Source organism: Oncorhynchus mykiss, chromosome 21 (assembly GCF_057628025.1).
Source record: "Oncorhynchus mykiss isolate SJ-2025 chromosome 21, ASM5762802v1, whole genome shotgun sequence".
NCBI lineage: Eukaryota > Metazoa > Chordata > Actinopteri > Salmoniformes > Salmonidae > Oncorhynchus > Oncorhynchus mykiss.
The window spans coordinates 33,237,929-33,310,017 of record NC_143042.1 but is presented as its reverse complement, the minus strand read 5'-3'; the positions used below and the strand labels follow the sequence as shown (position 1 = coordinate 33,310,017).

At 42.6% G+C, this 72,089-nt stretch overlaps 3 protein-coding genes across 3 annotated transcripts in view; 2 read left to right on the top strand and 1 right to left on the bottom strand.

The window, feature by feature from the left end:
- Nucleotides 1–26,644: 26,644 nt before the first annotated feature.
- On the top strand, nucleotides 26,645–34,206 carry LOC110500366 (serpin peptidase inhibitor, clade E (nexin, plasminogen activator inhibitor type 1), member 1). Its single transcript, XM_021577697.3, has 8 exons — nucleotides 26,645–27,141; nucleotides 28,642–28,880; nucleotides 30,936–31,160; nucleotides 31,421–31,615; nucleotides 31,984–32,283; nucleotides 32,623–32,709; nucleotides 33,008–33,091; nucleotides 33,371–34,206. The coding sequence occupies exons 2-8, from the start codon at nucleotides 28,643–28,645 to the stop codon at nucleotides 33,406–33,408; spliced, it is 1,167 nt and encodes a 388-aa protein (XP_021433372.1). The 5' UTR covers nucleotides 26,645–27,141; nucleotide 28,642; the 3' UTR covers nucleotides 33,409–34,206.
- A 612-nt stretch (nucleotides 34,207–34,818) lies between these two features.
- LOC110500365 (AP-1 complex subunit sigma-1A) lies at nucleotides 34,819–57,088 on the top strand. The gene is made up of 5 exons (XM_021577696.3): nucleotides 34,819–35,059; nucleotides 47,078–47,256; nucleotides 50,843–50,951; nucleotides 54,238–54,375; nucleotides 54,836–57,088. The coding sequence occupies exons 1-5, from the start codon at nucleotides 35,057–35,059 to the stop codon at nucleotides 54,881–54,883; spliced, it is 477 nt and encodes a 158-aa protein (XP_021433371.1). The 5' UTR covers nucleotides 34,819–35,056; the 3' UTR covers nucleotides 54,884–57,088.
- Nucleotides 57,089–64,428: 7,340 nt separating this feature from the next.
- The window catches only part of LOC110500364 (uncharacterized), a 10,384-nt gene continuing 2,723 nt past the window's right edge, over nucleotides 64,429–72,089 (bottom strand). The window contains exon 2 of the mRNA XM_021577695.3: nucleotides 64,429–69,865. Coding sequence (XP_021433370.3) covers nucleotides 67,644–69,821 — 2,178 coding nt within the window. The 5' untranslated portion in view covers nucleotides 69,822–69,865 and the 3' untranslated portion in view covers nucleotides 64,429–67,643. The remainder of the gene's footprint in view (nucleotides 69,866–72,089) is intronic.

Genomic DNA, 72,089 nt, shown 5'->3' with positions numbered 1-72,089 from the left:
GAAGTCCAGGATCCAGTTGCAGAGGGAGGTGTTTAGTCCCAGGGTCCTTATCTTAGTGATTAACTTTGAGGGCACTATGGTGTTGAACGCTGAGCTCTAGTCAATAAACAGCATTCTCACATAGGTGTTCCTTTTGTCCAGGTGAGAAAGGGCAGTGTCGAGAGCAATCGAGATTGTGTCATCTGTGGATCCGTTGGGGCGGTATACATATTGGAATGGATCTAGGGTTTCCGGGAGGATGGTGTTGATGTGAGCCATGACCGGCCTTTCAAAGCACTTCATGGCTACAGACCCGATAGTCATTTATGCAGGTTACCTTGACATTCTTGGGCACGGAGACTATGGTGGTCTGCTTGAAACATGTAGGTATTACAGGAATGTACAGATATAAGGGAATATTGGCAACTTTGAGAAAAATATATTGTTGTTGCCAAATAGATAGAGGACTCATCATGGGTATAGCCCATTTCAGCATGGACATTGGCATTGAGGGCTTCGACCATTTTAAAGTAGTCAACTGGGTGGGGATTCCTATGAGTTGGGAACAATCAGCCAACGAATAACATATAGATAAGATTTATCACCCAGTTTCATGTAATATCACTTTTGTTCCAGATGGGGGCAATGTAGTCAAAGAAACTTTCCAACCTTGTAGTACTGCTGTGGTGGGATTCAACTATTATCTCTCTCTCCTTCTCTCTTTCTCACCCCCCCCGACACACACACACACACACACACACACACACACACACACACACACACACATACCCTGCAATCGTTTTTGAAGACCACCAACCATGCCTGATGCAACGGTGTGGCCATTAATCAGTTATTTCCCAATAAGAAACTATCTCTTACTTTCCCCTGGAGGTCTCTTACTAATCCAGATCAGAGACCAAAAGCCTAACCCCAACTTCCCCTTGCCTAACTCTACCCACTAACTCTCACTGTAGACTACTGTAGCAAGAGTCATTCAGGAATTTCCACTATGTTCATACTTATAACATTTAGCAGACACTTTAACCCAGATGATGATGATCATCATCACCTTCATACTTATCATCCTCGTCATCATCACCGTCAACACCATTCCTAATCTCATTTCACCCTAAATAGAATCAGAGAAATAGCAGAATGTGTCCTATGAAGCTCAGAGAAATAGGGCTAGTGTGTTTGTTGTATTTGCATCTGAGAGACCAGGTGTGTTGAATTTAGGCAATCACTGAGCTGATCAATTAGCATAGTTGGTCAGGTGTGGTGCCTAGCTGGATAAAAAATCTTGCAATGCTCTGTGTGATTTTACAGACAGACCTTGACCATTACGTTATTTACTGGTCCAATGTTCTGGGGAAAAAACATATTATTTATGTGACACACATAAGAAATCTATTATGGTGTTGTTCTGTTCCAAAATAACAGTAATACTATTGGCTTTGGGCATTCTTTAGAATAATTATAGTGTGTACATACTTTTCGTCTTATGTCAGGACATACATCTCTAATTTGTCGTGTGCGTGATGCTCTTCCCATTTCCTGTGTTCGTTGTCATTTTGACCCCAGAATGCCAAAGATATCATGACACACGTGTCTATGACTATGCTTCTATGTTTGTGTGTGTGTGTGTGTGTGTGTGTGTGTGTGTGTGTGTGTGTGTGTGTGTGTGTGTGTGTGCGCACACATGTGCGTGAGTATGTGTGTCATATATATATAATGCTATTTGGCATACCCCCTGGTTTTCTCTTGGGCTATGTATAGACGATATGAGTCAGAAAATAAATGAATTAGACACTGGGAACAATTATTCATCGAACGTGTAGCCATGGATAAGGCATTAATCGTCGCGCAGACTCGTTCTACCTGAATGACCCTTGGCTGATTTCCACTACAGCAAAAATATATTTTTCATTTAATTTTATTTTCTCTAATTTCTCTCTCTCTCTCTCTCTCTCTCTCTGTTTGTCCCTTTCTCTCACTCTCTCCTAATTTCTTTCTCTCTTTTACAAAAATACTGAGCCATAGATTTCTACTAGCTCTACGACTCTTTTATGTGTCAGCCTCCTAATATGTCCCTGTAGATGACTTTACCATTCACTACTACAGGCTCCCCAGCTGTTCAAATGAAATCTAACTTACAAAGTGACCACTACAACTGTACCCTATGAGGACATAATTTAATTTAATGTATCACAATTCCAGTAGGTCAGAAGTTTACATACACTAAGTTGACTGTGCCTTTAAACAGCTTGGAAAATTCCAGAAAATGATGTCATGGCTTTAGAGGCTTCTGATAGGCTAATTGACATAGTTTGAGTCAATTGGAGGTGTACCTGTGGATGTATTTCAAGGCCTACCTTCAAACTCAGTGCATCTTTGCTTGACATTATGGGAAAATCTAAAGAAGTAAGCCAAGGCCTAAGAAAAAAATTGTAGACCTCCACAAGTCTGGTTCATCCTTGGGAGAAATTTCCAAATGCCTGAAGGTAACACATTAACCTGATCAAACAATAGTATGCAAGTATAAATACCATGGGACCACGCAGCCGTCATACCGCTCAGCAAGGAGACGCGTTCTGTTTCCAAGAGATGAACGTACTTTGGTGCGAAAAGTGCAAATCAATCCCAGAACAACAGCAAGGACCTTGTGAAGATGCTGGAGGAAACAGGTACAAAAGTATCTATATCCACAGTAAAACAAGTCCTATATCAACATAACCTGAAAGGCCGCTCAGCAAGGAAGAAGCCACCGCTCCAAAACCTCCATAAAAAAGCCAGACTATGGTTTGCAACTGCACATGGGGGCAAAGAACTGAAAAATAACTGAAAAAGAACTGAAAAAGAATGTGCGAGCAAGGAGGCCTATCTGACTCTGTTACACCAGCTCTGTCAGGAGGAATGGGCCAAAATTCACCCAACTTATTGTGGGAAGCTTGTGGAAGGCTTCCCAAAACATTTGACCCAAGTTAAACAATTTAAAGGCAATGCTACCAAATACAAATTGAGGGTATGTAAACTTCTGACCCACTGGGAATGTGATGAAAGAAATAAAAGCACTATTATTCTGACATTTCACATTCTTTAAAAAAAGTGATGATCCTAACTGACCTTAGACAGGGAATTTTTACCAGGATTAAATGTCAGGCATTGTGAAAAACTGAGTTTAAATGTATTTTGCTAAGGTGTATGTAAACTTCCGACTTCAACTGTATCTTAGACATTTGATATCTTGCATTTACTAGAAACGTTGCCTGAAAAATGAATATGAAGGGGCCTCCCGGGTGGCGCAGGGGTCTAAGGCTGTGCCATCAGAGACTCTGGGCTTGAGCCCAGGCTCTGTCGCAGCCGGCCGTGACCGGGAGGTCCATGGGGCGACGCACAATTGGCCTAGCGCCGTCCGGGCTAGGGAGGGCTTGGCCGGTAGGGATATTCTTGTCTCATCGCGCACTAGCGACTCCTGTGGCAGACCGGTAGTGCACGCTGACCAGGTCGCTAGGTTCACATTGTTTCCTCCGATACATTGGTGCGGCTGGCTTCCGGGTTGGATGTGCGCTGTGTTAAGAAGGAAGCAGTGCGGCTTGGTTGGGTTGTGTTTTGAAGGACGCATGACTCTCGACCTTCGTCTCTCCCGAGCCCATATAGGAGTTGTAGCGATGAGACAAGACAGTAACTACTAACAATTGGATGCTACGAAAAAGGGGGGTAAAAATAAAACTAAGATAAATATGATTATGCTTATTTGGACAAATATTTTGGGTATCTCAGATTGTTCTGGCAACTCTCAACTCTTCCTCTGAAATAACTTCATTGGGAGGAAGAATGTTTAGCATGCTTTTTACATTTATTGAAAAAAATTGTTAGACCTATACATACCCTTTGAATCCATTTTCCCATTCACTGTGTTTGGTGGTGCTCATAAAATGTATCACACATCATCATAAATGTGATGTGCTTATAGAGTAAGTTGTTCAAAACAGTGTCTTACAATGAATAAAATCCAAAAGGGTAGTTGAGATATGAATATTTTGAATGTTGAATGTCAACATGTCAACATTTTTATTTCAGAATCTAGAAAATGTCCACATTCATCCTGATTTTCAAAAATGTTTTTGTGATACAAATAAAAAAAGCCAAAAAGTTTCTATGTGAGAATTGCCAGAACAATCTGAGATACCAAAAATATTTCTGCTCCCGCTGGCGTGGAATTCCACTTTACAAGTTCTATTTTACAGTAAGTCTGACATATTTATTTCTATGTCTCTCTCTCTCTCTCTCTCTCTCTATCTCTCTCTCTCTCTCTCTCTCTCTCTCTCTCTCTCTCTCTCTCTCTCTCTCTTGTCTCTCTCTCTCTCTCTCTCTCTCTCTCTTCTCTCCTCTCTCTCTCTCTCTCTCTCTCTGTCTCTCTCTCTCTCTCTCTCTCTCTCTCTCTCTCTCTCTCTCTCTCTCTCTCTCTCTCTCTCTCTCTCTCTCTCTCTCTCTCTCTCTCTCTCTCTCTCTCTCTCTCTATGTCTCTCTCTCTCTCTCTCTCTCTCTCTCTCTCTCTCTCTCTCTATCTCTAGTCTCTCTCTCTCTCTCTCTCTCTCTCTCTATCTCTGTCTCTCTCTCTCTCTCTCTCTCTCTCTCTCTCTCTCTCTCTCTCTCTCTCGTCTCTCTCTCTCTCTCTCTCTCTCTCTCTCTCTCTCTCTCTCTCTCTCTCTCTCTCTCTCTCTCTCTCTCTCTCTCTCTCTCTCTCTCTCTCTCTCTGTCTCTCTCTGTCTCTCTCTCGTCTCTCTCTCTCTCTCTCTCTCTCTCTCTCTCTCTCTCTCTCTCTCTCCTCTATCTCTATGTCTCTCTCTCTCTCTCTCTCTCTCTCTCTCTCTCTCTCTCTCGTCTCTCTCTGTCTCTCCTCTCTCTCTCTCTCTCTCTCTCTCTCTCTCTCTCTCTGTCTCTCTCTGTCTCTCTCTCTCTCTCTCTCTCTCTCTCTCTCTCTCTCTCTCTCTATGTCTCTCTCTCTCTCTCTCTCTCTCTCTCTCTCTCTCTCTCTCTCTCTCTCTCTCTCTATGTCTCTCTCTCTCTCTCTCTCTCTCTCTCCTCTCTCTCTCTATCTCTATGTCTCTCTCTCTCTCTCTCTCTCTCTCTCTCTCTCTCTCTCTCTCTCTATGTCTCTCTCTCTCTCTCTCTCTCTCTCTCTCTCTCTATGTCTCTCTCTCTCTCTCTCTCTCTCTCTCTCTCTCTCTCTGTCTCTCTCTCTCTCTCTCTCTCTCTCTCTCTCTCTCTTCTCTCTCTCTCTCTCTGTCTCTCTCTCTCTCTCTCTCTGTCTCTCTCTCTCTCTCTCTCTCTCTCTCTCTATCTCTATGTCTCTCTCTCTCTCTCTCTCTCTCTCTCTCTCTCTATGTCTCTCTCTCTCTCTCTCTCTCTCCTCTCTCTCTCTCTCTCTCTCTCTCTCTCTCTCTCTCTCTCTCTCTCTCTCTCTCTCCTCTCTCTCTCTCTCTCTCTCTCTCTATCTCTATGTCTCTATGTCTCTATGTCTCTATGTCTCTATGTCTCTATGTCTCTATGTCTCTATGTCTCTCTCTCTCTCTCTCTCTCTCTCTCTCTCTCTCTCTCTCTCTCTCTCTCTCTCTCTCTCTCTCTCTCTCTATCTCTCTATGTCTCTCTCTATCTCTCTATGTCTCTCTCTCTCTCTCTCTCTCTCTCTCTCTCTCTCTCTCTCTCTCTATCTCTCTATGTCTCTCTCTCTCTCTCTCTCTATCTCTCTATGTCTCTCTCTCTCTCTCTCTCTCTCTCTCTCTCTCTCTCTCTCTCTCTCTCTCTCTCTCTCTCTCTCTCTCTCTCTCTCTCTCTGACAAAAATACCATATTCGGAAGATTTAAGGTTTTGAACTATATGCATTTCCTGAAAATGTTGGCTTGAAATGTTGCATCCATTTTCTCAGTGTGAACACCCTCACACTCCACTTGTTCTCATATGCAACAATGACAGACCCTTAACAATAAGAGAGACTATTCACGCGTTCATGGGATGCGTCCCAACTGGCACCCTATTAACTACATATTGCACTAATTTTATTCAAGACATATTGCGCCATTGCCAGTTGGGACACAGACATCTCGGTCTGCTGTGTAATGTCCATTAAGATAAAATGCCAAGCAGGATTTCACTTTGTGACCCCAATCATACATTGCTTTGGGAGGGAGCTAAAGCAACATGTGTGAGTGTGTGTGAGGGAGAGAGACCTCGGACAAAAAACCCACAATCCTATTACTTTATTCTTATATGGTTGCAGAACCAATGATTCTGCAAGTGCAAGGTTTCTTTAAAGATATGAATGCACAATGCAATGTTTTGAACATTGGACAGCCTGTGTTACAAGTGATGACCGTTTTGAGTTTTGTGTCTAGAGTTTTGAAAAATGACCACAAGGTTCTGAAATTAGTGCCAAAGGGATTGTAAAAAACTGTATCCTCACTCTAACATGTTTATTATATTCTACTGAACCATTTCCTTTACGTTCGTATTCTTATCTTTTCTTATTTCTTATTGCTATTGCATTGTCGAGAAGGAACCTGCAAGCAATTTCTGCATTTGGTTGGACGGTGTATACAACTAACTTGCACACACACACACGCACGCACGCACGCACGCACGCACGCACGCACGCACGCACGCACACACACACACACACACACAGGATTTAGAAAAGCCTACAATTTACACTTTAATCAAGACTGTTACATTATCCCAGCTCCGTGTAGCAAAATAGATTTATCATGTCCACTTTCTTAACTCACAAAAGAATGTTATACTGTCCAACGCTGATATGAAATTATGCATTTTATCAGAAAGGGACTCTGGCAATCCATTTACAAGCTTTACAAAGACAGAGGGGGGGGGGCTGAGGTAGATGGAGAGAGAGAGAGAGAATAAAGAGTGGGAGAGAGGGGGGATAGGGAGATAAATTGAAAGAGAGTGAGAAAATCACCAAGTAATTGCACCTGGTGTGAGTCATTGCAGGTGTTTTAAAGAGCTCTTTCCATTTAAGTCTTGACGCAACCATATGAATGGGCAGTATGTCGTGACACACACACACACACACACTCACACACACACACACACACACACACACACACACACACACACACACACACACACACACACACACACACACACACACACACACACACACACACACACACACACACACACACACAGAGTCATGCTACACACCCATCACAACTGCTGCTACCAGACTTTTATTATGATTTCACAATACTGCACAATTTAAACCCTTGCCCTCCAATCCCCCAAACACACACACACACACACACACACACACACACACACACACACACACAAACAGGATTTAGAAAACCTACAATTTACACCCTTATCAAGACTGTTACACTTCCCGAGCTCCATGTAGCAAAACAGATTTCCATGTCCACTTTCTTAACCGTAGGCAGTAGTACACTAAACCTAAATACACTGAAGTGGTGAACCAATCCAAACGCATGATGTGTAACTAAGAGCAGTGCTTTACATAATCAAGTGGAAGGAAAGCTGCATTTAGCAGACCATAGTTACACACACACACACACACACACACACACACACACACACAGTTATCACTACTGTACACACAGCCCGAACACTCACTTGATTATGCAACAGACAGAGGAGGAGTTAGGGAGTGGAAGAGAGAGGGTAGGTAAGGAACACACAGTCGTGTTTATTACTGACTCAGAGAAGAGCTGATGTACTAGGGCTTTCAGAAACAGAGAAGGAAATAGAGAGAGATGGGGAGAGAGACAGAGAGACAGGACAGGGAAAAAGGAGAGAGATATAGAAATGGCAAGAATGGAGAGAAGGAAAGAGAGAATGAAACAGCAATAGGCAGGGAACGACAGAGAGAGAGAGAGAGAGAGAGAGAGAGAGAGAGAGAGACAGAGAGAGAGAGAGAGAGAGAGAGAGAGATGCTAGGAGACACATTGAGCCAGAGAGTGATAGTGTCAGAGGAGAGAAAGAGCAATATAGAGAGAAATACCCAGTTAGAAATAGTAAGAAAGAGAAATAAGAGACAGAGAGGAAGAGAGATATTGAGAGGATAGAGAACCACAGAGTCTGAGAGCCTCCAGTGAGAGAGAGAAAGTGAGTGAGCGAAAGAGAGATCAACAGTGAGGTCTCCACTGAGAGTTTGAGTCAGGCTGAGGGACTCTGTGTACTCTGTGGCTAAACGTCTCAGGACTCACAAGGATACTAAGTGACTCCCTGTCCCTGTTCTGACACACACCCCAAACCAACCCGCTATGAATCATGGGCACGCACGCACTCACGCACACACACACACACACACACACACACACACACACACACACACTGAATCATGGGCCCCAGTTAACGTCATCCTCGGGGAGCACCCAAAGGAGAGAGGGGAAAGATGGGAAAAACTGATGCAGCACTGTAGTGAGTATGAGCAATTGAAGTCTCCTCTCTTCTAAAACCACAGCCTCTGGGCAATTCCATGCCGATGTAGGCCAAAAATATTTTTTGTTTCTCAGGTTGCTCTGGCAATTCTCGCATAAAACATATTTTGTATCACAAACCATTTTTGAGAAAATCATGACGATTCTGGAAATTCTAGGCCCTTTTTAGCCCTATACATGCCTACTGTAAGACCTTATGATCTGTGAACCTACATGATACAGACAACATCTTGGTTTCATTATACTCCTTATAGTGCTGTCACGCCCTGACCTTTATTTCTCTGTTTGGTTAGGTCAGGGTGTGATTTGGGGTGGGCATTCTATGTTGTGTATTTCTATGTTGGCCTGATATGGTTCCCAATCAGAGACAGCTGTTTATCGTTGTCTCTGATTGGGGATCATATTTAGGCAGCCATTTTTCCCACTTTCTGGTGTTGGATCCTGTCTACATTTAGTTGCCTGAGTGCACAACGGTAGCTTCACTTTTCGTTTGGTTGTTGTTTTTGTTCAGTGAGTTTCGGGTTTATTAAAATTATGTGGAACTCTACTCACGCTGCACCTTGGTCTCATCATTACGACGAACGTGACAACTGCTCTCTAAAATATGATGTATGTCCCGACTCTGAAATACAATTTTCACATTCATTTACTCAAAATTAAACATATGAATATATCTTTTTTTTAAATGTACCCTTTTTGATTTTGTTAATTTTAAAACATTGTTTGGAACAATATACTCTACAAGTGTGTCACATTTCCATAGTGGGCTCGCTGGTCATTTGTAAAATATTATACATTTAAGGAGAACCACCAACACAGTGAATGGGAAAATGGATTCAAAGGGAACTCCCTCTGCTGGTGATTTGCTGAATGTGCAATCCTAAAGGAGTGCTGTGATTGGTTAATGAACAATAATGTCAATTTCTATGTGTGAAATTAGTCATATCATTAAAAGTACCTGAGAGCCCACTCTGGAAATTTGACATGTTTGAAGAACATATTGTTACAAATATAAAATGTAAAAATATAGCTAAATCAAAAAGGTTAATTTTGAGATCATATTTATATTTTTAATGTTGAATAAATTTATGTGACGATTTTGTATTTCAGAATCTAGAAATACTCCATATTTGTGAGAACAAAGGAGTATAATGACACCAAGATGTTGTCTGTATCATGTACGGTTCACAGATCATAGAGTCTCATAGAAGGCATGTATAGGGCTAAAAAGGGCCTAAAATGGCCACTTTCATGATTTTCCAAAAAATGGTTAGTGATACCAATTTTAAAAAGCCTGTGAAACCCTTCATTCCAATGACGTTACTATATGAGAATTACCACAAATATTTCCGGGCTACGCTGGCGTGGAATCATCACTGTCTGTATCACCACACACTGACTGGTCTAATAGAAAAAGTATGCTCAGTCACATCAGTTTATTGCAGTGGGTTTGGTGGATTTCTTCTTGTAAGTTTCTGTCATGTGCTTACTGAAACTGTTATGGAATATGAGTTTTGGGATCAAGTTGTAGCAGCAAGTAAAACAAGTGAGAGGAAACATTTCAACGGGTCCGACCGTTTCCAAAAAGGCGCGAGAAATTAGTCACCAGGATGTATGATGGTGTTTTTAGGAATGGGTTGCCTATGGGTTGGAAAGGGGGTTAGGGTTTATCAGTCAGGGCTGATAGATAGGCAGGCAAAGAGACAGACCAACGTTTAAGAGGATAATTGTTTTCACAGCCCATATTACTGGCAGGTAGCCTTCCAGTCTCAAACATGATGTTTCATTTGGCTGCTTGCCATTGGATGCTTTGGTTAAGTCAAAGGATAATGGAATGCTGGGAGGGGTCATTGGTTGGATGATGTTTGTGTTTTTGTCTGCCAGTGTTCAGAAAAGTATTTTTGGTCAGGGCAGACTGTTGTTTTCCTACAGACATACCATACAGTGACCTACACTGGGATATGCTTAACACCCATCTAACCTAGATGCCCTCAATCTCACACAAATTATCAAGGAACCTACCAAGTACAACCCCAAGTACAATCAGTAGAGGATGCCTGGTTGTTCTTCAAAAGTGCCTTCCTCTCCATCTTAAATAAACTCGCCCCTTTCAAAAAATTCAGAACTAAGAACAGATATAGCCCTTAGTTCACTCCAGACTTGACTGCCCTTGACCAGCACAAAAACATCCTGTGGTGCACTGCACTAGCTTTGAATAGTCCCCGCGATTTGCAACTTTTCAGGGAAGTCAGGAACCAATATACACAGTCAGTTAGGAAAGCAAAGGCTAGCTTTTTCAAACAGAAATTTGCATCCTGCAGCACTAATTCCAAAAAGTTTTGGGACACTGTAAAGTCCATGGAGAACAAGAGTACCCCCTCTCAGCTGCCCACTGTACTGAGGCTAGGAAACACTGTCACCACAAATAAATCCAAGATCACCGAGAATTTCAATAAGCATTTCTCTACGGCTGGCCACACTTTCCACCTGGCTACCCAAACCCCCTGCAAACAGCTCTGCACCCCCTGCAGCAACTGGTCCTACCCCCCCCCCCCTCCCCGGCTTATCCTTCAACCAAATCCAGACAGCTGATGTCCTGAAAGAGCTACAGAATCTGGATCCCTACAAATCAGCTTGACAATCTGGACCGTCTCTTCCTAAAATTATCCGCCGCCATTGTCACAACCCCTATTACTAGTTTGTTCAACCACTCTTTCATATTGTCTGAGATTCCTAAAGATTGGAAAGCGGCCGAGGTCATCCCCCTCTTCAAAGAGGTTACAGACCTATATCCATCGTGCCAGGCCTTTCTAAAGTCTTCGAAAGCCAAGTGAACAGATCACCGACCAGCTCGAATCCCACCGTACCGTCTCCACTATGCAGTCCGGTTTCCAAGCTGGTCACGGGTGTACCTCAGCCACGCTCAAGGTCCTAAACTATATCACAACCACCATCGATAAAAAACAGTACTGTGCATCTTCATCGACCTGGCCAAGACTTTCGACTCTGTCAATCACAGTATTCTTATTGACAGACTCCAGAGCCTTGGTTTCTCTAATGACTGCCTCGCCTGGTTCACTAACTACTTCTCAGATAAAGTTCAGTGTGTCAAATCGGATGGCCTGTTGTCCGGAACGCTGGCAGTCTCTATGGGGGTGCCACAGGGTTCAATTCTCTGGCCGACTCTTTTCTCTGTATATATCAATCTTGCTGCGGGTGATTCTTTGATCCAACTCTACGCCGACAACACCATTCTGTGTACATCTGGCCCTTCTTTGGACACTGTGTTAACAAACCTCCAAACAAGCTTCAATGCCATACAACACTCCTTCCGTGGCCTCCAATTGCTCTTAAACGCTAGTAAAACTAAATGCATGCTGTCACGACCTCCGCCGAAGTCGGCTCCTCTCCTTGGCTTTCTAGCCATCGCCGCTCCATTTTTCATTGTTCCATTTGTTTTGTCTTGTTCCCTGCACACCTGGTTTTCATTCCCTGCATGTATTTATTCCTCTGTTCCCCTCCATGTCTTTGTGTGAAATTGTTTGTTGTTATGTGGTTATTGTGACGCGCCAGGCTATATTTCCATGTTCCGTGTTTGTGCACGTTGTATGTTTATTTGGTACATTAGCTTTGGTGAGTGATTTTTCGCGCTTTGCACTTTTGCCTTTTTGCTGGAGGTTTTGACGCCGTTTGCATCCGTCTGTTTGGCGGCGGATAATTTTAGGAAGAGACGGTCCAGATTGTCAATAAAGTGTGCGCCTGTTCACAACTCACTGCTCTCCTGCACCTGACTTCGCCACCAGTACACACACCCATGACACATGCTCTTCAACCGATTGCTTCCCACATCCGCCCGCCTAGCATCACTACTCTGGACGGTTCGGACTTAGAATACGTGGACAACTATAAATACCTAGATGTCTGGTTAGACCATAAACTCTCCTTCCAGACTTCTATTAAGCATCTCCAATCCAAAATTAAATCTAGAATCGGTTTCCTATTTCGCAACAAAGCCTCTCACTCATGCTGCTAAACATACCCTCGTAAAACTGACTATCCTGCCGATCCTTGACTTCGGCGAGGTCATTTACAAAATAGCTTCCAACACTCTTCTCAGCAAATTGGATGCAGTCTATCACAGTGCCATGTGTTTTGTCACCAAAAGCCCCATATACTACCCACAAATGCAACCTGTATGCTCTCGTTGGCTGGTCCTCCCTACATATTCGCCTCCAAACCCACTGGCTCCAGGTCATCTATAAGTCTTTGCTAGATAAAGCTCCGACTTATCTCAGCTCACTGGTCACCATAGCAACATCCACCCGTAACACGAGCTCCAGCAGGTATATCTCACAAGTCACCCCCAAAGCCAATTGCTCCTTTGGCTGCCTTTCCTTCCATTTCTCTGCTGCCAATGACTGGAACGAATTGCAAAAATCACTAAAGTTGGAGACTTATATCTCCCTCACTAACTTCAAGCATTGGCTGTCAGAGCAGCTTACCGATTGCTGCAGCTGTACACAGCCCATCTGTAAATAACCCATCCAACCTTCTACCTCATCCCCATATTTGTTTTTTTGTTTTTTCTGCTCTTTTGCACACCAGTATTTCTACTTGCACATCCTCATCTACACACCTATCACTCCGGTGTTAATTGCTAAATTGTAATTACTTCAGCACTATGGCCTATTTATTGCCTTACCTCCTTACTTTATTTGCACACACTGTATACAGATTTTCTACTGTGTAATTGACTGTACGTTTGTTAATCCCATGTGTGTTGTTGTTTTTGTCGCACTGCTTTGCTTTATCTTGGCCACGTCCCAGTTGTAAATGTGAACTTGTTCTCAACTGGCCTACCTGGTTAAATAAAGGTGAAAAAAATAATCTATACAGACATGAGATTCGCCAAACTTGTCACACCCTGATCTGTTTCACCTGTCTTGTGCTTGTCTTCAACCACCTCCAGGTGGGTGGAGATATTTTCCTATTATCCCCTGTGCATTTATACCTGTGTTTTCTGTTGTCTGTTGCCAGTTCGTCTTGTCTCGTCAAGCCTACCAGCGTGTTTTTCCCGTATTCCTGTTTCTCTCTAGCCCTTGTTTTTCAAGTTTTGCCCGTTTTACCTACTCTCCCTGCCCTGACCCTGAGCCTACCTGCCGTTCTGTACTTGTCTGACACTGCCCTGAATTACTGACCTCTGCCTGCCCTGACCCTGAGCCTGCCTGCCGTTCTGTACCTTTCTGACTCTGACCTGGATTACCGACCTCTGCCTGCCCTTGACCTGTCGTCTGCCTGCCCCCTGTTTTGTTAATTAACATCTGTGATTCGAACTGTCTGCTTCTGGGTCTTATCCTGAGGTCTGATAAAACCCTTATCTAAGGGCTGACAGATGAGAGGGGTGGTACGGACAAAAAACACACGTATACACACAAGTTTGGGGTGACATACAAACACACACACACTGTGACTCAGCAGTTCAATGGGTCGTGCAATGCCAGAAAACACACTGCTGGGTCAGAGAGAGAGGGGAGTGAGAGAGACAGAGAGAGAGAGAGCGGATTTGAAGGGAAATCCAAGGAGATAAGGATATGAATGAGGTTATAAGTTAGTACATATTTTAAAAACGATTGACGTTTTCACTCAGTCGGACAACTCTGTGGCACACAGCGATCCTTTTCATTTGAGTTCTTCACTAGACTATTACTTTCATTTCGGAAGAGTCTCTCGGTTTTGCTGGGGAAAAACATTTGCTCTGTGTACTAGAAATATCAGGAGACCATCCTGATGTTAGTGTGCTATATGACCCCAGCCATTATCACCATGGCTGCTGTAGGTCAATTCACCTCAGTCGATCTGCAAGCACATAGCCTATTAGCTATTCAATTGCAACGTTGTAGGCTACCCCTGAAAGGGGGGGGGGGGGGGCGGGGGGGGGGGAATACGAGAAATTATTCAGACCGAATGTAACATCAGCAACGAAACAAAAACATATGACGTTTTTAGAATTGTATTGTTTGCATTTTGATTTGCATATTGAAACATATCTTGAAACATTGCCTTTTGTCCAGCATCTCGCAAGCACACCGTCAGCAGCGCGTCTAGACTAGTTGCCGACTGCGAGCTGGGGTATTTAGAGCTGGGGTAGTTCGTTTCATGTCGAGATGGAGGAGTTAGTTGTTTGAGAGAGTGGTGAATGTGCTGCTAAAATGGAAAATCCGGGGAAGCAAATCCGGGGGACGCAGGCGAACATAACGAACAAACCACTGTTCATTATTCCACTCCTTTGCAAAGAGGCAGGCGTTATTAGAACTCAGTCAGATCAAGAATATAAGCATTCTGAGCTTTGATCAAAGCTGGGAGCAATATTTAGATTGTCTACGTATATAAACTACCGTTCAAAAGTTTGGGATCAGATAGTAATTTCCTTGTTTTTGAAAGAAAAGCAAATTTTTTGTCCATTAAAATAACATAAAATTGATGACATTTCTAAGTGAACCCAAACTTTTGAAAGGTGGTGTAAATACAGCACCAGTCAAGGGTTTGGGCACACTTACTAATTCAAGGGTTTTTGTTTATGTTTACTATTTTCTACATTGTAGAATAATAGTGAAGACAACAAAACTGTGAAATAACACATATGGAATCATGTGGTAACCACAGAAAGTGTTAAACAAATCAAAATGTGTATTTTTTTATATATATTTTTTTTTTGATATATTTGAGATTCTTCAAAGTAGCCACCCATTGCCTTTATGACAGCTGTGCACACTCTTGTCATTCTCTCAACCAGCTTCACCTGGAATGCTTTTCCAACATTTCTGCAGGAGTTCCCACATATGCTGAGCACTTGTTGGCTGCTTTTCCTTCACTCTGCGGTCCAACTCATCCAAAACCATCTCAATCGGGGTGAGGTTGGGTGATTGTGAAGGCCAGGTCATCTGATGCAGCACTCCATCACTCTCCTTCTTGGTCAAATAGCCCTTACACAGCCTGGAGGTGTGTTGGTCATTGTCCTGTTGAAAATCAAATGATAGTTCCACCAAGCGCAAACCAGATGGGATGGCCTATCGCTGCAGAATGCTGTGGTAGCAATGCTGGTTAAGTGTGTCTTGAATTTTAAATAAATCACAGACCGTGTCACCAGCAAAGCACCCCCATACCATCACACCTCCTCCTCCAAGCTTAATGGTGGGAACCACACATGCAGAGATCATCCGTTTACCTACTCTGTGTCTCACAAAGACTGTTTGAAGCAAAAATCTCATATTTGCACTCATCAGACCAAAGGCCAGATTTCCACCTGTCCAGTAAGTCTCTTCTTATTATTGGTGTCCTTTAGTAGTGGTTTCCTTGCAGCAATTCGACCATGAAGGCCTCATTCACGTAGTCTCCTCTGAACAGTTGATGTTGAGATGTGTAACGGCTGTTTGAAGAAGAGGACCTAGGTGCAGCGTGGTAAGTGTTCATGATTTATTCATAGAACTGAACACTGAATAACAAAAACAACAACGACCGAAACAGTTCTGCCTGGTGCAAACACAAAAACAGAAAACTACCCACAAAACACAGGTGGGAAAAGGCTACCTAAGTATGGTTCTCAATCAGAGACAACGATAGACAGCTGCCTCTGATTGAGAACCACACCCGGCCAAACACACAGAAATAGAAAACATAGAACACAAAACATAGAATGCCCACCCCAACTCACGCCCTGACCAAACCAAAATAGAGACATAAAAAGGATCTAAGGTCAGGGCGTGACAAGATGTCTGTTACTTGAACTCTGCGAAGCATTCATTCGGGCTGCAATCTGAGGCTGGTAACTCTAATGAATATTCTCTGCAGCAGAGGTAACGCTGGGTCTTCTTTTCCTGTGGCGGTCCTCATTGAGTGCCAGTTTCATCATAGCGCTTGATGGTTTTTGCGACTGCACTTGAAGAAACGTTCAAAGTTCTTGACATTTTCCAGATTGACTGACCTTCATGTATTAAAGTAATGCTGGACTGTTGTTTCTCTTTGCTTATTTGAGCTGTTCTTGCCATAATATGGTATTTTACCAAATAGGGCTATCTTCTGTATACCAACCCTACCTTTTCACAACACAACTGATTTGATCAAATACATAAAGAAGGAAAGAAATTACACAAATGAACTTTTAACAAGGCACACCTGTTAATTGAAATGCATTCCAGGTGACTACCTCATGAAGTTGGTCGAGAAAATGCCAAGAGTGTGTAAAGCTGTGATCAAGGCAAAGGGTGTCTACTTTGAAGAATCTCAAATATAAAACATATTTTGATTATTTGAACACTTTTTTTGGTTACAACATGATTCCATATGCGTTATTCCATTGTTTTGATGTCTTATTCTACAGTGTAGAAAATAGTGAAATATAAAGAAAACCCTTGAACGAGTAGGTGTGTCCTAACTATTGACTGGTACTGTATATATACTGTATATCCGGACCTCGGAGTCCTCATTATGTAGTTACGGCCATGATAGAGAAGTAAAAATAAATGTATTGTCATACCCGTGGAATACGGTCTGATATACCAAAGCTGTCAGCCAAACAGCATTCAGGGCTCGAACCACCCAGTTTATAATGCAGTACACAGCAGGATCATGGAGTTAGATAGCTAACTTGCCTTTTTATTTTGTAGAAAGATAAGCTTGAAATAGGCATGTTCTAATTGATTTAACAAATGAAAAGACATATGCAAGCTTTTTTTTATCCATATCAGTCCCGAGGCCCAAGCAAAAATCGACTTTTCATTTCATTTATCTGCATGACCAGCCCTTGTATTTAGTCACACAATGAAATGTTTCAGCATGTTCTTTTCGGGACAACCAGGCTACAAGTACAACACAAAACAGATTGACATAAACAGTTGCTTGCATGAGTGTTAATTGACAAATGTCAATAAAAGAAGGTTTGCCAAAGCAAAAGCCAGGTAAAAATGAATTTATATGAATGTCTTTTTTTAATAATATTCTATTTTTTTTTTTTTACACCAGATACAAACATACACTTACAAACATCAACTTACGAACGTACACAAACAACGACTACATCTCATCTGCCCCAGACATGCTCATTCTGTACCCCCATCCCTCGTTGCAACATAGTTTTTTTGTCACATCGCCTTAAATTGTACCAATTCGTTTTTCCCTGTCGCCCATGCTATTTCAATAGTTCAATAATATTTATAAGAACGCTGTAAGTACAGAAACTGTTTGCTCAGTGGGAGAGTAATGTCCAACTCGTCAGTGACAACTCTGTGGCGATTGGCGTTTGTGACAGCAACATTTTGAGCGTATTACAATATTATAGACACTATGTCCTGGGATTTCCTGTGATCTTCTATGTAGACGGCTCTTGTGTAGCTTGTGAGTGTCATAGAGCAAAACAGGCGTTTTTGGAAGAAAAAAAAGACCCTGCCCCGGTCCCCTTCCAGATCCGCCCTTATCTCACAAGCACCGCTAAATCTCGGCCCCCTCTAATCACGCTAAAACACACCATGTTTAAAAGAGGTTAGAAGTCCTAAATCACACCGGCTTGGGTTAATGAACCATAAAATCAATAGTTATTTCTGGTTGCTTATCAAAGTTAGCTGGCTATCTCATTGATCCTGCTTTGTAGTACTGTATACCCCTCTGATGTGTCAGGTCCGATTTGACTTAGACAGGTTACGTAAAAGTCTGGGTGTGTTCCGTCCTGTGTGTGAGTTTGTGTGTGTTTCGGTTTGTGTGTTTATACAAGCGTGTGTGCGTTAATACGAGCGCGTGCTGTGTGTGAACTGTGCGCTGTGTGTTTAAGATACAGTATCAGTCCCGAGTCTGTGCATATTGTGGTTATAACCACCACAACCTCTCCCAATAACTTACCAGAACGACACCAACATGCAGGCTCACACTAGCCAGGCAGACACCAAATACAACATTTTCTTTCACTAAATAAAAACCTGAATTGTTGCCAGTTGTGGTCAATTACCAAAGACACACCCCACGGGGATGTTCTTTTCACGCAGTCTCCTGAAGTGGAAACAAAAGCATGATGTTAACATTGATGCTGGTTTGTGTTTGTAGAACTGGTAACCCAGCAGTATTGTTGGCTAGAGGCCAAATATGACAAAGGAAGTTACAATAAATGTTGACTCTACCAGTTAGAGCTTTGTCTCTACTCTCTTCAATTGTTCATCCATTTTGACTGCACCTACACTTGAAGTGGCGATATGACCAGGAAAAACCCTACTTACAGCCTGTAATATAAACTAAAATAGTTATAAAAACTTTCCCTGGAGTGGAAAAACTCAGGGCTCAAGCTACTATTACTCCAAAATTGGGCAATCGCACATAGACCAGGTCGAAATTACTCCAGTCGTTGGCCTGGCACTTTCTTTAAGAGTGAGTGGGTATGTCGGCCAAATTCTTTACACGTTAGGCTCTGTCGGCCAGCCACACTTATCAGTGTCAAAACAATGCCTTCCCTCCTCTGTATCACCATTGTTTGTGTCCCAAATGACACCCTATTCCCTATATAGGGCACTGGGTCCTGGTCAAAAGTAGAGCACTATATAGGGAAAAGGATCCCATTTGGGATGCACCATTGATCAGAAAATCTTCCACTTTTCCATTCAAAACCCAAAGCACCTTCCCTTCCAGTAGGGCTGACACATCATTTCTTGGAATCTTCAACAGACAATGGTGTCCAACTGGAGAATTTGACCGCTTATACTTTGTTGACCCTCCAGTAGAATTCCACTAATTTCTAGCTATCTAGAAATGTGTGGGGACGTGTGTGCATTGCCATTTCATGCTCTTCCTTGTGTGTGTGTGCATGCATGTCCTTATTACTAACCACTGACACCATAGCTATTCTCTCTCTGGGGAGGGTTCAGGAAATGTTATTTTCCCCATGACAATTTCACCTCCTTATTCACTTCCTGTTGTTGAGTCTGGTTCGCTGGGCAAGCAACCACCGTTATCAGACAAAAAGGAATACTAACGTCAGAAAAACGTGAATATTCCTGTAAGGGTCATCGGCACTGTCATTATTACAAAGCAGAATTACTGTAGGAAAAGTTTTTTGTTCAAACAGCAATTTCACAACTTTCATTGAAAAGTCCTGTTTTCCACAATAATTTGTAACATACTTCGTAGTTAACTCTTAGTCACTTTCAATTTTCACATTTTTCATTGGGTAATTCATTTTTCATTGGGTAATTCATTTTCATTGGGTAATTCATTTTCATTGGGTAATTCATTTTCATTGGGTAATTCATTTTCATTGGGTAATTCACTTTCATTGGGTAATTCATTTTCATTGGGTAATTCATTTTCATTGGGTAATTCATTTTCATTGGGTAATTCATTTTCATTGGGTAATTCATTTTCATTGGGTAATTCATTGTCATCTTTATTTCTAAGTATGCCTGCTTGAACATTATTAGTGAATACTATGATTTTACTGATTACTACTACTGCAACTTTCTGTCACATCTTCGCTGCTTATGGATATCTGTTCCTCAACGAGAGTCAGAGGATGAGTAGGAGTCAGGGAGACGGGGTCAGCATTTCTGACAGGATTGGCCTTTTTGAGGGAATACCCATTCCTCCTGTTCGTCATGTGTCTCCCTCTAATCACCCTTTCCTCTAACTTCCCCTCCTTTCATTGTTCATCTAGTCATTCCTCCCCCGCACATCACATCCCTCCATTTCCCCGTCCCCCATCCCTCGCTCCCAGACCATCTGTCCTTAGACCTATGCCCACGATCGCTCTCTTCCTCGCTTCTTTTCTCAGTTGTTTATTTATTTGCCATCACGACCACAACAATAATAATATCCAGATTTCCTCTTGGTTACATAACAGTGTAGGCTACTTTATGTGTATATGTGTTATCTTGACAACTAGCCAAAATAAGCACAGACCAATAGATAAGTCTATTTTAGTCTTCATTTGGATGAACTATTGTCACTTTCATTGTCGTTTTCTTCTACGCTTTTAGAAAAAAGGGTTCTGAAAGGGTTCTCTGGCTGTCCCCATAGGAGAACCCTTTTTGGGTTCTACGTAAAACCGTCTGTAGAAAGGGTTCTACATGGAACCCAAAAGGGTTCTACCTGCAACCAAAAATGGTTCTTCAAAGGGTCTCCTATGGGGACAGCCGTAGAACCCTTTAAGGTTCTAGATAGCACCTTTTTTTCTAAGAGTATACCACACCCATAAAGTAAGAGTTCAGAAAAGGGATTTAACAGTGACTTATGATAGAAGAACAAATAAAGAAATAACTTTTTTCAATTTTCATTCAGAATAGGTTGGCCTGTTGCGCAATATATCTTTTTGGCCTTGCCCAAGCTGTTCTCTTCGTTCTTGAGTCATTGTGTTTTTCTCCCACTGTCATTGCTTAATTTATCCTTCTTTACTTATTTAAGAGATCATAATTGTTACAGTTCAGAAGCTGATTTATTGAAATACATTAAATTAGCTGTTCCATTGCAGTAGCAAAGTCAAGTGGATTGATTGGAAAAGGTTGAGCATAAGAAGTTCTTAAGAATATTAGCCTTTGTCTTAAACACAATGATATGCCTGACAAGCAATCGTAGCAGATGTCTAGGAGTTGTTATACAGTACAATGTACTTATGGAATTTGATAGTGACGACAAATGGATTGCTGCAATTACTAGCCAGCTGATTCTACGTGGAAAAATATTTGGTCTGGATCCGATTCAGGCTATTCAGCTGAATTCATTTGTCTGGGAAAGTAAGAGAGCTAAGTTTTAATGTTGCATTAAACAGTTAGTCATTCTTTCTAAATGTCTAGGAGTTGTTATACACAGCATACACATGGAATTTTACAGTGACAACAGATGGATTGCAGTTATTACTCTACAGCTGATTCAGGTTGTATGTGAGAAAATTCCACAGCGGAGGATGTTTCCTAAGGTGTGTTGAAATGTGTGTGTGTGTAGTCTAAGTGTAAGTGAGTGTGTACCACATCATATGATGATCAATATGATGATCAAACAATATATACCTGTAGACTTACAGTGGGTATAGAAAGTCACCACCCCCTTTCAATATGTTCACCTTTTGTTGGCTTACAGCCTGAAATGAAAACACATCAAATCAGACTTTTTCCAGCTTTATTTACACACAGTAACCCACAATATCCAAGTGAAAAAATACATCTAAAAACTCGAATTAAAACAGTAAAATAAGTCAACACCCCCCTGAGTTAATACTTGGTGGAACCACCTTTTGCTTGAATTGCAGCCATGAGTCTCTTTGAATATGTCTCTACTAACTTTGCACACCTAGACTGTGCAATACCTGCCCATTCTTCCTTGCAGAATTGTTGAAGCTCAGTCAATTTGCATGGTAACTGCTCATGGACTGCGCTCGTCAAATCCTTCCACAGATTCTCGATGGGATTTTGGTCAGGGCTCTGACTAGGCCACTCAAGGACATTCACCTTCCTGTCCTTCAGCCACTGTTCGGTTGCTTTTGGTCATTGTCATGTTGAAATGTGAACCATCTTCCCATTTTCAACTTCTTGGCAGAGGGCTGCAGGTTCTCCTCAAGAAAATGTTGGTATTTTGCACTGTCCATTTTCCCTTCTTTCCTGACAAGTGCTCCTGTCCCTCCTGAAGAAAAACACCCCCACAACAGGATGCTGCCACCGCTGTTGTCACGACTTCCGCCGAAGTCGGGTCCTCTCCTTGTTCGGGCGGCGCTCTGCGGTCGGCGTCGCCGGCCTTCTAGCCATCATCGATCCCCTTTTCATTATCCATTTGTTTTGTCTTGTGTTTCCACACACCTGGTTTCAATTCCCTCATTTACTTGTGTATTTAACCCTCTGTTCCCCCCATGTCTTTGTGTGGGATTGTTTATTGTAGTGCTTGTGCATGTTCCCCGTGAGCGCACAACAGGTTATTTTGTGGCCATTTATCTTGTTGTTCTGGATGCCGTTGGTTTTGCTTAATAAGTCTCTGGTTATTACCCAGTTCTGCTCTCCTGCTCCTGACTTCTCTGCCGCCAATTACGCACCCCGCTACAGCTGTGCTTTACTGTAGACATGGTGTTCTTTGGGTGGAAGATGTATTGAGTTTTTGCCAGACATATCGTTTTGCGTTCAGACCAAAAAGTTCAATTTTGGTCTCATCTGACCACAGCACCTTTTGGCACTTGGTCTCGGCATCTACAATGTGCTTTTTGGCAAAGCTCAAACGAGACTTGATGTGACTTTTTTTGAGGAGTGTTTTTTTTCTTGCCACCCTCCCATAGAGGCCAGATTTGTGGAGCGCTTCTGATATTGTGGTCACATGCACACATTGACCAGTCTTTGCCATAACGGCCTGAAGCTCCTTCCAAGTCGCATTTGGCTTCTTGGTAGCCTCTCTGATCAGTCTCCTCCTTACCCGGTCATCCAGTTTGGAGGGAGGCCTGATCTATGGAGGGTTTGGCATACGCCTTCCACTTCTTAATAATGGTCTTAATTGTGCTCAGAGGGATAGACGAAGGCTTTGAAATCTTTTTATATCCATCCCCTGACTTGTGCCTTTCCACAACTGTTTCTCATAGAGCTTTTGAAAGTACCTTTCCGCACATAGTGGATTCTTTGCTTTGAATTACACTACTAAGCAGTGGAGTTCAATATGAACAACTGCTTTTATTCTAATCAAAGTCACTACAATTGATCACAGATGGAAGCCAATTAGCTTGATTTGTGATCTGGAAGGTGGTTGGTTATACCACAGCAAGTTTGCAATTGCAATTCTAAAAGGGGCGGGGGGGGGGGGGGGGGGGGCTGTAAGGCAACCTAAGGTGAACATTTTGAAAGGGGGTGGTGACTTTCTGTGCTTGTCATAATGTGTTTTGTACTGACGCTTTTTCTATGCAATATACAGTATATCATACGTATGACAGCTTTTTTTTTTCTCTTTCCACATTACTCTATGACTATCCCTAAAACTTTTCTTTAAAACCACAGAAGCTTAGCAGTTTCTCTTTCTCTGTGGTATAGTAGAAACAAAACACATTTTCACAGATTATTTCTCAATGCATATTTCAAATGTAGGACGGTTTTAGATCTATTTTCTTACTACATAACTCTATGACTAAAACTTTTCCTTCAAACTGCAGCTTTTTGGTTTCACTTTAGATCTGAGTAGCCTTGGGCCTGAACAGCCTGAGTAGAAATGTGGAATTAATTTATCTGAGAAAGTGGTTGGAAGGGAAGTTTTAATGTTGCATAAAAGCTGTTTGTCTTTCATCCAAAATGTATTTTGGGTTAATTCCTTTTCCAGAGTACCCCTAGTCTGTTTCCCGTAGTAACAGAACAGTGAGTTCCCATTCCCATGCTCATGTTATCTCACCTCAGAGGAAATGGAGTGGGCAGGTCAAACCAGATTTCCATTGACAAACTAATAAGGAATGTACCAAATGAAGGGGTCTGGGGGTTTGTGGGTGGGATGATATTTTTAGATTTTTAAATGTTTACATTTGATTAATTTAGCAGATGCACTTATCCAGAACATCTTATAGGAGCAATTAGGGTTAAGTGCTTTGCTCAAGGGCACATCGACAGATTTTTAACCTAGACGGCTCAGGTATTTGAACCAGCAAGCTTTCAGTTACTGGCCCAACACTCTTAAACACTAGGCAACCTGCCGCCACTTAGCGTCATTATACAAACAAACATGACAGTAGCTAGGTTTCCATCCAATTGCCAACAGATTTTCGTTCAAATACTCTGAAATCCGCATGAAGAAAATGCGAATTTCCCCACCAGTGGTGTGTTTCCACCAAAGGGACTTGTTGCCAATCAAAATAAGTGAATTCATCAGTTATTCTGCGCTCTGTCACACTCAGAGAGAGTGCTCTGAAATCGGAGAAGGTAGCCAGAGATACATTTGCCAACGCCAGAGATATGCTAACAGTCGTTCAAAATCTTGCTAGCTAACCAAGTGACACCCGCATCTCTAGCTGTGTTGACAACCGAAAAATGATATGAGGGGGGAAAAGTAAATAATTCACCTCATCCAATGACGTCAGCCTACTAGCGGCTACCTAGCTAGTTAGGCTCCGTGCTTTTGTAACGGATGTGAAACGGCTAGCTTAGTTAGCGGTGCGCGCTAAGTAGCGTTTCAATCGGTGACGTCACTTGCTCTGAGACCTTGAAGTAGTAGTTCCCCTTGCTCTGCAAGGGCCGCGGCTTTTGTGAAGCGATGGGTAACGATGCTTCGAGGGTGACTGTTGATGTGTGCAGAGAGTCCCTGGTTCGCGCCCGGGTATGGGCGAGGGTACGGTCTAAAGTTACACTTTTAGCTTGCCACATAAACAGATGCGCTAGCCTATTAGCCACGTTATGACTGACTTGTGATCATTGCCCTTGCTAGTTTGAGTGTAATGACATTCCCAGCCTTATTTACATTTGTCTGTTTTTGTCATTGAAACTGAAACAGTGCATCCCGAAATAAGGCATCAAACAATGTACCAGGCCAGATGTGATTTACAACCTGATAGCAATATTTTTTGGACTACCAAGGAATATATTGGTAAAATATATTCATCAAACATTGAACTGCATCCATGTATTCTGCCAACAATGCATTAGTGTACGTCATGGAATGTTGCGTCAAATAGAACCTAATTTTAAAACCTCTTATAAAGTTGGTTTTGTTGCATAAACTGGGAATGTGATATGTTTGACTGATATTATGATTGCCTGTTTGTTTCACATCTGAAAAGTAGTTCAAACTCTGTCAGTTCCACTTTAACACATTTGCCACCAGAAATGTGTTAATTTGCTGTTTTCAACATCCACTGAAGTAGATAGCAAGTTTACAAGATAGCTACAGCAGTTGCTGTGGTAACCAAACAAACATATTTGCTTGTTTAGCTAACCAAACCATCAGTCATAGCTTGCTATTATGAAAATCGAATTCAACAATTGCAATACTGTTTTCAAAAGCAGCTCAAAGAAAATTTCTAAAAATAAACTATAGCCATGGAATTTTACAGTGCAAATATATCGTGCCTTATAGGGAAGTAATGCACGCTCTAGAATGCCCTTCAAGACAATCAGAAAGGAGTATTAAAAAATGCCATGGTATAAATCTACAATACACTATCAACATGCTGTGTGTAACTAGGCAGTTAAGCTCATGTGAACAAGCAGCAACATCAACTATAACACATGTAGGTTCAAAAACAACAATAAAACGTTAACAGCCTATGACATCACAGAGTCAAAGGGACCCCAAATTTACTACCATGTTGCCTCAAGTTTAACCCCCCTCCTTCTCAGTTACCGTGGAAACCGTGGAGTCACAGTAAGATGCTTGAGGGAGAGTGGAAAGGAACAAGAATTCTGGGAGATCATCCAGCTTGACCAAACCAGTTTTCCGTTTTGTTATGTTTTGGCCTCAAAGGCTTCTACTGCAGTGGTGGGTCATTTCAGTTTTCACACCTCTTAAACACACATAGCAGTTGGAGAAAAGGAAATACATACAGTGCCTCTCAGCAAAATGTCAAAGAATACGCACACATGCATGCACACACCTTAATCTATAGGATGGGTGTCCCTATACCGGGACGGCTGAGCTAACGTGCACCGATGTGATTAGCATGACAGCTTTAAGTAACAGCAAACTTTCCAGGACATAGACATGTCTCATATGGGCAGAAAGCTTAAATTTGTGTTAATCTAACTGCACTGTCCAATTTACAGTAACTATTACAGTGAAATAATACCATGCTATTGTTTGAGGAGAGTGCACAGCAACAAAACACTTTTATCACGGCAACTGGTTTGATACATTCACCTCTGAAGGTGAATAATGTAAGCACAAGGACTATAGACAGCAGGTGCGATGGGGCAATGGTGTGTGTGTGTGAACATTTTGTGAATGCTGGCAGCTACAGAACCAAATTTGGAATTCTGATGTGTCAGATCTGTGTTTATGTGTCACCCCTCTCTGACAGGAGAGAGAGGGAGAGGAAGGGAGAGAAAGAGGAAGAGAGAGAGGACTACATGGGAAGAGCGGGGATGGACGAGTAGACACAGAGACAGGTAGAATTGGAACCACCTGACCTTTGCCAGACAATGGGAGCTCCAAACTCCCCTGAGTAAACAGCATGACTGAACCTACCCCCCCCCCCCTCCTCTCTCTCACTCTCTCTCCCCAAGTGCAAAAAGAAACAAAGAGAAAAATGTGCCTGAGTCTCTGTGTGAGAGTGATGAAGAGGACATAAGTGAGTAGTGTGTGTGCCAGAGTGAGAAAGAGAGCGAAAGTGTGCGTGTGTGTGTGTGTGTATGTGTGTGTGTGTGTGTGTGTGTGTGTGTGTGTGTAACAGCCTCGCTAGGGAGTAGAAGCCTGTCTAGGCAGTAAGGGATGTCGACCTCATAGTCACAAGTAACTTCCTCTCTGCACATGTCTACTGGAATGGGGCCTAGAGGGAAGAGGGAGGGGCCTAGGGAGCCATGCCGCTAGTCTACGCTATATAAAGCAGTAGAACTCTTACACACACACTCACACTCAAATGATGCTTCTCTAATAACTCACAGGGAAAACACTGAGAGACTGAGCTATTAATATTCCAGCAACTCTCAAGCAACTCAAGAGCTACATCAAGCTAATCTTCATCAAGTTCGTCTACATCTTTCAACACTTCAACTTCAAGGTAAGAGTGCGTTTATGATTATATTCTTTAGAGCAAATGTTAAAGTTCTTGGAAATATGCTCATAAGGCAAACTTAGTCGTGTTTTCCATTTGTTGTTATTATTATGAAACAAATCACCAAATGGATACATACAGTATATTGTCTGTGTGCGTCACTAAACAAACTCAGAGGTTGTAACATACAGACAACATGTTGTATGAGTCAATATTTGAACCCTGAACTTCTGGGGGAAAAAACACTGTATATCTTCAAATTCTACAACAGAACTGTGTGTTTAAAGATGTATGAACTCAAATGACCACCGCTGCACTAAAAGCCTTGAGGGCAAAATGAACCATTCTGTTTCAAATATGTTTTATTATGAAGCATTATGGTCCAAGTATACAATTAAACAGTCTGATTAAAAAATTAAGATGCATATTTTTTTTTACATATATGAAAACAAATATAGGACAACAACAAATGACAATAGCATGCAAAGTTGCACCCCAATAAACACTTGTTCAATTCTGTTTTTATTTCTCTCCCACACACTCTATCTCTTTCTGTCTCTCTCTCTCTCTGTGTGTGTGTGTGTGTGTGTCACGCCAACATGTCCAAGGTTGGCACCTGGGTCTTGTCTCTTGTTTTGTCTCACCCATGTCTGTACCACAGTAAACCAATGCCAGGGTCACTGTGCCATGGTTTGTTTTCCATTGAGAACCAGGGTCGTATTCATTAGTAGACACCATAGCTAAATGTTTTGCTACAGAAAACAAAGATGTTTCTTATTGGTCAATTTGCTGCATAGAACCTCCCTGTTTGAGTCAGTTTTCTTCCATTTGCTGCCTGGTGAATATGACCATATAAACTATTTTGATTTACTATCCTCCATCCAGAAGTGTGGTACATACCTCTGTCTGTGATGTCTATACTGGTCCGGTGGAATAGAAAATATCTTTGAAGGTTGCCCAACAAGAAACAGATTTATAAACACACTGTGGAATGCTTTTTAAAATGGTTCTAAATTCGATTGGCTAGTAAGCAGAAACTGTGCCAAATAATTTATGCAACTGAGACCGAAACGGACCTGTGTATTTGTAGAGAACATACGATTTTAACAACTATGGTTTTAAGTAACCCCTCAGGTAACACTCTTGTATGTACCGCAGCAATGCATCTGACAGATCTTTTCATCTTTCATCTTCTTGTTCAGTCTTTCTTTGATCCTTCTATCATTTGACTCATCTTTCTCCCCTGTCCTCTCCCGATTTTCCTATATGCAATATTGTTGAATCTCTGTAATTTCACAAATCTCTCTCTCCTCGCTTCCCTCTCTCCTTGGATTCTTTATTTGTTCTTGTTCAATCTTCCCCATCTCCGTAGAATGCGTTACCTGTATACAATGTTGTTAGATTCCTTTAACCCTCTCTCCTCCTCCTTTGCCCAGGATGCTTTGCCGTTAGATAATGTTGTTAGAGCTGTCTACCATTCCACTCATCCCTCCTTCCTCTCCCCAGGATGCTGTGCCTGTACGTGTGGTTCCTCCTCAGCCTCTCTGGAGCGGCCCTCTCTAACCTCCAGGAGAAACAGACAGACTTTGGGATGCGGGTCTTCTCTCATGTGGCCCAGACCTCCAGGGGCTCTAACTTGGCCTTCTCACCCTACGGCGTGGCCACCATCCTGGGCATGGCTCAGCTGGGTGCTGGGGGCAACACCCGGAAGACACTCAACGCCAAATTGGGCTTCTCTCTACAAGGTAAGGGTGGACTGTTTTGTAGCATCTTACCACAGCTGTGATGTATAATGACATCAAATCAAACTTAATTTGCCACGTGACAAAAACAACAAGTGTAGACTTTACTGTGGAAATGCTTACTTACAAGCCCTTAACCAAAAGTGCAGTTCAAGAAGAAGAAAATATTTACCAAGTATGCTATATAAAATGTAATAATAAAATGTAACACAATAAGAATAACAATAACGAGGATATATACAGGGTGCACTGGTACCGAATGAGTGTGCAGGGGTACAGGCTAGTTGAGGTCATCTGTACATGTAGGTGGGGAAGAAGTGACTATGCATGGGTAACAAACAAACAGCGAGTAGCAGCAGTGTACAAGAGGGGGAGGGGGGGTGTCAATGTAAATTGTCCAGTGGCAAATTTTATGAATTGTTCAGCAGTCTAATGGCTTGGGGGTAGAAGCTGTTGAGGAGCCTTTTGGTCCTAAACTTGGCACTCTGGTACCGCTTGCCGTGTGGTGTCAGAGAAAACAGTCTATCACCTGGGTGACTGGAGTCTCTGACAATTTTATGGGCTTTCCTCTGACACCACCTGTTATATAGGTCCTGGATGGCAAGAAGCTTGGCCGCAGTGATGTACTGGGACATTCGCACTACCCTCTGTAGCGCCTTACGGTCAGATGCCGAGCAGTTGCCATACCAGGCGGTGATGCAACCGGTCAGGATGCTCTCGATGGTGCAGCTGTAGAACCTTTTGAGGATCTGGAGGATCATGCTAAATCTTTTCAGTCTCCTGAGGGGGAAAAGGTTTTGTCGTGCCCTCTTCACGACTTTCTTGGTATGTTTGGACCATGATAGTTCGTTGGTGATGTGGACACCAAGGAACTTGAAACTCTCGACCCGCTCCACAACAGCCCCATCAATGTTAATGGGGGCCTGTTCGGCCCGCCTTTTCCTGTAGTCCACGATCAGCTCCTTTGTCTTGCTCACATTGAGGGAGAGGTTGTTGTCCTGGCACCACACTGCCAGTTCTCTGACCTCCTCCCTATCGTTGTTGGTGATCAGGCCTACCACTGTTGTGTCGTCAGTAAACTTAATGATGGTGTTGGAGTCGTCTTTGGCCACACAGTCATGGGTGAACAGGGAATACAGGAGGGGACTAAGTACACACCCCTGAGGGGCCCCTGTGTTAAGGATCAGCGTGGCAGACATGTTGTTGCCTACTCTTACCACCTGGGGGCGGCCTGTCAGGAAGTCCAGGATCCAGTTGCAGAGGGAGGTGGTTAGTCCCAGAGTCCTTAGCTTAGTGGTGAGCTTCGTAGGCACTATGGTGTTGAATGCTGAGCTGTAGTCGATTAACAGCATTCTCACATAGGTGTTCCTTTTGTCCAGGTGAGAAAGGGCGGTGTGGAGTGCGATTGAGATTGCATCATCTGTGGATCTGTTGGCGACGAGCGTCAGAGCCAGTGTAGTAGGAGTCAATCTTAATCCTGTATTGATGCTTTGCTTGTTTGATGGTTTGTCTGAGGGCATAGCGGGATTTCTTATAGGCGTCCGGATTAGTGTCCCGCTCCTTGAAACTGTCAGCTCTAGCCTTTAGCTCAATGTGGATGTTGCCTGTAATCCATGGCTTCTGGTTGGGGTATGTACGTACGGTCACTGTGGGGACGACGTCGTCAATGCACTTATTGATGAAGCCGATGACTGAGGTGGTATACGCCACCTCCCGGAACATATTCCAGTCTGTGCTAGCAAAACAGTCCTTTGGTGTCATCTCATGCAACTACATAGGGTAGTTGAATGAGTTTTGCAAAGTGAGACAGATGGTAGACTTGGTTTTGTCTACACAATGAGGCCTTGACAATAACATAACTCCAGGCTGACATAATCAAAACAAAAAGAGCCATCCTAGCCGACGACGAGCAACATCCACACTTTCTCACCATCTCTATATGCAATCGTGACTCATTCATTCTCTCATTCTTTCCATTCCCCTTCTCCTCCTTCTCTTCCTCTCCAGCCTTTTTGTACTTTTAATCATAAATTAAAATCAATGATTCCTCTCCTCCAGAGCGAGGGATGTCACGTCAGCAGCGTCTGCTACAGCAGAACCTCTCCAGTGAGGAGGGAGTGGAGCTGGCCATTGGCATCATGGTAGAGAAGAAGATGGCTCTGGAGAAAAGCTTCAGTAGGGGGCTGGGGAAAGCCTTCCAGGCCTCCCCTCACCAATTGGACTTCTCCAGGCCAGACCAGGCCCTGGAATTCATCAATGCCTGGGTCTCTGACCACACCGCAGGTGAGATACAATAGTGTAGTATTGGCTCATACCTTCAATGTCATGCACATCCCCACATATTACAAGTGTGCACTTTGTTAAAATCGATGAAGTTGTAGTAGATATAGCAACAACAATGCATACAACACAACCAGTGACAGACAGAGAGGATATAAGTTGCTTGTTTTCTCCAGAAAATCTAATTCTTTGTGGGATGAGACAGATTTATAATCAAAACAAACCTCCCTAACACTCTCTTTCCTCTCTTCTCTCTGTTCCAGGTACCATCCCTTCATTCCTGTCGTCCGGTGCTCTGACCGACGAGACTCGCATGGTTCTACTGAACGCTCTGCACTTCCAGGGGTTATGGAAGGTGCCCTTTGACCCCAAGATGACCGAGGAGAGGCTGTTCCATTGTGCCAATGGCAGCTCTGTGCCCGTACCTATGATGAGGCTCACACACCGCTTCAACTACGGTGGGTACCTCAGGATGTTTTTCAAGTGTAGAATTTTCCCATGAGACATTTTTACATCCCCTTGACATGAGTACATCCTTTCTTCTTTTTAAATACTTTAGAAGTTAACTTAGAATACCTCATTTTGGCAGAATCCTAACATGTGATCTGTAAATGTAACTAAATGTAACTAACTTTCGTGTCTTCCATCGATATTATTTACACACATTTAGTTAGGACTTGGTCCTTAAGAAATGCATTCTTCAAAAGTGATTCAAACGAGTCCGCCGCAGCCCAGCAGCCAGTGTTTAAAACAGACATGACTACAAGTACTACCTCCACCAATCAAACTGAAACTAATCCAACCTCTCCTCTCTTCTCCTCTACAGGTGAGTTCGTGACCCCCGACGGAGTGGACTATGATGTCATCGAGGTTCCGTACGAGGGAGAGTCCCTGAGCATGCTGCTGGTCACCCCCTTCGAGTCCGAGAGGCCAGTGAGCGTGCTCAGTAGCGAGCTGACCACCAGACGCCTGCAACAGTGGAGAGAGGAGCTGAGGAGCGTCAAGCGTCAACTGGCTCTGCCCAAGTTTACCCTGGACACTGAGGTGGATCTGAAGTCTACACTGACCAGCATGGGGTTGGGGGACATGTTCAACCTGGCCAAAGCAGACTTCACTCGCATCACCAGTGAGTACCCTACCATTCATCACTTAGGAACTGGTGTCTGATGTGGCACCCTATTCTTTATATAGTGCACTACCTTTGACCAGGGCCCAGGCCTCTGGTCAAATGTAGGGCACTATGTAGGGAATAGGATTGGCTCTGTTGCAATATCCACACTACTAGCATTTCACTTTAGAATGAAGGAATGTATTGGGCATACATTCTGTGGTATGAAAGTATGGACTTTGGAAAGTGACAGACTTGGTATGATCAGTTTGTGTGTTTAGCAAATACAGAATACTGCATGCTTCTCATTCTTTTTAGACAGCTAATCTAAACCCCCTCTCTTTATTTCTCTGCCAGCTGACGAAAGGCTGTGTGTGTCCAAGGTTCTGCAGAAAGTCAAGATTGAGGTGAACGAGAAGGGAACCAAGGGATCAGCTGCCACAGGTACATTACAAGACCAATACTTATTCCTGATGATTTAACCAATAGTATAAAGAAGTGTTTTGACTTGTCTTTTATACAGATGTACATAAAGACAATACATTTATGATGAATTGATGATAGCATAGGCTACAGAGTTGTGCTTTGACAGTGCTTGTTATACGGATGTACATAGTACAATAGTTAGATGTACATAATACAATAATGCAATACATAATACAGTAGTTAATTGATGTTAAAGTGATGTTACTGTACAGAGTTGTGTTTTGACTGTATTGTCTCCTCTCTTTGCCCCTTACAGCTGCCATTATGTTCTCTCGTATGGCTATAGAGGAGATCACCCTGGACAGGCCCTTCCTTTTCCTCATCCAACACAAGTCCACAGGTGAGTTTCCTCTAATGTGCCTACACCACCATCTCTGTTAAAAACGACATCATGTTAGCCTTGGTTATCCAATGTCTCAAATCACCACAAGTCTAGCTAGCTGTGCCCTTTTTATATAAGTGCATACACTTTCAAGTAGGTTCAGGGGAAGTCCTGCTATTTTGTCCCTGCATATACTGTATGATCTTGTATGGAATTCTCTTTGTCCCTCAGACACTTTGACATACTTCCTACCTTGTTCGTCCTCTAATATAAAATATGTTTGTTTTCCCCTCCCAGGTGCTGTATTGTTCATGGGTCAAGTCAACCAACCCTAGCAACACTAACAGACCAATATACCAGAGAGGAAGAAGAGAAGCGAGAGGAATAACGGCCCAAAATCTGTCTTCTCCAGCGAGGAGTTTTTGTATGGTGGTCAATGAGAGTGTCAAATTTGGTTAACAAATGAATGGCTTATCTTCTACATGTGGCTTATTTTATCTAATACATGTTTCTTGATGCTTAGGTTGTTACAAGTGTATTGATATAAATATGTCAGACGACATCCCGGCAACTTTATATCGGAGTTGTGACTGTTTTTCACACGCATATCTGCCCTCCCATTGGCTAGCTAGAATGGTCCCACCTGATCTTGCCTCCTCCCGACTGCCTTCCATTTTTGAAGAGATTGACCTGAGTATCTGTTCAATATAATGGATTATCTGTGCTGATATACAACAACCATGAACATTCCTTTCATTCCATTGACAGGGACACCTGTCAATCAACTTGCTACTGAAACTGACCATAGTTAAATCTATGACCTGGACAATAACTGTAACTTAAATGATCCTTAATCTGTATATTACCAAATTGGCAAAATGCATATATTTTGATAAGTGAAAGTTTATATATCTATTATTTGCGCTGATGGGATATGTTTTTTTTTATTTGTGAGCAATGGGTATGGTTGTTAATGCCTGATATTGATATGAAGGGAAAATTATTGAATGGGTAAGAAATATTTTTATTTTGCTGTTGAATTTTATTGTCTGTAATGCTCTGTTTGTTCCAACAAGTCTTATTTTTGCAGTATTTATATATTTATTAAAATGAAAACCTTTTTAAAAACCTTACATGTTGCGGACTACAATGTATTAGTTTTGACCTCTGGTGTTCATAACATGAATAGTGACTTAGAAAAGCAATAATTTAGTGGTTGGACTAGTTGGATCCAGAAATATAGGTTTTAATTCAGATAAATATACAATAAAATATGCCCCACTAGGTGACATAAGCTGTCTGTAACCTACCTGTTGTGGTTGCAGTCACTTTAGGCAACAGAGTAAACTTAAATGTAATATTTCAAGCAACTATTTGTAGAGCCTATGATACAACTGGTATGCTAAATTGTGTAGAAATCTATAAAAATCTCTATCTTGCTGACTGAACGCACACTTTTTGGCCATCACCTCGTAAGAACTCAGTTTCCATGGAAACCACATCGACCGTCTTGTCATGGCAACAACATCCGAACATACTGTACTGGTGCGAGAGACACATGCCCCCCCCATCCTCCAAAAATCTTAGAGCACCACGAATCAGATTTCAAATGTAATATAATCAACTCCTAAACTCAAACGAAACAGCGTTGTGTCTACATACATGTTTAGTTTTAGTTATGAAAGTGTTTGAAATAGATCTAGTAGATCAAGCGAGTTCGCCTCGGTTGGCTTGGTTACGAAACTGACTTTACCGGTTGCCTCAAAATGCGCAATGCGCATGTTCACTGAGGAGGGGAACAGCTGACGTCTGTCACCGGAATCGCTCCTACTAGCTAGCTGGTTGAATGAGTTGCTCGCTCGAGCCGTAGTATTCTGAAACAGACATGGAATGTTGACGTTTGCTGTGTTTAAAACGAAAAGGAAAATCAAGTAATTCATATACGAAGATCCAAGTTAATATTTGCGTTGTGAGCCTGATAAAATGGTAAGTAATTTCACCATAAAAAGAGCTGAATAGCTCAAACCAGCCGGTTAGCTCATTACCTTAGCTGCAAGCAAGGTGTATGGTTTCAGGAAGCAGAGTGAAGCAAGCTGGTTGGCCACCTGTGTTGGCTAGAAAGGTAAAGTGGCTAATGCTAACATAGCTACAGGTACAGTAGCCAACTTGTTTGCTAGTCTGACAGGCCGCACATTAGAGTTTTGCCTAGTCTAAATTCTAACTTCGCTAGGAAGATGTATGTTGAGCTCACTGGCTAACAAGTTATCTTCGAAGGTAACCTTACATAACTAAGCCTTTTGACACTTGTTTAGCTAGCCAGATGTCGTGATTAGCCAAATAGCTGGCTTGCTAGCTGGTTCTGTTTGCTTGCAACGAAATGTACACTTGAACTAGGTAGTTTGACATGTTCCTATGTATGTGTGTACATAGTTGGTGTTAACAGCTGTAAAGTTGGCTGTTGACTGCCTACACGTTGCAGATACTCTGTGACCCTCAACACTGACCCTGCACTAGCTACATTGATACAATGATCGATGTGTATTGATAAAATGGTGTTAAACTATTCAGACACTCCTTTCTCTTTTGCTGATCTGGTTGTCAGTTAGGCTGCCTCTTGTATTGCTGCCTGTTTACTGCACCTTTACTGTGGACAAAATGATAAACTGTTGACTATTAGACAATTGCCACTTTTGTCAACTTGAAGTCCAATCAAAACACATATTTTGACCAATGGGTTAAATAATATTTTGTGTGTGGATAATCCTTTAAGAAAACCATTGGTCCAAACCTCATGTCTCGATCACAATCTGTTAAAAAGCTATTGATTGGAGTTTTTGCTGTCCTACAAGGGTCAGAATTAGGGTGACTAAATCAATGGAGGCCAGAGGGGAAAAAAGTGTTCAAATATCAGGAAAATTGCACCGAGTCAGCTGGGCTGGATTCTGGGCAAGGATTAAAGGCTACTGGTTACCCGACAGGCTAACTTTACCATTGAACTCATCTTTCTTCTCGAATCTGCAGTTAAGATGGAAATCGATTTTGATACGACATGCAATTTTTAAATATTTTAGCATATGATTTTCATTTTAATACGAAATTCCTCTTTTTCAAGATTTCTCACAAAAACAAGCGTATCTCTTGTGAAATGTCAACAAAGCACTAAGCGCATACCAAGCTTTTTATTTTCTTAGCCTATTACGTTTAATTCCGTTTGTCATGCAAATGTTTTTGTTTTTTTGACCCGCAGTAACAACTTGGAAGACCAAAAAATGTAAAATCCTCAGAAGTTGTTACAAGAAACCTGACCGCTATGTCAACAGAGCTCGGTGCTAATTATCAGATGTATTAAGTTACGAAATCCAACTTTTTGCAGATAGTGTTAATCATATGTTAGAGAAAGACCTCACTGAACAATTCAGAACACGAATCTTCATATTTATCTTGGTAAAATGTATTTTAGAACATAAGGATCTGAAATGTCATCACCAAATCACTTTTCATTTTTCACTTAAGAACAAATCACAATTTGTTCTTAACTGACTTGCCTGGTTAAATAAAGGTTACAAAATAAAATAAAAATAGGGTATTGCTGTCCTCACCAGTGTCCTTTTACAGAACATAAAACCCCTTCCATGTCTTCTCCTCTCTGTCAGATTAAAACTAGAGAGAGAGCACTGAGAGGGTTCGACTGTAACTAGCAAAGTAGTTGACTGTAAATTGATTGGTGTCAGTAGAGTTTGTAAGGTCTGTCCAGTTCTGTGTTTTTAACCTAAAATCATGTGTAGCTCATCTTTGCATCTATGTTTTGTGGTCAGCAACTAACTAGCTAACTAGCCTGGAGTGACAATCTGTTTGTACTATCATGTCAACTTCTTGTTTGGCATGACAAGGAGTTGGCATCATTACACAAATAGACTCCCACTTGCTGTCAGTCAAATTTGATTACCAGTACTATACTAATATTTGTGGTTGGCTGGCCATTGCTTCTTGAAGAGGGATGGTTTGTACCAATATTTGTGTTTTAGATATAATGTACATAGTATACTGTGTTGGCTAAGTTGAATAGTGTTAGCCTGGTCTCAGATCTGTTTGTGCAGTGTGACAATGACCATAGGAGTTGGCAAGACAGCACAAACAGATCTTGGCCCAGGCTAGAATATGGTGGGTCCTTTGACCATAGGAGTGAGGCAAGACTGCATAAACGGATCTGGGCACAGGCTAGAATATGGTTGGTCTTTTGACTGCTTTATAACTAAGTAGGACTGCTGCTGCTAAACCACTTCACATTGTAGGATCTGACACAGATGAGCTTAAGCATAATCTCCCAAAAGGAAGCTAGTCTATTCTTATGCACATCATGGCCTTCTTTACTTCACACTCCCTTGTCACATGTCCCCCTCTCCTCTCTTCTCTCAATTCCAGTTCAGATGGGCTTTATTGGCATGGGAAACACATGTTTACATTGCCAATTCAGGTGAAATAGATAATAAAAAATGTACAGTAAGCATTACACTTACAAAAGTCCCAAAATAATAAAGACATTTAAAATGTCATTATGTATATATACAGTGTTGTAATGATGTGCAAATAAATATAAGTTTTATTTACATTTTGGTTGCCCTTTTCTTTTGGCAACAGGTCACTAATCTTGCTGCTGTGATTGCACACTAGTATTTCACCCAGTAGATATGTGACTTTATCAAAATTTGATCTGTTTTCAAAGTCTTTGTGGGTCTGTGTAATCTGAGGGAAAGGTGTCTAGTATGGTCATACATTTGACAGGAGGTTAGGAAGTGCAGCTCAGTTTCCACCTCATTTTGTGTTCAGTGTGCGCATAGCATATCTTCTCTTGAGAGCCAGGTCTGCCCTCGGCGGCCTTTCTCAATGGCAAGGCTATGCTCACTGAGTCTGTACATAGTTGAAGATGTCCTTCATTTTGTATCAGTCACAGTTAGGTTTGCATAGGGTCGGAAACTTTCCGGTAAATTTCTGGTAATTTTCCATGGGAAGTTAAGCCTGGATATTTTGGGAATTTTGCTTAAATTCATCAAAAAAGTTAGCTTATAACAGTGAACCTTTTTTTGTGGGATACACAAGGCATTTCTAGGTCTTGTGGCATATTTTGGTGAAACTATCCCCAATTCAATGGAATTGCAGCCCTTTGCATGCACAGTGCATTCTTCCATCACATGTACAGCTGATTCTCAAGATCTTGCACACTAATGAGATGCTATTGAGCCCACGCTACTACACTGTCTGAGCTAAGGACTACATGCTTTCTGGTAAGTTTTGATTACATTACTGGGTGGGGTGAATATATTTTATATGACTTACATGATTTTTTGTTAACTAGTAAATGGTAGCCTACAGCAAAGTGTGTTTAAATAATTTCTAACTTGTTAACAATTTCTGCTAGTTAGTTAGTTTTTGCTACCATATGAGTTTTTGCTACCATATGGGGTTTAGCTTGCTTGAGCCTGCTAACTTTGGAGTGTTAATTCACCTGTTCCCATACATGTTTCATTTTAAAACATTTGTCTTGCAAAGGAGTTGTTTAATCTAACTGCTTAACTATTTGTCTGTACATGGAATTGTATATGTTTTTTTAAACTAATTTTTTTTCTAATCCTTTTCAGGAAAATTCCACAGGCACTAGCTGATGTGTGGAGACATTTCACTGCACCTAATGTAGAAGGAAAAGCTGTGTACATTTGCAAATACTGTGCCAAATCATATGTGAAAAGTGCAGCAAAGATGCAGAATCATCTGGCCAAGTGCATAAAGTTCCCTCAGTGCTCACAACAAGCAACCTCTGACAAAAGCCCCTGTACTTCTATTCGAGGGGAAAATTAGGAATCTGACACCTTATCGATAGCAATAGCTCATGGTCCTCCTGGAATCAGAAGGTTTTTTTCACTCAATGAAGGAATATAGTCAAAGAAATGCGGATGAATGTCTTGCTTGAGCTGTGTATGCAACTGGTTCACCTCTGATGCTCACAGGCAATGTGTATTGGAAGAGATTTCTGGATGTTCTTCGCAAAGCATACACCCCTCCAACTAGACATGCTTTATCTACTAATTTGCTGGATGCAGAGTTCAACAGAGTTCAAGTGAAGGTCAAGCAAATCATAGAGAAAGCAGACTGTATTTCAATCATCTCTGCTGGGTGGTGGAATGTTCGTGAGCAAGGAATAATTAACTACATCTCCACCCCTCAACCAGTATTCTACAAGAGCACAGGACACACTGGTCTCTACATTGCAGATGAGCTGAAGGCAGTCATCAATGGCCTTGGACCACAGAAGGTATTTGCACTGGTGACAGACAATGCTGTGAACATGAAGGCTGCTTGGTCTAAAGTGGAGGAGTCCTACCCTCACATCACACCCTTTGGCTGTGCTGCTCATGCATTGAATCTGCTCTTCAAGGACATCATGGCATTGAAAACAATAGATACACTCTACAAGAGAGCCAAGGAAATGATTAGGTATGTGAAGGGTCATCAAGTTATAGCAGCAATCTACCTCACCAAGCAAATAATAAGATCACCACATTGAAGCTGCCCAGCAACACCTGTTGGGGTGGTGTTGTTATCATGTTTGTCAGTCCCCTGGAGGGGAAGGAGCCTCTCCAAGAAATTGCCTTATCACAGTCTGCTGATATGGACATCCCCTCAAGGGGATCCTCCTGGATGATGTATTTTGGGAGACTGCTATGCAGCCTGAAACCTGTAGCAGTAGTCATTGCACGGATCGAGGGAGACAATGCCATCCTGTCTGATGTTCAGACTCTGCTTGCAGAGATGTTGCTCCAAGCAGAGGAAACTGCAGTTCTGCGTATGCTGGCAAGAGCATCCTGTCTGGTGCAGAGATCAAAATGGCCTATGGTGTCATCACTACTGTATCTCGCCACCTTGGCCTGGATGAAGGCAAGGTTCTTGGCAGTCTGGCTTTGGGGTGGAGATGCAATATGGCAGTCGTGCCAACATATCTCATCAGCCACCCGATGGAAGGAACTTTGGATCTGAGGCTCTTTCCATTGTTGCCTCCATCATCCTCCAAATCCCCCCAACATCAGCCGCCTCAGAGCGCAACTGGTTCTTGTTTGCGAACACACACACCAAAGCACGTAACAGACTGACCAATACAAGGGTTGAAAAATTGGTGGTCATCCGGGCACATTTGAGGTTTTTTGAGCCTGACAATGAGCCATCCTCAACAAGGTTGGAAAGTGACAGTGAAGATGAGTCCTCAGAGTCAATGTTCAAGAGGTGGACATTTGAGGAGGTCCAGGGAGAAGACATGGAAGCCTGAGAGGAAGAAAGTCTAGAAACTAAAGTTTTGGTTATCATATGTTGAAAATGGTTTTGGGAGATGCAATGGATCATTGGGGATCATTCAATATTCCCTTTTGTTGTTCAGTGAAATCATCCCATGTGAAGAGTCAACTCATTTAATTAAAGTTCAATTTGTAACTAAATTGTTTTTTACATTTCTTTTGGAAGGATTTCATCATTTGTTATTATGTCTACTTATGATAAGGTAAAAGGTTTAAGTTTGTCTCCATATGATATGGTAAATATATCCAATGCAAAAAACATCTACATTTAAATGCCATTAATATTAATTTGCATATATTCCTGTTAATTCCCATGGAAAGTTTCCACCTCTGGTTGTAAAATTTGACGTCTCTCTTTTCTGGATTTTAATAATTAGCGGGTTTCGGCCTACTTCTACTCTGCATGCATTATTTGGTGTTTTACATTGCACACTGAGGATATTTTTGCAGAATCTCAAATTGTTTATTGTCCCAATTTGTGAATTCTTGGTTGGTGAGCGGACCTCAAACATAAAGGGCAAAGGGTTCTATAACTGATTCAAGTATTTTTACCCAGATCCTAATTGGTATGTTGAATTTTATGTTCCTTTTGATGGCATAGAAGGCCCTTCTTGCCTTGTCTCAGATCGTTCACAGCGTTGTGGAAGTTACCTGTGGAGCTGATGTTTAGGCCAAGGTATGTATAGCTTTTTGTGTGCTCTAGGACAACGATGTCAAGATGGAATTTGTATTCGTTGTCCTGGCAACTGGACCTTTTTTGGAACACAGTTATTTTTGTCTTACTAAGATTTACTGTCAGAGCCCAGGTCTGACAGAATCCGTGCAGAAGATCTAGGTGTTTCTGTAGGCCCTCCTTGGTTGGGGACAGAAGAACCAGATAATCAGTAGATATTTGACTTCTGATTCTAGTAGGGTGAGGCCAGGTGCTGCAGACTGTTCTAGTGCCCTTGCCAATTCGTTGATATACACTGCTCAAAAAAGTAAAGGGAACACTTAAACAACACAATGTAACTCCAAGTCAATCACACTTCTGTGAAATCAAACTGTCCACTTAGGAAGCAACACTGATTGACAATAAATTTCACATGCTGTTGTGCAAATGGAATAGACAACAGGTGGAAATTATAGGCAATTAGCAAGACACCCCCAATAAAGGAGTGGTTCTGCAGGCGGTGAACACAGACCACTTTTCAGTTCCTATGCTTCCTGGCTGATGTTTTGGTCACTTTTGAATGCTGGCGGTGCTTTCACTCTAGTGGTAGCATGAGACAGAGTCTACAACCCACACAAGTGGCTCAGGTAGTGCAGCTCATCCAGGATGAAACATCAATGCGAGCTGTCAAGTGGCTCAGGAAGTGCAGCTCATCCAGGATGGAACATCAATGCGAGCTGTGGCAAGAAGGTTTGCTGTGTCTGTCAGCGTAGTGTCCAGAGCATGGAGGCGCTACCAGGAGACAGGCCAGTACATCAGGAGACGTGGAGGAGGCTGTAGGAGGGCAACAACCCAGCAGCAGGACCGCTACCTCTGCCTTTGTGCAAGGAGGAGCAGGAGTAGCACTGCCCAGAGCCCTGCTAAATGACCTCCAGCAGGCCACAATTGTGCATGTGTCTGCTCAAACGGTCAGAAACAGACTCCATGAGGGTGGTATGAGGGCCCGACGTCCACAGGTGGGTGTTGTGCTTACAGCCCAACACTGTGCAGGACGTTTGGCATTTGCCAGAGAACACCAAGATTGGCAAATTCGCCACTGGCGCCCTGTGCTCTTCACAGATGAAAGCAGGTTCACACTGAGCACATGTGACAGACGTGACAGTCTGGAGACGCCGTGGAGAACTTTCTGCTGCCTGCAACATCCTCCAGCATTACCGGTTTGGCGGTGGGTCAGTCATGGTGTGGGGTGGCATTTCTTTGGTGGGCCGCACAGCCCTCCATGTGCTCGCCAGAGGTAGCCTGACTGCCATTAGGTACCGAGATGAGATCCTTATACCCCTTGAGAGACCATATGCTGGTGCGGTTGGCCCTGGGTTCCTCCTAATGCAAGACAATGCTAGACCTCATGTGGCTGGAGTGTGTCAGCAGTTCCTGCAAGAGGAAGGCATTGATGCTTTGGACTGGCCTGCCCGTTCCCCAGACCTGAATCCAATTGAGCACATCTGGGACATCATGTCTCGCTCCATCCACCAATGCCACGTTGCACCACAGACTGTCCAGGAGTTGGCGGATGCTTTAGTCCAGGCCTGGGAGGAGATCCCTCAGGAGACCATCCGCCACCTCGTCAGGAGCATGCCCAGGCGTTGTAAGAGGTCATACAGGCACGTGGAGGCCACACACACTACTGAGCCTAATTTTGACTTGTTTTAAGGACATTACATCAAAGTTGGATCAGCCTGTAGTGTGGTTTTCCACTTTAATTTTGAGTGTGACTCCAAATCCAGACCTCCATGGGTTGATAAATTTGATTTCCATTGATAATTTTTGTGTGGTTTTGTTGTCAGCACATTCAACTATGTAAAGAAAAAAGTATTTAATAAGAATATTTCATTCATTCAGATCTAGGATGTGTTATTTTAGTGTTCCCTTTATTTTTTTGAGCAGTGTATATGTTGAAGAGGGGTGGGGCTTAACCTCTCTGGGATCATTCGGGACGCTAGCGTTCCACCTCGCCAACAGTCAGTGAAAGTGCAGGGCGCCAAATTCAAAACAACAGAAATCTCATAATTAAAATTCCTCAACCATATAAGTATTTTACACCATCTTAAAGATACACTTTTCGTTAATCCAACCACAGTGTCCGATTTCAAAAAGGCTTTTCAGCGAAAGCAGAACATATCATTATGTTAGGTCAGCAACTAGTCACAAAGCATTCAGCCATTTTCCAACCAACGAGAGGTGTCACAAAAAAGCAGAAATATAGATAAAATGAATCACTAACCTTTGACGATGTTCATCAGATGACACTCCCAGGACTCAATGTTACACAATGCATGTATGTTTTGTTCGATCAAGTTCATATTTATATCCAAAAACCTCAGTTTACATTGGCGCTATGTTCAGAAATGCCTCCAAAACATCCGGAGAAATTGCAGAGAGCCACATCAAATAACAGAAATACTCATCATAAACTTTGAAAGATGCATGTTTTACATAGAATTAAAGATAAACTTGTTCTTAACAATCCCGGATCTGGGAGCGTAATCATAGCCTCAAATGAATTAGCATAACGCAGCGGGCATAAATACCCCTAGAATCTTTTCCTATTCATGAAAATCGCAAATGAAATATATTCAAACAATATATTTTGTTAATCACACTGTCATCTCAGATTTTCAAAATATGCATTACAGCCAACGCTAGACAAACATTTGTGTAAGTTTATCATGGCATAATGCTTTGCTCTGCTGGCAGCAGGCAACATTTTCACGAAAATAAGAAAAGCAACCAAATTAAATAATTTACCTTTGAAGAACTTCGGATGTTTTCTCTCAGGAGACTCCCAATTAGATAGCAAATGTTCCTTTTTTCCAAAAATATTATTTTTGTAGGCGAAATAGCTCCCGTTTGTTCATCATGCTTGGCTGAGAAATCGACCGGAAAATGCTACCACTACAACGCCAAACTTTTTTCCAAATTAGCTCCATAATATCGACAGAAACACGGCAAACGGTTGTTTAGGATCAATGCTCAAGGTGTTTTCAACATATATTCGATAATATATCCGTCGAGGCAATTGGTTTCTCATAAGAAGCGATTGGAAAAATGGCTACCTCAGTATTTTACGCAAGATTTTATGCGGGAGACACCATGTGACCACTTGCTAAATATGGTCCCTTACGGCTATTCTTCAACGGAAATGTGCAAAAATACGTCACAATGCTGTAGACACCTTGGGGGATATGTAGAAAATGTAAGCTCATTCGTAGCTCATTCACAGCCATATAAGGAGTCATTGGCATGAGGCGGTTTCAAAAAATGCAGCACTTCCTGGTTGGATTTTTATCTGGGTTTCGCCTGCAACATCAGTTCTGTTGCACTCACAGACAATATCTTTGCAGTTTTGGAAACGTCAGAGTGTTTTCTATCCAAGCTGTCAATTATATGTGTAGTCGAGCATCTTTTCGTGACAAAATATCTTGTTTAAAACGGGAACGTTTTTCATCCAAAAATTTAAATAGCGCCCCCTAACACCTAGAGGTTAATGCAACTGCTGTGTCAGATTTCAAAAAAGATTTACGGAAAAAGCACAATATTCAATCATCTGAGAACAGCGTTCAGCCACAAAAGCAAGCCATACAGTTACCCGCCAAATTGTGGAGTCAACAAAAGTCATAAATAGCATTATTAATCTTCACTTACCTTTGCTGATCTTCATCGGAATGCACTCCCAGGACTCCTACTTCCACAAGAAATGTTTGTTTTGTTCGATTACGTCCATATTTATGTCAAAATACCTCCGTTTTGTTTGCATGTTTTGTTCACTATTCAAAAGTCACAATGCGCGGGCGCAAAATCTAGACTAAAAGTCAAGAGTTCCATTAGTTTGTAGAAACATGTCAAACGATGTTTACAGTCAATCCTTAGGGTATTTTTATAATGAATATTCAATAATATTCCAACCGGACAATAGCGTATTCATTACAAAGGAAAAAGAACGAACAGCGCACCCGCGTGACCGCGCAGTAAACAACTGATTGGCCACAGCCTAGTCCACTTGTTGAAACAGCTCTTATTCGACCTCCTTCCACAATAAAAGCCTCAAACAACTTTCAAAATACTTTTGACATCTGCTGGAAGCCTTGGGAAGTGCAATCTGGCCCCATAGACACAGCATATTGGATAGGCAATCACTTAAATGAAACTACAAACCTCAGATTTCCCACTTCCTGGTTGGATTTGTCTCAGGTTTTCGCCTGCCTTATTAGTTCTGTTATACTCAGACATCATTCAAGCAGTTTTAGAAACTTCAGAGTGTTTTCTATCCAATACTACTAATAACATGCATATATTAGCATCTGAGACAGAGTAGCAGGCAGTTTACTCTGGGAACCTTATTCATCCAAGCTACTCAATACTGCCCCCAGTCCCAAAGGAGTTAAGGAGCTTTTTTTTGCACTTATTCTATGCAGTGTTATTTTTTTATCCATGGGGTACTGTATTGTAATGACCTCTGCACAGGGATAAGCAATGGGGCTTCAATGGCCTCTGCATTTGGGTAGGGAAACTCTCCTGCCATTGTCAGGCTCAAGAGTTTTCACACCTCTCACTTCACACTTAAGTGCTAATTGAAGTTGCAGCCAGGTCAGTTCTGTCCTAGCAGCTTGGTAGCCTTATTTATTAAACTTTGTATAACAAAATTACCTAGAGATTGTCTTTTTTTTTGTAGGTTCAGACTCCACATTACTCACTCAGTTTTGTGTTGGATTGTATTTTTAGGTTGCGCTGTTTCTTCTGCAGGTTTTGGTTTGTTTTTTCTTTTTTCTTGATAGTCCTTAGTAGTAATAGACCATTCAGTTAATTTTGTCCAAAATCAATGTTTTAGGTATGGAATTTGGATTCAAGGTTTTGATGTTGAGGTTAGTATCCTGTATAAACTAGAATTTATACAGGTTTATCGGGCTTATCTACATTTATCCAACTCTAATTCTATATTTTTTTGCAGAAGAACCCAGGAGCCCATGAGCTCACTACCCTCTCTCGCCCTCTGAAGTGTTTTTGAGAACACACACACTGAATGCAAGTAGAATGATACTCCTTTCAAAAGGTGACTTTCACAGATGATTTTGTAGGTGGGCGCTGATGTTAGTAGTCTAGTTTAACATTAGAGTGTGTGCTACATTCGTGGCCAGGCAGTCTCTAGGAGATTGACGCTCCACCACACCACGTGGTGCCAGGGAGTTTAAAAGCACAGATTGGAGATTTTGTTTCAGGGAGGGTCTCGATAACTAGGACAAGTCCGGTGGGAGATGTAGTCTGTTACTGTACTTTTTCCACCATGTCAGTATTAACACGGTTGATATGTAGATCTAGACACACATGTAGGCCCTACTAAACTTGTGACATAAAAAGTATGGTCTGTCTGTCCTCCCCTCTCTCTCTCCCACTGACTCTCTTTCTCTCGCTCATAATCTTTCTCTCTTTATGCAGATCTGATGTTCATTTTTTTTGTCTTTGTACAATGGAGCAATATCTCTTTCCCCATCATACTTATAATCCCCCTTTTCCTGTTTTGTGACCCAGTCCAGGTTGCTAATATATGAGACTTGCTGCGCCGGCGCGAAAGCTTAACCCCGTGTGGTGTGACCAGAATTAGGTCTTACTGCTTACTCCCTGTTAGCCTGTGTCTGCCTAATATGTGTAGGCCTACATATCACGACCTCTCTGCCCTGTCTGCTGTCCCACCACCTCCTCTCTAGATGCGTTTCATGTTGCTGTTCAGTGCTCCAGAAGTCCTCCCGCTTTATGCAGAACTGTCTATTTTAGTCTTTGTTTTACCCTCTATGTTCTGTCTGTTGTACACACTAGTTCATCCTGAAGTTACCTGGTACTAACGTGCCCTGGTCTCCTTTCTGTATGCTATTGATCCTGTCTTTGATCCTGTCTTTCTCCCCACCTGTTTCCTCCCCCTGTAAACTGACATTAACTCTTCCTGGTCTCCCTCCTTTCTAGATGCGTTTCATGTTGCTGTTCAGTCGGCAGGGGAAGCTGCGTCTCCAGAAGTGGTACACGGCCACGGCCGAGAGGGACAAGAAGAAGATGGTGAGGGAGCTCATGCAGGTGGTGCTGGCCCGCAAGCCCAAGATGTGCAGCTTCCTGGAGTGGAGGGACCTCAAGATTGTCTACAAGAGGTACTGGAATACACGCACACGCCAGGGATTTTTCTGCCATTGAAATCCTTGAAAAGTGTTTTTTCATGGTTGTGTGAGACAGCATGTAGCTGCTACACACTCTGTTCACACAAACACACACACAAATTTCAACAAAGGGTACTGCGTGCTTCACATAAGTGTCTGGAATTGTAGTCACACATACTCTCTCTCCCACTGTCTCTCACTCACACAATAATTGAATGACTTCTTTTTTTTTCCAGAAAGAACTTCAGTTGTGGCAGGTCGAATAAGATAGATAGATGTATAGTAGACATATAAACGGTAACGTTCACACGTGACCTTACCAATGTTTACAAGGTTTAGGCCTATACAAGATACACGTAAACCGCACAACTGTTTTCATTTAAAAGCCATACTGCCGTACAAAGCTTTTAGTGGCTCTCTTGGTTTTAAGAGGTCCTGAGTCTGTTCCCTAATGGCAGAACTGGCTCTTCAGTGTTGGTGTAAGATCCAAAATGATTTATTTGCCCCTTATGTTTGCGCTCTTTGTAAACGTCTCAGAGAGCCTTTTGCTTTCTCCATTCAATCTTGCCACAGACCTGTACAACTCTCACAATGGTATTCAGACTTGCCCATTTGAGGGAGCCAAACCAGGCAACTACACTAAATGTTAAGATGGCCCCCCCCTTTCCCTCTACTGGTAATAATTGTTCTTCAAAAGTGGCTCCAGGGGGGCATTAAAAGAGACAGACCTGTCACACACACACTTGACATTACTGTGTGTGTGTGTGTCCCGACCTGTCTCCTGGCATTATCACCCAGGCTGTCTCTGAGGGGTGTTTGGTATTGTTTCCCCAAAACACAGATTTGACTTTCCATTCCAACTGATGCTCAGTGACTCACCATTTGGACACTCATTCCCACCTCCCACATCTCATACAGAAGCCATCCACACACAGCACTCGGTGTAGAAGTTGCCCAGAGGATCCTACAGTAACCTACACCACAGTGAATCTGTGCAAGCTTATCATATGCTGCACTTCCACCTAAGACTGTGTGCCGCCACTGTTCTTATGTTAATTAGGCTCGGGCTGTATACCGGGGTATTTGGAAATAGCCACGGGATGGTTTTTAATACCTTTGAAACTATTTATTTAACGTTTTTTTAAAAATATGTGAATATTTTTTGGTACTTTTAAAGTAAATACCTGCAGTCAACTTGTGCAATACATTAGGAGATAAAGGAGATCGCGTTCTTCATTTCAATATGACACTTACTGGTAGTCAGTCCACTGTCATGTTGTATTTGTTTACAAGCACACAACAACCAGAGAACGGAGCCTTGTGAGTCACTACTGTGCAGCATGTGCCAGGTGATTGAGTTACAGTATGGAATTCACAATGAAATGTTTGCCAGCTAGATATAATTTAACTGTCTAAAATCTGCTAAAGGCTCTGCAGTTGCACATTTGGTTTGCTAACTTAGCTAGGTAGCTAACTAGCTACTAAGTGGTTACCTTCTTCCCAAGTCCAGCTTTGCTTTGTAACAGCAGAGAATCCCTTCCTGGATAAAGATCCTTGCTGTCTAACATTTTGTTTTGTGAGTAGCATTTTTTTTAAAGTTACTTTGTGATCTGGGATGTCCGTCCTGAAAATGGTTTAGGTCAGAGACTGTATAGAATGTTCGCAATGTCAGCATTCTCTATGGGATTTTACATGTACTTGTTAGCATTGCTAACCTTCGTATTACAGAGGCGATGGGGTTAGAAAATAGTACCCCTGGTGTTCTGTGTCGGTATTACAGAATATCCCCATATGGCACAAGGTCTGTATGACAATATGGATACCGCCCAAGCCTAGTGTTAATGTTTTGCTCTAGTGTAATTGTTTCCACCAGGAGTGTGACACTAAAGACTTGGGGTGTGCCGAATCAACAACCTCTGTATCAAGTTGCTTTGTGAGAAGGTTTTAAAGTTCACAGTTAGCCATTCTTGTGTAAATGTAAGCTGAAAAGTACCAGTGGCTTGGCCTTGGCCCCAAGTCAGAGCATGTTTGCAAAAAATGTGGCAAAGCAATTAACTATTTGTCCTGAATGCAAATTATGTTTTTGTGCAAATCCAATACAACACCTTACTGAGTACCACTCTACATATTTTCAAGCATAGTGGTGGCTGCATCATGTTATGGGTACTGTATGCTTGCAATCATTAAGGCCTGGGGGGTTTTGAGGATAAAAATAAACGGAATGGATATAAGCACAGGCAAAATCCTAGTGTTGGTTCAGTCTGCTTTCCAATAGACACTGAAAGATGAATTAACCTTTCAGCAGGGCAATAACCTAAAACACTAAGCCAAAACTACACTGGCATTGCTTACCAAGAAAACATTTAATGTTTCCGATTGGCCGAGTTAGTGTTGACTCAAATCTGCTTGGCAAGATTTATTGCAAGACTTGAATAAGCCAAGACTTGAAAATGGTTGTCTAGCAATGATCAACAATCAATTGGACAGAGCTTTTTTAATTTTGAATAGAATAGTGGGCAAATATTGTACAGTCCAGGTGTGCAAAGCTCTTAGACTTACCCAGAAAGACTCACAGCAGTGAGCGCTGCAAAAAGGTGATTCTAACATGTATTGACTCAGGATTGTGAATACATATGTAAATTAGATATGTATGTATTTTATGTTCAATACATTCGCTAAAATGTATTGGTTTTCAACAGGTTTTCAGGTTCAACAGGTTTTCAATTTGTCATTATGGGGTAATGAGTGTAGATGGGCGAGGAAAAACAATTGAATCCATTTTAAATTCAGGCTGTAACACAAGAAAATGTGCATTAAGTCCAGGGCTATGAATACTTTCCTATGCAATGTAGATGGAAATAGGAAGAACTGAGGTAAATCTGATGGAAACTCAACAGTGCTCTCTGCGGTGTAGTGCAGTACCTGTTTCTGGCCAGGTGAGTGAGCCAAAGAGCTGACTTTGCTAATGCTCTAGTGTTTCCCAACTCTGGTCGTCAAGTATCCTTGACAGCATGCATTTTTGTTGTAGCCCCAGACAAAAAACACCTGATTCAACTTGTCAAGGGCTTGATGACTAGTTGACAAGTAGAATCAGGTGTGCTTGTCCAGGGCCACAGTTGGGAAACAACGCACACAACCTTACACACAACCCAACACATGGTATAGTGCACAACCCTTGAGTTGTCAAGCACACTGCATAGACTGGCATCATACACAGCAGCAGAACAAGCTTGTCTTTCAGTAGTTATTAGTTGTCTAAGGGCGCGTTCAGCAGGACGCAACGGTTTGGAACATTCAGATTGAAATATGCTTTGCAGAAGAAGCATGCCCTCTATTTGTGGCATTCTATCTACGTTTGGCTACAGAACATGGCCCTGGGTTACTGACTGGCAGGAGCTCCATGGATTCCCCCTTTTTAGTTCTGAGCTGAACCTCAATGAAGAAGGTGTGGGTGTGTTGAACCTCAATAACCCAAAGACAGTGTGGGGGTTTTCTGGGTTCCTTCCTTCCATTCCGCCTCTGCATGCTGTTTGCACTAATACGGTGTGTGTGTGTGTGTGTGTGTGTGTGCGCTCTATAGGTATGCCAGTCTGTATTTTTGCTGTGCGGTGGAGGAGCAGGACAACGAACTCATCACTCTAGAGGTCATCCACCGCTTCGTAGAGCTGCTGGATAAGTACTTCGGCAGCGTGAGTCTCTCATTCCGACTTCTCCAGCCAACTCTTTCATTATCTCTTCTTTAGCCAACTGCATTCTCTCTCTCCAACTGCTTATTTCTCACCTCCACTCGTTGGCTTATCATATATTTTCCATTTCATCCTCCCTGCCTCTCTTCCATTTCATCCTCCCTGCCTCTCTTCCATTTCATCCTCCCTGCCTCTCTTCCATTTCATCCTCCCTGCCTCTCTTCTATTTTACTACCGGACAATCAAAGGATTTTCATGTAAGTCGATGACTCGCATCATATGCTGTTTATTCTCCCTCACGGTCCCTCTATTGATCTATTGAACTCTCCATAGTCTTCTCTCCCTCCCCCAGTATTGTCCACTAGTGCTGTCTGCCGGCTTTGTAGACCCTTTTTAGACACAATTTCAGCCGGCTACTTTTCCCACTTAAATTAACTAAGCTACTTTTCAACTTGTTAGTCAGAAAAAGTCTGCCGAGCCCTCTCCCATTAGAATGAACAACGTGCATCTTCCAGCCATCTATTGATAGGACAGGCTCCTGTCAGTCACAAAGTGAGCGATGACAGGTAATTTGTGTGTGTGTGTGTTGTGTGCGCTGTGGTAGCAGTCAAATGTATTTACACGGAGAAAGAGCGCATGAATTTGCACGTCCCATAATAATGTTGTAACCATGACTCAAAATCCACTTAGCCTATTTTCTTCTGTCACATACATTTTTTTTGCGTGCAGGGCCCGACATTAACCAATCAAGTCAATCACATGTATTTATAAAGCCATTTTTACATCAGCCGATACCACAAAGTACTTACACAGAAACCCAGCCTAAAACCCCAAACAGCAAGCAATGCAGATGTAGAAGCACGATGGCTAGGAAAAACTCCCTAGAAAGGCAGGAACTTAGGAAGAATCCTAGAGGAACCAGGCTCTGAAGGGTGTCCAGTCCTCTTCAGGCTGTGCCGGGTGGAGATTATAACAGTACATGGCAATTAAGGACAGAACATTCGTTCAAGATGTTCAAACGTTCATTTTAATAAACAAAAATATAAACGCAACATGCAAAGTGTTGGTCTCATTTTTCATGAGCCGAAATAAAAGATCCCAAAAATCTCGAATCTCTAATTTTGTTCAAAAATTTGTTTATCCTTTTTAGTTAATATTTCTCTAGGTGTGGCATATCAATAAGCTGCTTTTAAACAGGATGATCATTACACAGGTGCACCTGGTGCTGGGGACAATAAAAGGCCACTCAAATATAAAGTTCTGTCACACAACACAATGCCATAGATGTCTCAAGTTGAGGATGCGTGCAGTTGACATGCTGTCTGCAGGAATGTCTACCAAAGCTGTTGCCAGATAATTTAATGTTAATTTTTCTACCGTAAGCCACCTCCAACGTTGTTTTAGAGCCATCCAAACAGCCTCGCAACCGCAGACCACGTGTAACCACACCAGCCCAGGACCTCCACATCCGGCTTCTTCACCTGCGGGATTGTCTGAGACCAGCCACCTGGGAAAACTGAGTATTTATGTCTGTAATAAAGCCCTTTTGTGGGGAAATACCCATTCTGATTGGCTGGACCTGGCTCCCCAGTGGGGGGCGCCTGTGCCCTCCCAGGCGCACCCATGGCTGGGCCCCTGCCCAATCATGTGAAATCCGTAGATTAGGGCCTAATGAATTTATTTAAATTGACTGATTTCCTTATTTGAACTGTAACTCTGTAAAATGTTTTAAATTGTTGCATTTTATATTTTTGTTCAGTAGGGATGACCATCAGGGTCAAATAATAATCACAGTGGTTATAGACGGTGCAACAGGTCAGCACAGGAGTAAATATCAGTTGGCTTCCAGGATAAGGTAGCATGTCCTGTGAACAGGTCGGGGTTCCATAGCAGCAGGGAGAACAGCAGCAAATGTATCAGCAGCACGACCAGGTGGACTGGGGACAGCCAGGAGACATCAGGTCAGGTAGTCTTGAGGCATGGTCCTAGGGCTCAGGTCGTCTGACAGGGTGAGAAGATGGGAGAATTAGAGGGAGCATACTTAAGATCACACAGTACAGATAAGACTGGAGAATTACACCAGATAAGACTGGAGAATTACACCAGATAGGACTGGAGAATTACACCAGATAAGACTGGAGAATTACACCAGATATGACAGACTGGCCCTAGAGCCCCTCACATAGACTATTAAAGCATAGATACTGGAGACTGATGTCGGGGACACTGTGGCCCCGTTCGACGATACCTCCGGACTGGATATAACCCCACCCACTTTGCCAAAGCACAGCCCCCAGACCACCAGAGGGAAATGAACAGACTACCAACTTACTACCCTGAGACAAAGCGGTGATGTCCCACTAAGATCTCCCCCCACCGCATGAGCCCGAGGGGGCGCAAAACCAGACAGGAATATCACATTAGTGACTCGACCCACTCAAGTCAAGTAGAACTATCCAGCACCACTCCACATTTAATTCTAAATGCCTAATGCTTGCAAAAAAAAAACATTTCTTTGCAGGACAAGGATTGTCCTGAATGTCTGAATTTCTTCACCTTGCTTTTCTGGTTGGCTGGCAATTTTCACCATCCAATTATTTCAGATCTACAGGAGTGTAAGTTTCACCATGGCACAGACCATGGAGATATGTTGGCACATGAAGTTATTAGAATATGGAAAACATTAGTCAATCATTGCATTTTATCCATGCTGGCTTTTGCAGGCTACCTGAGACAACCGATACCTGTCATACCTGTATTGTAGATAGCTGAGAAAATGCCTCTTAAAATGAAGCTTAAAGCCTGTGAATGTCAGCGGACTCTTACAGGGTTCTTTAAAGGCCCAATGCAGTCAAAATGTTGTTTATATCATATTATACAACAGCTGATGAAACCAACACTGTAAAAGTGCAAATACAATTAGATTAGTGTTATTACCTGATTGGTGCAGGTTGAAAATACAATCTAGCGTTAGAATGTACCAGAAGCCGCCAAAATAGGGCTTGTTCGGCAAAAATGTCTTAACCCGGGAAAACACTGCTCTCCTCTCGCTCAAGCTTCTCTCCTTATATATCCTCAACTATAAATGTGCTTATACTCTTCTATCGTGTAATTAGTGTAGGCTTCCTGTATATACTGTACGTAGACTGTGTCAATTCCTCTTGTCTATTTTGTCTATTGCTGTTGGCACCATTTTACCAAGTCAAATTCCTGATATATGTAAATGTAATTGGCAAATAAAGGTGATTCTGATTGCTCCCTGTCTGTGTGTGTGTGTGTGCCCTGGCAGGTATGTGAGCTGGATATCATCTTTAACTTTGAGAAGGCCTACTTTATACTGGATGAGTTTCTGATGGGGGGGGAGATCCAAGACACGTCCAAGAAGAGTGTTCTCAAGGCCATCGAACAGGCCGACCTACTACAGGAGGTAGGATTCAGATTGAAAAAACGTTAATGTCCTCCGTGAGGCAATTCATCTAGAAGCAAACATAATACATACAGACAAAAATCACATTTAAAAAAACGGATGGCAAAGGATAAATACTGAATAGGTGGTTTAAAGTTTTTTTTTTTAAATGTCAAAATTAGGCTGCATGTACATGATAGGAGTGATCTCTCTCTAATTAAAAAGGAAAAACTCCAGCACACCAGTCTGGCGACCTCCATCGGGTGTCTCTACCTCACTATGGGCCCTATTCAGGCTTGAGATAAATGTATTTAACACCATTTTTTAACTTAAGTCCATATTTTATTGACTTAAGTCCATGTTGAGTCTGTTATATAAAAGTCTGAATCGGGCCTTATGACTTAATACCTAGCCATTATTAATGTAGTTTTATTTGTCACCATGTAGTCTGAGCCATCTGTTCCCCGTCTCCCCCTTACAGGAGGACGAGTCTCCGAGAAGTGTTCTAGAGGAGATGGGCCTGGCGTAGTGACAGCAGGGTACTCTGATCACAGCACTTTTTAATCAGGCAACAGACAGGCGAAGAGACGGAGGACTTTGGGTTCCATGTGCAACAGGGTGGAGGAAAGGGGGTTTGATGTGGAGGGGGTTTTGGGGGAGGCTGGGAAGGGGGTAAAGGCTGGGGTGGAATCTTATCTAAGGTGTGTCTCAAGTGGCACCCTATTCCCTATATAGTACTCTAGGGCACAAAAGAAGTGCACCTTTTTAAAGTAAAAATAGGGTGTCAATTGAAATTCACACGTTGACGTTTGGGTACTGAATTCCAGACATTGCTGACATTGTTGTGTATTATCATGATGATGATCCACGCCCTATTTATATTAGCTCTGTGAAAATGGTGCCACTTTTGGCCGAAGGATTTAGCTACTACTAATGTTGTATGACCCAGACTTGGGATCAAATACTATCTGAAATTGTTCAAGTACTTCTAGCGTTTTGCTTTAGCCTGCATGGATTGGTTCCGTTCTGCCAGGACGCTCAATCAAGCTCAGTTTGAAGTATTTGAAATAGTATTTGGTCCCTGCTCTGATTTGACCTTGGAACTTTCCCTCCAGAGGCAGGTCAGAATGCGTCTTAATGCTTTTAATTTTTTTAGCAGGTGATGAAATAAAAACAAACATTTTCCCCAACAGATTACGTTTTATCAGATTAGAATGTGTCCCAAATTGCACCCTATTCCCTATATAGTGCACTACTTTTGACCAGGACCCATAGTGTGTTAACTTTCACCAGAGCCTTATGTAGGGAATAGGGTGCAATTTGAAGGGGACAGGGATTTGCTTTTAAATTAATGGTCGTCCAATATTTTGTATATGTACCACACGTTATGAGAATAATATAATACGTTTGCTGTTTTTAAGGGACCACATTGATTGTCTGCATTGGTGAGTTCTGTTGAACCCGTAGGATATGTTGTAGGGTTATCATTCCCATTTATGTCAATCTGAAGAATGATTCTTCCCAAGTTCTGGTTCCATCCAGAATTCCATAGAATTTAGAATTCTATTTCTGTGTTCTATTCCGCAACCGTTTTTCTCTCTCTCTCTCGATTTCCTCCATCTCTCAACCCCCTCTCTCTCTCTTGCGTATCGAGCAAGTAACCTATGGGGAAGTTTGATGTGATCTTTTAGCCTGTGTGTGGCTGTGCTAGCATGAATGTGGAAAGGGCTCAATGTCATAGTATGCAATGTAGTGATGATGATGATTCAGATGAGACTAACCCAGGGCACAAAAATATAGGCAGAGAGGGAGAGTGTTGTTTTTGAGCAGCAAAGTACAACAAAAGGCAAACCAACTACTTTGACATACACGTGACTTTTTAAATAATGGACCTAGCTACCTACCATTCCTATAACATCACACACATTAAATGTAGTACATTTTACGCCGATCAAATACCCACTTTCCAAAGAGTAATAATGTTTGTGTCTGCAACAAGAGGGAATAGACCAATAGGAATAAAGTGCAACTAGAAGAGAGTTTGGCTTCAGACTGTAGACATGCATTCTTATTACCTGACTTTAGCTTTTTGATTTAAATAAGATACGTTTCAACATTTATACTAGTGTACTACTTGCTAGTGTGCATTCCCAATACATTACTTCACTCTAATTAGTATCAATACATAGGCTACATTCCGATATCCACACTAGCGTACCACTTAGGGTGCCATTTGGGACACCAGCTGTTTAGTGTAGTTCTTTTGACCAGAGGCCCTAAATATGGAACAGGGTGCCGTTTGGGATGAAGCCTTTGGATGCATGCCCAATATATTGCTCCATTCAAAGTGGTATACTAGCATGGTCAATGGGACAGAACTATTGCTTCATTATTAGTAGTGCGCTAGTGTGGATTATTGGAACTGCGCCGAATAAGAAATGAGGAGATATTTTGATTCACGTTTTTTCAGGGACTCCAAAAGGGGTGTGTGTAGGGTTTTATTCATTTGGGATCCAGCATGAGGGGTGGGTGGCATGTGATAAATTACTATTGAACTACGGTCCAGTCATGGCACCCTATTCCTTTTATAGTGTGCAATCTTTGCTTTGACCAGGGTTCTGGTCAAGTAGTGCACTGTAAAGAGAGAAGGGTACCATTTGGGACGTAGACATATTATCAAAGGGAATCGTGTGAATGTAATTTTATAATGAAAATAAAATGCCATTAGAAAGGACTTGTGCCTTCTGGTTTGCTTATTGTCATTTTTACCTTAGTTGAATGCACTGACAGTAACTTGGTCTGGATAAGAGCGTCTATCCTCTCTTGAAAATGTAAATGTAGCAAGTTATTGTTTAAAAAGGTATGTTTGTTGTGTTAACTATGAATGCCCATGCAAGTTTTAACCTGTGGATTTCCATAGTAGGAAATGTCAGTCTATAGGCAAGTTTGGACACACCAACTCATTCCAGGGTTTTTCTTTATTTTTGCTATTTTCTACATTGTAGAATAATAGTGAAGACATTAAAACTATGAAATAACACACATGGAATCATGTAGTAAGCAAAAAAGTGTTAAACAAATCAAAATATAATTTATATTTGAGATTCTTCAAAGTCCATATTAGAGGCTGGTAACTCTAATGAACTTATCCTCTGCAGCAGAGTCTTCCTTTCCTGTGGCGTTTCTCATGAGAACCAGTTTCATCATAGCGCTTGATGGTTTTTGCAACTGCACTTGAAGAAACTTTAAAAGTTATTGACATTTTCCAGATTGACTAAACTTCATGTCTTAAGTAATGATGGACTGTCATTTCTCTTTGCTTATTTGAGCTGTTCTAATATGGACTTTTCCCAAATAGGGCTATCTTCTGTATACCACCCCTACAACACAACTGATTGGCTCAAATGCATTAAGAAGGAAAGAAATTCCACAAATTAACCTTTTACAAGGCACACCTGTTAATTGAAATGCATTCCAGGTGACGACCTCATGAAGCTGGTTGAGAAAATGCCAAGAGTGTGCAAGGCAGTAAAGGCAAAGGGTGGCTACTTCGTAGAATCTCAAATATAAAATGTATTTTGATTAGTTGAACACTTTTTTTGGTTACTACATGATTCCATATGTGTTATTTCATAGTTGATGCCTTCACTATTATTCTACAATGTAGAAAATAGTCAAAATAAAGAAAAGCACTGGAATGAGTAGATGTGTTAACTTTTGACTGTTAGTGTGTGTGTGATATACACAGTACCGTTCAAAAGTATGGGGTCACTTAGAAATGTCCTTGTTTTTGCCCATTTTTTAAATAACGACATTGATAAGAAATAGTGTAGACATTGTTAATGTCGTAAATGACTATTGGTGCTGGAAACGGCAGATTTCTTTATGGAATATCTATATAGGCGTACAGAGGACCATTATCAGCAACCAAATGAATGCTATTCCATGTGAGAAATTGCCAAGAAACTAAAGAGCTCGTACAGGGCTGTGTACTACATCCTTCACAGAACAGCGCAAACTGGCTCTTTAACTGGCTGAATGGAAGCAGCAATGTTCCAACATCTAGTGGAAAGCCTTCCCAGAAGAGTGGAGTATGTTATAGCAGAAAAGGGGGGACAAACTCCATAGTAATGCCCACAAATTTGGGATGAGATGTTCGACGAGCTGATGTCCACATACATTTGGTCATGTCGCGTAATGCACAGCAACCAGTTGATGTAGCTACCGTTTTTAATTCCGAGAGAATCCAAAGCCCCAGTGTAGGAAGCTGTATGTCAGAGAGAAGGTTGTTGTCTTTTGTTTATGAACATTTGTTGCATTAAAGAGGCAGTCTGTGATTGGTATATACATTTTTTGTCTTTTAATATACACTCCCCTCCATATGTATTTGGACAGTGAAGCTAACATTTTAGTTCGTTAATACACACTTAGTGTGTTAAAGTAGTCAAGTTTTGGTTCCATATTCTTAGCACGCACTGAGTACATCGAGCTTGGCTTGTGACTACAAACCCATTGCGTGTATTTTTTGGGGGGTATGACCTTTGTGCGTCTAACTTTCTCACTCATCATTATTCACAATTCATGAGTATCCACAATCATGGTAGAATCCACATTTATGTAGAAGTGGTGAGTGTACTCTATACCCATTGAGAGTATAAGAACCTCACTTTATAAATGCCTCATGAGCGTAGTTCAACTGTCATACCCCATCAGAACCCAAAACAATATTTTCTTACGCAATTGTTTGTAAACAATATAATTCTAAACAAACACTGTATAGCCTCAAAACATGGTTTAAAACTGTGATTTGATTTACCAAAACAGTGGCAGGTGACTGCCTGGTTGTTGTTTGAACTGCAGATTGCCCCTTTAACTGTGTCTTACCAGGACTTTATCATTTGTTGACAGTTGTTGTGTTCAAAAGTGGATGCATGTTTTTGTGGGAAATGTCAAGTCTATAGGTGTAAATACAAACCTGTTGATGTAGCTACTGTTTGAAATTCAGAGAGAATCCTAAAGCCAAAGCTGTTTGTGTAAGATAGGGGAGGGAGGAGCGAGGGAAAGGGGAAAAAAAACGAGAAGAGAAGCAAGATGGAGCATTTAAGTGTATGAGTCACCGTTCCTTTGTGACAGTGTTGCAGTGATGCGTGGCCTTGCCATACAGCGGAGGGGGAGAGCGAGAGAAACGAGGGAGCGATGGAGGGATGAGATAAAGGAGGAGAGCTCAGTAAATAAGTGCAGAGAAAAATGGTAGTGACAAGGTGGAGAGAAGGATTATTCAGGCAATGAATAATCTACTACAAAACTATTCAATGTTTTCAGAACTGCACAAAGTAGGTGAGATGAACTGGGCATTCAGGGCGGGCGCCATGTTGGCTGGCCCAGAGCTCCCGTTGGGATGTAGCAGTGGCCACCGTCAAGCCAGCGGATGGAGATATGGGGCGCGTTCAGCAAGACACAACGTTCTGGAACTTTCAGATACAAATATGTATTGTTCAACAAACATGCCTCTCTGACATGTAAAACAAGGAATCATGACGGCTCTATTCGCGGCATTTCTATCTGCAACGTTTGTCAACTTGAACATGGCCATGGTTTTATGCCAACGGTATCCTCTGCTGGACCCTCCTCCCCTCACATGGCCTATCCGGCTCCCTCACAACATCCACTGAAGATATCAACGTTGGTCTTTCAAGCATACTTAAATGAACACACTTCCCCTGCATACTAGATGCATACTTCCTACAACACTAGATATACCTTAAAGGCTTTATGCCATTCCCTTGCCTGTCCCCCTCCTACCCTCCGTTGCCCTCTTCCCATCACATGGTCCTACTTTGCTCCCCTACTGCCAGGGACCTCTATCTAACCCTCTGCATCACAAACAGACTGTTGTTCTTGCTGTTATGAAAGAACAGCCTTCCTGCCCTCACTTTCTCTTTCTCCTCTTCTGTCCCTCCCTCCTTTCATCCTTGCCTTACAAATTGCTGTGATTGGCCCATACCTTCTCGGAGAACGCTACTATATTTGGTGACGGTATGGGGCCCTTGTGTGTGTGTGTGTGGGGGGGGCTTGTATGTGCATCTGTTTACCGTTGTTTGTCATATCACAATTTCCTGTGTTATTCTTTTTTTGGAGTCACGCATCAGCCGCGATCAATAATGTTTGATACTGTGAAATAAAGTGCACTTAGAATGTTAGAATGCTGCTCCATTAGGTTTTCCATCTGTCTATATCCCAAATGGCATCCTATTCCCTATATACTGCACTACTTTTACCTATGGAGCCCTGGTCAAAAGTAGTGCACTATATAGGGAATTGGGTGCCATTTGGGATGCACAGCATCAATACTTTATCAGTACACAGATGGAAAATTACTGGGAACATATCACAAATAATGATACAGGTCGTAGGTGCACACAGTGTGTGTGTGTGTGTGTGTGTGAGAGAGAGAGAGAGAGAGAGAGAGACTGAAAGAGAAATAGGGAGAGGTGTCTGTTTTTGATTATGTGGGTGTGTATTCCATTTCCTGAAATGGCCTGGCTGTGTGTGTGGTTACTGATACTAGTTGGCTGTGTGCATAGGCTACAAACATGATGTGAGTTGATTTGACAGTGGTGATGCAGTAACTGTGGGTGTTTAAGTGAATGTACACGTTTATACACGTAACTGCCAAAATAATGGAAACATGAGGGATACAAAGTATATTGAAAGCAGGTGCTTCCATACAGGTGTAGTTCCTGAGCTAATTAAGAAATTAACATCCCATCAGGCTTAGGGTCATAAAAATGCTGAACAGGCCATTATTTTGGCTACTATGGCTATGCCCCCATAGATGGCAATGCCTGCCTCCACATAATATGAGTGGTCACTGAATGGTTTCATAAGCATGAAATAGATGTAAACCATATGCCATGGATGCCTCAGTTCACCAGATCTCAACCCAGTTGAACACTTATGGGAGTGTTCTGGAGTGGTGCCTGATACATCGTTTTCCACCACCGTCAACAAAACACAAAATGATGTTTATTTTGAAAGAACGGTGTCGCATGCCTCTCATAGATTTCCAGACAGCTGTGGAATCTATGACAAGGCGCATTGAAGCTGTTCTGACTCGTGGCGGCCCAACACCCTATTAAGACACTTCATGCTGGTGTTGCCTTTATTTTGGCAGTTACCTGTACATCTATCTCTGCATATGTTGACAGTATGTGCATGAGTGTGTAGTAGGCCCTCTCTGCAGTAGGTCCTGTGTGTGTGTGTGTGTGTGTGTGTGTGTGTGTGTGTGTGTGTGTGTGTGTGTGTGTGTGTGTGTGTGTGTGTGTGTGTGTGTGTGTGTGTGTGTGTGTGTGTGTGTGTGTGTGTGTGTGTGCGCGCGCGCGAGTGAGGAAGCTGGGCTGACTGCCTAGGGGTTCTGCAGTGGCTCTGCATGGAGATGGTGGCGCGAAGGATGACTCACCCAGCAGAGGAGGGAGGGAAGGGAGGGAGTCACATGACCAATGAATCACTGCTGCTAACCCTCCGTGGGCTGGCTGAGCTACACTCATCAACCTCTCCTCTCCTCCTTTCTCCTCATCCCATCCCTTCCTCTCCTCTTCTCCTTCTTGTCTTCTTCCCTCCTTATCCCATGCCTCCCTCCCTCCATCTTCCTTCCTTCCCTTTCTCCTCTCCTCCTCTCTTTTCTCCATATCTCCTCCCTCCATCACTCGCTTCCTTCACTCCTCCTCTCATCCCTCCTTCCCTCCATCCATCCATCCATCCATCCCTCTCTCCTCTCCCCTCCTCTCCTCCATCCATCCCTCCCACTCACCAACCTATCCTCTATTCCTCTCATTTATTTGCAATCTATCTCTTTATTTAGACTCTGAGTGAGTGAGTGAGTGAGTGAGTGAGAGAGAGAGAGAGAGAATAACAATAATAATAATGATGAACTAGCTAACTAACATAAATTATTGTATCAGAAACACCAACAAATGGAACTCTGTATAAATACTCACTCCACTCACACTTCACCCATCAATTTACCCCATGCTTCCATAGCCATATGATTGGATAACCTTTGACAGTGTGAGTCTCCATTATATCTCTATCATTGCCAGCGGGCTCCAGAGGGGGCAGCCCACCTGTTCGACAAGGGGGAAACAGGCACTCCTTACTGAGATCAAAGCTTCTGGCCGACCCCTTGTGCTCTGGATCTCAGCGTGACAGTGATGCATGTTTGAATCTCCCCAGTAACAGTGGTAGGTCCCTGACAGCGGCACCATGGGACTTTGTTGGTACATATAGTCTGACATGACTTCCTTTCCTCTCTTCCCTCGTTCCCCCTCTTCCTTCTCTCCCTTCCTTCCCTCTCTTCTCCTCCTGTTCCGTTGCTAGATACATGGTGTGTGTGTGTGTGTGTGTGAGATTGTGTGTGTGTATCCATCCCTCCAGTGAGCAGAGATCAACCTCTCCTCTGATCACCCATTAAATCTCAAACAGCTCCCTGAACACACACACTCCAACCTTTCTTCTCCCCTCTTACCCCTTCCTTCCCTCCTCTGCTTTCTCCCCCTTCCTCCCCACTTCTCCCTCCTCTCCCCTTAGGTGCATGTGTTATCAAACCAACACAACCATTCTTCTTCCCTGTATCCCTCTTCTGCTTCCTTTCTCATCCTCCTCTTCTTTCCCACTCCCTAACATCCCCTCATCCTTCACTTCCTTCTTCTGCTCCACTCCACCTCTTCCGTCCCTCATCTCTTCAGTCAGTACAGAATTAACAAGGCGACGTGGTTTGAATTGAAGAGGGGAGTCCATGAGCGCAAACAAAGGATATCAAGGACCTGGAAGGATTCTGTATGGAGGAATGGTCTATGATCCCTCCCAATGTGTTCTCCAACTCAAATGAAACTATTTAGAAAAAGGTGAGGTGAGGTATTGAAAACAGGGGTGTAAATAATAACCTTTTTGAGACTTGTTAAACAAAATCTATTTCCCTGAGCAATTGTGTTAGTGTAAAATAATATAATTTCTAATTTTTTGGCAGCATTAAGAACAAATGCTCTTTCTGTGACAGACTGACCAGGTGAATCCATTATCCCTTATTGATGTCACTTTTTAAATCCACTTCAGTCAGCGTAGATGAAGGAGAGGAGACAGGTTAAAGAAGGATTTTTAAGCCTTGAGACAATTGAGACATGGATTGTGTTTATGGGCCATTCAGAGGGTGAATGGGCAAGACAAAAACTGTACTTTTTGAACAGGGTATGGTAGTAAGTGCCAGGCGCACCGGTTTGGGTTAAGAACTGCAATGCTGCTGGATTTTTTTTAGGCTCAACAGTTTCCCGTGTGTATCAGAAATGGTCCACCAGCCAAAGGACATCCAGCATCCCTGTGGAACGCTTTCGACACCTTGTAGAGTCCATGCCCCGAAGGAATTGAGGCTGTTCTGAGGGCAAAAAAAGGTGGTAGTGCAACTCAATATTATTATACTCCGTGTAGCTCAGTATATGAATTATTTATTTTATACAGTCATTTTGGCTAATCTTTGTCAATGGTGTCAATAATTTCCGACCCCACTGTATGTACAAAACGTCATGACTGGAGACAAACGGGACAGGACATATGCTTGTTCAAAGTTTGTATTTCAGGTGATTACTTCACCCAAGTGGTGTCTGAAATATCACTTGTGACTAAAGTACGTACGAACGGACGGAGACAGATCCATAGTTCCCATCTGATTTCGTTGTGGGGGACAATAGGTGGTGTGTTGGCATCGATTGGCTGTAAATCTCATGCAGGTTGTGTGCTAATCACTGTGTTATAAAGGAATACATTGTAGCAAGTAGCAGTATCAGTTTTGTCTACGGTTGCAAAATTCGGGTAACTTTCCCAAAAACTTTCCCAAAATGTTTCAGAAATCCTTGTTGGAAGATTCCCGGAATCAGAAGGGAATAAGCAAGAAATCCCTATCAAACATAGTGTGCTGTTTTCATGATGGTTTGTCCCATTGTTGCTGCGTGTGATAGGTGAGAAAAGGAGTCAAAGTCAAGAGCCAATAGAACTTCACAAAAAAAAAAAAAAAAGGCATTTCACTTTCATAATAAAAAATAGTTCATTTTATTTATTTCTCTCTGTGTAGCAAAACTAGTCATCATGGATACATGCGGTTATTTACAATCAGCAACACGCATGTTTATTACGACATAGGTACAAGGTACATCTAGAAATAGAGCACATAGATCAGAACATCCTCATACAAGACTTCAACAGGGTTTTTTTCCCGGGTACTTCGTACTTCTATAAAGTCATCTTTTAGTTCTCCTTTGAGATTTTTTTTTATACTTTTATTTAATGCTCGTTAAGTTCATCAAAAAGAAGCAACACATTTTAGATGCAGGCACACAGAAACGTGCAGCAGACTGTCTTCTATCTTGTCTTTCTTTCTCATACCTGTAAATGTTCTCTTTCCCTCCCTCTCTTTTTAGAAGAGAAACAAAAAACAAACAAATCTGTTTCAAAGTGGAAGTAATGTTTAGGTATACCTTCCCCACTTTTCACGACCTTCCATATAATCTCTCTGTCTCTCTCTCTCTCTCTCTCTCCTACAGCAGATATCTTACACTTCAGTATTGAGTAGGAGGTTTGAAAGGCCAAATCTGTCCCCTTAGATCAGTGTTTCTAGTGGACCCACTCAAATGCCAAAATGCAATGAGTTCAGTTGAGTGAACTGAAACAGTCCTAAAGGTATGTCCCAAATGGCACCGATTCCCAAATGGCACCGATTCCAGTTAAGCAGAACACACATGTCAAATCAAACACCACTCCCAATGTTTTCCCAGTGTTTCTCCCCCCGTCGCTTCTCTAAAATAATGGATTTTTCATTGGTGTCTGTGGCGTCAGTCACATTGAAAATGGTTTCACTTTGAGATTGTCTCTGCTGTGTTTGATTGAGCTTTGATGCTAGCCACGCCAATGAGTGCATCCCAAATGGCACCATTTTCCCCATATGGTGCACATAGGGCTCTGTTCAAAAGTAGTGCACTATTAAAGGGAATAGGGTACAATTTGGGACACAAGCTCTGTCATTGGCTACGAGATTGCCACATGGTTATTTAAAGACATGAGGGTGGGTTCGTGCCCAGGCTCTGTCGTAACCGGCCGCGACCGGGAGGTCCGTGGGGCGACGCACAATTGGCCTAGCGTCGTCCGGGTTAGGGAGGGGTTGGCCGGTAGGGATATCCTTGACTCATCGCGCACCAGCGACTCCTGCGGCGGGCCGGGCGCAGTGCGCGCTAACCAAGGTTGCCAGGTGCACGGTGTTTCCTCCGACACATTGGTGCGGCTGGCTTCCGGGTTGGATGGTGCTGTGTTAAGAAGCAGTGCGGCTTGGTTGGGTTGTGTATCGGAGGACGCATGACTTTCAACCTTTGTCTCTCCCGAGCCCGTACGGGAGTTGTAGCGATGAGACAAGATAGTAGCTACTAAAACAATTGGATACCACGAAATTGGGGAGAAAACGGGGTAAAAAAAACAGGGGAAAAAACTATTTTTGTTGGGGTTTCGTTTACAAGGAAATATTGAACGAGTAAGGATTTGGAGGTGATTAGATATTGATTTCCAATAACACAATGATTTTTTTGTTTGTGGTGAGATACTGAATCACAGTCCTTTCCAGCATCTAAAGGCATAAACACAGAGACATATTGGTTTCTCTACAGTAGAACAGAGTGAAAATCCTGGACTGTTTTCAGTTTCTTTTCCCTAATTCTAATTTCATTTCACTCATTCATCGGGAGTATGTGAGGGACGATTCCATTTCAAATCAAGTCCGTTTCATTGAAAAATTCCCTTTTTTTTTTTCAATTTGTGAATCGAATTTGAGATTGAATGGAATTGTGATCACAACCCCATTTCTCTACAAGGGCTTAACTCAATTCTACCCCCTTTACAAAGTCAACAGTCTTAGCAAAATGAGGGGGAAACCATAATAAGGCAATATAAAACTGTATTTCAGTATTTTCAGTTTCTTTCCTTTAAAATCACTTTGTCTTACAAATATTTGGAATGTATGAATGTGTAAATCTTAGCACTGCTTTGTAGAAAAAACACAAGTACATTACAAGTACATTACAAGTACATTACAAGTACATTAAATAAATACAATCATATATTCATAAGTTAATCAAAAAGTGTGCGGGAAATTGACATAAAAATGTAACAGTTTTTTGTTGTTGGAACAAACTCACTGTGATAACGACAGGAAATAACAAAACAGAAGTGATTAAAAACAGACAAGTAACAAATAATCAAAAAACAAACAATGTATTTGATTAATAAATAGTGACTGCATTTGCGTACAGTATGGCACCGTATCATCAAGCGTATCGGGAACAATAACAATGACTTTCTCTGCCCTTGACGATAACTGTTTGTTATCTGTGAGTTCTTGAAAAGGACCAATTCGATATTTTTTTTGCAAGCTTCATTTTCTGTAAACAACCAACGACGTGTAACTGAAATGATGACAATGGAACCACCGATAACAATAAAACACAACAGATACACATTGGTAAAGGCTTTATATCCATTAGGGCCTCTTCTCCAATAGCGATGGCTAGTCTTTTGGAATATAAACACACTTGACTGTGCATTTTGGCTCCAAACAATGACATGTGTGTATTTGTTAACAACTGTAAGTCTCTTGTATGAGTTTTGGATCATTTTGGAACATGATAGTCAGGCTGAGTCCCAAATGGCACCCTATCCCATATATATAGTGCACTACTTTTGACCAGAGCCCCATGGACCCTGGACAAAAGTATTGCGCAACATAGGGAATAGGGTGCCATTTGCAATTTCCCCTCAATGTTGGTCTTCTGAACGATGCCGACGCTCCCTCATATTTTCCAGAATCCCAGGATGATGAGATGAGTCTATAGAGTCAGTGTTCTATGGTTCTGTATGTTCTATAGTTCTTTATGTGATTGGTTTAGTGCCCCTCTTTCAGTCATTTTGGACAACAGCTTCAGTTTCATCTTCCAAAGAAAAGAGCAAGAGGAATGAATGGATGTGTGTCATCCTGACTCCCTCACTTTTCTATCTGCAAGTTCATTTTTCCTCTATACAAAAAAAAAGCTACATGGAATTTGTGTTGCTCTTTGACAAAAATCTAACAGTACATTAAAGAGACAAAACCAAGGCAAAACCTGAAATCAAAAGTAAGTGGTGTAAAAAAAAAATCAATTGTTCTCTTTTCCTCCCCTTTTCCCCTCCCTCCTTCCCGCCCCCTCTCTCTCTTTCCTCTCTTTTCACTGAAACATCCTAGGCCTGGGTTTCATAAAGACCTGTTGAATGTAGTTCTCCAGGTCTTCATTGCTATCTTGCTGCTGCGGCCCCATCCCTATCCCCTGCATCCCATAGTAATCTTGGTCCCGGGTCACCAAAGGTGCTGAGGGCGCTTGGTAATAGTAACCATGCCGATGGCGAGGCTGAACCTGACCCCTGGGTGGGGACGAGCGAGGTTTAGGCATGGGGACGGGGACGGGTAGGGGGTTGTATGTCCTGGGGTGTGGGGGGAGGAGATAGTTGGGATAGTTGGAGTAATTGGGGTAGTAGAGGTTCCGCCGGAGTGCAGCGGGGGGCTTCCTCGGGCGGGGCTGTACCCAGGGACGGTACCTCCTCTTGGGGGGGAAATCAAAGTCGTAGTCCAGAGGATTCGACAGGAGGTCGTTGAGCATGTAGGAAGGCTTGGCATAGAACAGGGGTTTGGGCTTGGGAGGGGGGAAGTAAATTGGGTAGTAGCCTCGATAGGGCTTCTGTTGGTAGAAGGGATAGTTGTTGTTAGTAGTTATAGGATAGTTGGAGGAAGTCCGAAAGGACTTCTGTTGAGGTTTGATCCAGAGGTCTTGTTTTGAGGGTTTGATGGAAGATTTGTCCTTGAACCAGGCCTTGAGGGGATTGATGGCCGCGAGAGGCTGCTTCATGGTGGGGTATCGGGGGTGTGAAGGCTGGGCATCGACGGCTTTGGCTGCTGGGTAAACCAGGGGTCTTTGCTGGGGTCGTTGCCAGGGCAATGTCTCAGGAGCGTCTTTCTTCTTCTTCTTCTCAACGTCGCTGATGATGTCAACGACGTCGTCCGCGGGGAGGTGGAGCTTACTGGAGATCTCGATGAGCTTATCAATGGTCTGAGGATCAATATCATCGTCCTCGCTGACGAGCTCCTCGTCAGAGCGCTTGTCCTCCGCTGCGTTGGACAGCAGGGTCTTCTTGTTTTGGTACTTTCCTTTGTCCTGTTTGACCATGTACTGCAGGAGCATGTCCGAGGCTATGTCCGCCAACTTCTCCTCCTCGGCTTTGGCCCTCTGAGCTTCCATCGCCTGCCTCCTGACCTCCTCCTGCTCCTCCTTTGCCCTCCTCTCTTCCTCCTCGGGGCTCAGCATTTCCTCATCATCCTCCTCAGCTGCCGGTCGAGCCAGATTGTCAAAGTCGTCCATGAAGTTGCCTCCTCTATAAGTGGGCATGTTCAGGGCTTTCTGCATCTCCTCTTGCCATTTGAGCTTCTTCGACATGGCTCGGGGGTATCCTTTTGCTTTGGGTTTTATCTGGTTGTGGATCAGGGCTTGGTCTGTGTCGTCTTGGCTGTAGGCCCTGCTCTCTCTCCCTCTCTGCTCCTGGGCCTCCCTCTCTCTCTTGTTAGCTGTGTTGTAGTTCTGCAGTTCCTCCAACATGCTCTGTAGGTTCTGCACTTCATCTGGACTTAGTTGCTCCTCTTCTTCCTCTTGCTGGGTCTCCTGTGAGGTGGGTGGTCCCTGCTGCGCATCTTCTCTGGCCCCCACTTCCTTCACTCCCACCTCCTCCCCTCTTTCTCCTTCTGCCGGAGGTCGTTTCTCCTTTCCAGGAATCATCTGGCTGGTGGTGTGGCTAGTCACTTTCTCTGTTAGTCTTTCCTCCTCCTCCTGTGCTCTCTTCCTCTCCTCCTCCTCCTCCTCATTCCTCTCTCGCTCCTCCTTGCCCTGCGCCGCAGCGGCTGCCATCACCAGCTCAAGCTCCTCGCGACCGTCCCTGTCTCGGTCTGCTCCCTCCTCATCCAATGCGGCTCTCACCTCCTCTCCCTTCTCCTCCTCCTGCCTCTCTCTCTCATTCTCCTCTTTTCCTCTCTCCTTTTCCTTGCGCCCATCCTCCACACCGTTCCTCCTTTCCCCGTGTGGCTTATTCATCGCCTCCAGCAGAACGGCTGCTAATGTTTTGGGGTCCATGCCTCCAAAAAGCTCATCCTCCTCTTCTGCTCTCTCTCTCTGTGGAAGTCCGCCCTTCCTCCCTTCATTCTCTCCCTCGGTTGGCCTAAGTCCAAGAGGGGAAGGAGCATGGCTGTCACCGGGGCTGTGTGTCTCGGTCGCCACGGAGGCGGTGAGCGGGAGGGTTAGGGTGAGTCTCAACAGGACAACCAGTAGGATAAGGGCACTTGTGGCGAAGTGGGACCACATCATGACCACACAGAAAGGACAAGAGGGGGCGAGGGAAGGTGATGCTCCTGGTGAATGAGAGACAGAAAATATAGATTTGTTAGATAAAATAAGAAAAATGGGTGAACCCACGTAGAATTTTTATTCTATGGAACCCCCCTATACAATAGAAAGCATTTTCTTTGTATATACCTATAATGAAAAGTTTCACAGGATGGTACAAATTTTTTAATGAGCATATATATATATAATTTTTTAAATTCTTATTTACAATGACAGCCTACACTGACCAAACCCGGATGATACTGGGCCAACTGTGCGCTGCCCTATGGGACTCCCGATCATGGCCTGGTGTGATACAGCCTGGATTCGAACAAGGGTTTCTGTAGTGACACCTCAAGCACTGAGATGCAGTGCCTTAAACCGCTGCGCCACTCGGGAGCTGCATATACAGTTCAGTTAAAGTATGTGGTGTCACTGCCAAGAAAACCATTAGCTCATAGCATTATTAAAGTGAAATGAATTAATGGACATGAGTCAGCCTGTAAAGGAATGAGGGATATGAACCAAATAATTAGCACAAATGGAGTAGATGATGTCATCACTCATCTGCATGCGAAAACAATTCTCAACCTAGAATCATGATGAAACACTAGAGTAGGTTGCTTTTACAACAGATGTCATTTTCTCAGTACACACTACTCAGTTTCCCCCATAAATATAACATACATAATAGACAAAATACTATATTCATTCACCTTAATCAATGTAGATCATGCACCTCTGTGCAGGTCACAAATAACATCAGTTGAGCATAGGGACCCACACAAAATGGCTGACCAGTATTGGGCCAACAGTTTGAAATGGTTTCTCAACGACTTCCTAGCTTTTCGGCTACTACCATGGCTCATATTGCTTTCACAACAATGCCTTTGAATCCAGTTTGTCCAATTTGGACTTTTCCTCAATTGAATTGTTCCGCTCCACAGGCTAAACTAGAATACCTGTAGGCTATTTGCTGCAAGGTGTCAAGAGAAATGAAACTCTTGTGCGTCGATTTGTGTTTAAACCGTGTGATTTGGCACATGCTATACAGTATTTAGTATTTTCTCGCGCCTCCACTGAGCTGATCTAACAAAAGGTTAATTGGCTCAGTGTCTCGAGCTAGTGCTGTTCCTTGCGTGTGTAATGCTCCCTTCGCATGTGAGCGCTCCAGGCACGTGGTAATAGGGCGGGTGGCAATTGGCAAGAAAGCGTTCCAATGCGCGTGCTACAGAGACGAAGTAGGTGCTATTTGTAAGGTCATCTATATCAGTGGCCATGGCAACAACCGATTTCACATTGATCGCTACAGTATAATACCTACCAGTAACTACACAATGATTTCGGATTTTTTTTCTCTCTCTTAAAAATTCAATAAGTAGCATGAATAGACTGATGAAATAATCAATAGCAATCGATCATCTCCTTCATTACAGCCACAACAATGTCAAACACAAACCCATTGGATTTAACCACTGACACAGGTACTGTACTCATTGCAGATATCATCCCAGAATGTAGATGAGACTGAAAATGGACATGAGATTAAAAGATCATAATACCGCATTGAGGCTGCATCCCAATTGGCAGGCTATTCCCTACCCAACACAGTGCACTACTTTTGACCAGAGCTCTATGGGTCCTGGTCAAAATAGTAGGCCAACAGTTAATAAGCTGCCATTTGGGATGCATGATATAGGTTTGACCCCTGGATAATCAAAACACAGATGGATCAGTGTAATCTACAGAGTGAGAGATTAGGAGACAACCTACCTGGCCTGGATGATGCACCCGTGTGTGTGTGTGTGTGTGTGTGTGTGTGTGTGTGTGTGTGTGTGTGTGTGTGTGTGTGTGGATGACACACCACAAATCTCACTTTCTCCCAATAGAGTGATCTTTCCTAACATGTCCAAGTCATGCGTAGGCAAACTGTATAGCAACAATCTATATCACCTTACAATTATTCCATCTCTTTGGTTGGCTTTATTGGTCCCATTTTTTCATACTTAATTCTTTAGCTGTATAATGTTTGGTAAACGTTGTACCTCGGGTAGTACAGGTATTAAAAAGCTTCTGGAACCACATATGTCTGTCTCACCCGTTCTCATAATTCTATCGGCAAATTCCCATCCCCGAGGGCAATATACGTAGGGTGCAGTCTCTCCACCAAAGCACATTTGCTTTTAAGAAGCCCTATCTAGCCATAATCTGCTCAGTCGAAACGCCACACGACCTGGGAGAAGCGCTCTG

Bases quoted from the DNA above. Each gene is read 5' to 3' on its own strand.
- LOC110500365 (XM_021577696.3), top strand. The intron at 50,952-54,237 runs GTGAGTCTCTCA...GTGCCCTGGCAG, and splicing joins TGGATAAGTACTTCGGCAGC to GTATGTGAGCTGGATATCAT. The intron at 54,376-54,835 runs GTAGGATTCAGA...TCCCCCTTACAG, and splicing joins AGGCCGACCTACTACAGGAG to GAGGACGAGTCTCCGAGAAG.
- LOC110500366 (XM_021577697.3), top strand. From the start codon at position 28,643: ATGCTGTGCCTGTACGTGTGGTTCCTCCTCAGCCTCTCTGGAGCGGCC. The intron at 31,161-31,420 runs GTGAGATACAAT...TCTCTGTTCCAG, and splicing joins GGTCTCTGACCACACCGCAG to GTACCATCCCTTCATTCCTG. The intron at 32,284-32,622 runs GTGAGTACCCTA...TTTCTCTGCCAG, and splicing joins AGACTTCACTCGCATCACCA to CTGACGAAAGGCTGTGTGTG.